The sequence below is a fragment of the Canis lupus genome, chromosome 1 (genome assembly GCF_003254725.2).
Source record: "Canis lupus dingo isolate Sandy chromosome 1, ASM325472v2, whole genome shotgun sequence".
In the NCBI taxonomy this organism is placed as follows: domain Eukaryota; kingdom Metazoa; phylum Chordata; class Mammalia; order Carnivora; family Canidae; genus Canis; species Canis lupus.
In genome coordinates, this window is record NC_064243.1 from 29,934,456 (window position 1) to 30,006,544 (window position 72,089).

At 38.3% G+C, this 72,089-nt stretch overlaps 1 long non-coding RNA gene and 1 pseudogene across 3 annotated transcripts; one reads left to right on the top strand and one right to left on the bottom strand.

Moving 5' to 3' along the window:
- Positions 1-26,638: 26,638 nt before the first annotated feature.
- On the bottom strand, positions 26,639-30,386 carry LOC112643774 (uncharacterized). Of its 3 annotated transcripts, XR_007411099.1 has the most exons (3): positions 29,981-30,375; positions 29,283-29,486; positions 26,639-26,763 (listed from the first exon to the last, which is right to left on the bottom strand). It is a non-coding gene; the product is annotated as an uncharacterized LOC112643774 (long non-coding RNA). The 3 variants fall into 3 exon arrangements; XR_004812379.2 differs by lacking the exon at positions 26,639-26,763 and having other exon boundaries at positions 29,218-29,486; positions 30,277-30,386; XR_007411098.1 differs by lacking the exon at positions 26,639-26,763 and having other exon boundaries at positions 29,218-29,486.
- Positions 30,387-48,433: 18,047 nt separating this feature from the next.
- On the top strand, positions 48,434-49,071 carry LOC112643775 (proteasome maturation protein-like; annotated as a pseudogene).
- Positions 49,072-72,089: the final 23,018 nt, after the last annotated feature.

Below are 72,089 nucleotides of genomic sequence, written 5' to 3' on the forward strand. Positions count from 1 at the left end.
AACAGACTGAATATAAAGTTTATGAAACCAAATGGTCACCATTTATAATATTGACTGAATTTTCATCTGATGAAAATTCTGATATCTTTACATCATATCATAATATACAATACAATTAGAGCAATTATTCAGACAGTTCAAACCTCAAATCCTGTTATCTTTTGTAGGGGGAATGGGGATAAAAGAAGCAGGCTGAAAACAAATAATCACTTAATATTTCTAGATATTTCTTTCTATGTTTTACTTGCAGACCAGACCAGTCTGAGTTTCCTCCTTAACAACTGATATGATATTCTTAATAGTATTATATCAAGCATTTGTAGTAAAAACATCTTATACATTTGGGATATGTTAATTTTACAACATAAAATGATAATGGAAATTAATATCTTTTCATAACAGAGAATTATTTAACATATTGATGAGAGAAACTCGATAATCTTTTAAACCTACATTTTTTCCCCTAGTAAATTTGATTATTTATTCTACTACCTTTGTAATAAGAAATAGCAGAATATTGGACTACTTGTGTTCATAGAAGCATTTCAATTAGATACTTTGGAACTTTCTACCCTCCCCCCTTTTTATTATGGCAAGTCTAATAATATGAAAAGACTTTTAGAAAATAAACTTTGTAATCGAGGGGAAAAGAAAGAGGAGGTCATATAAAGCACTGTGCATGTGTCCTTAGATCATAATACACAATCTTGATTCTACCTTTGAGGGCATTTTGTGGAGTTATTTGTATGAAAGTGCTCCTCAAATGTATTTTGACTTTATAAACTTAGGGAAATGTAATCCTAATAATATTTTAATATGGAGCACATCTGTGACTGCTTTCTAAAGTCTGAGCAAGTTTGCTGATCATAGCTACATGCCAGGGAACTCCATGGCACTCTTCCTTCACTCATCCATCCTGCAATTTGTGATTAGGTCAGTGAAATTGCCAGAGAGAAAGCTGTGGGAATGAGAACACCAACCAATCCTTTGAGGATGGGACTTCTGAATATTGGGATAGCTCAGAAACTGCTATTGAAATAAAGTTGGAACCTTACTGAGAAATAGAATTTTTAATAGTTAATAATAAAGCTACCCTGATGCTGCTGGACAGTGCTCCCAAATAAGTCCCTGATTTTTTTTCTCCTGACAAAAGGGGGGAAAAGCAACTTTTTAACCTTACTTTTAAAACCTTTTAACATTATACTGAAGGACAACTCCACTGTCCCAATAATTGCTTATAATGCAGTAGTGCATTTACTTAGAGTACAAGACTATGAAATGCATAGTTAGAAAAAGGCCATTTTTATTTTGTTGACATGTACTTATAGGCTTATTTTAAAATTCTTTCCAGAGTGAATTTTCACCCCCTCTGGGTAATGGTTTTATATGTGATTTATTTGTATAAAAAGAAAAATGTAATTCTGCATATACTTTTTTCAAGGACACTTGCTACACTTGCTTTATCTTTTCATCTTTATCAAAGTTTTGCCTCCTGAAAAGAAAAGCGGTGGATAATAGCTCTTTTGCTCCCATTAGATTTATTAATTGAAGTGATTACATTCAATGGAAAATAATGCTTTTGGGGAAAGTAATGCCAATAACAGACACCCCATAGAAAAATACTGCTGAAAGATAATGTGTGGCGGGAAAGATGGAGGCTAAGAGTCTATAAGCAATTCTACTTAAGAGTTTTAAATAGCTGTAGAAACTGAAAGTAAAGGGTATATGCAACCTGGCATTGAAACCCTTTTTTAAGACAGGACTAGAGTAAGAGGGGAATAGCTCCTCTCAACATTTGTGGTTTCCTTCATGTCCCTATTTAAGAAAGCCAACAATAATAAAGGGAACAAAAATGCATAGTAACAAAGAATACAAATACACGTGGAATAACGTGTAGAATTCTTTAAAAAGTTGTCTTCTGGCCAAGGCTGGCAAACGCCATGAGGTTATATGAAAGATGAGTTCTGGGAGAGATATTCAGTATTTTTTAAAAGAACTGTTTTGTTGTAAACATCTTAGAGATGCCACTTCCCCATTGCTGAGAGTGCCCTTCTCATGCTATGAAGACCAGAGACAGATATTACACAAGTCAAGACCTCATAAAACCCAGAAAATTTCCTGTGTAGGATTTGTTACCTAGGTTTCTTACCATTTCTGAACTTTTGTTTTGTCATCTGCACAATGAAAAATAGTAATACTCTTGACATACACCACTGTGAGAGCTAAGTAGTGCTTTGTAAACCTTTTAAAATCATGCAGTATTATACTTTTGAAATGCGATATTGTCTTACTCTGTTTTCTGTATATATTTTTACCAGCCAAAAATATTTGTTAAGCTTTATTCTTTTATAGTTTACCTTGTAAAAATATTATCCTGGTATTCTTTTAACATTGTCTTATATCAACCCTCACTATTAAGGCAGGACTCATCCTTTCCCATTGCCCCCACTGCCTGGCAAGTTGAGAATTAGTAGTAAATAAAAAGTATACCAAAGAACCTCTTAGAAGTTGGAGCCAGTACTTGGAAACTATAACTTTTAGAAATAAAATTAAGATATAGATTCATTAGTTTCAAAAGGCAGTATAAAGAGTTCTCAGTTCCTCAAACAATGTGGTTGGGAAGTTTCTATTGTTTATTAGTTATAAAGAAAGACTTTAGGAATAAACATGATTTAAAATTTGCTTTGTTTTTCTCTTATGGAAAGCCCTGGATACCAGTAGGCTTATTTAAGGTCTGAATCCCAATCAAAATTTTACAACTCAGTCTTGCTATTAATATCTAATCACACATCCATCCTTGATACCCGTGGCTCAGGGCGGGGATTCTTTGGGTCTATTGGATCAGGATTGGTTTCATACAGAGAAGCAGGTTTGTGCTATTTGTCCTTTGGGATTTGGAAAACCCAATGAGTAGTACTGAGTCAATCCTACTTTGATCTGGTCAGAGTCCTACCACTGATATCTTGGGGAAAAAAACCCAAACCAGGGTATTGCTCATTCATTCATTCATTCATTCATTCATGTCAGCATATTTGTTAAAAAAATTATTTATTCATAAGAGACATTCAGAGAGAGAGGCAGAGGGAGAACCAGGCTCCCTGTGGGGAGCCGGATGCGGAACTTGATCCCAGGACCCCTGGGTCACACCCTGAGCCAAAGGCTGACTCTCAACCACTGAGCCACCCAGGCATCTCTATTTCAGCATTTCTTGAGTATGTACTATATATCACCCCAATTAGAGGTTGTGGGGAAATGAAGTCAAAGAAAATATGACCCCCTGAACTTATGGTGTTATATCCTACATGCTAAAAAGAAAAGAGGGCCTATCATTTCCTGAAAGAACTATAAATGTGACCTTTAGATTTTGGTGATTAATATTGGCCATTTTAAAAGACTGGGCTCTCGTTCTGGAGGCAGAGAGAACAGATCTTTAAGAATATGTCTTCTTGTTTTAGGTTGGTTTCTCTTCGTGCAGGACATTTATTTAGAAAGTGACCCCAGACAACAGGAGTGAGGGTGTGGGGAGAGTAAAAGACAGAAAGAAGAATGGTCAATGAAAAGATGTTTTGTCAAGCTGACCACTGCTATGGAAAACTGGGACTTGACTTCTCTTGAGTCCTTCTTGTGAATACATAGAATGTGTTCACCCAAGGATGAAATGGAGAAGCATTTTTCCATTGTTTCTAGCCTCTCCCCTTCCATTGGTGAGGGCTGTTCATGATTAAATACCTCCACAGTTCTGGGCCACACATATGGGAGTGACAAGGCAGTTCCACAGGTGTTCTCATGAAACCCTAGGTAGAAAGCAAGTGATATGCAGTGCACGTGTGGCCAGCAAAGGCTGGACTAAAAAGATGGGCCAAGAATATGAGAAGTAGAGCACAGGAAAATCTTAATTTTCCAAACGGAGGAAAGTGATGGGTAAGTGGCATCTCTGAGGTAGGATGTGGCACAAAAGGGCTTTGTAGCCACAATGTAGGACTGTGGACAGGCCTGCAGTAATAGACATTTGGGGAGAGTGTCTGAGGAGCCATTGCAAGGATTGGGGGTAGCTGAGGTAATATATTTTGCCTCAGGCTAGTCCCAGATAGAAGTCTTGGGGAGTGTTCCAGATGTGGAGTGCTTCCCAAACAGAGAGATCTCACAGAAAGTATCTCACCAGCTATGTCACTTTGGCTTTTCTACCCTGGGTCCTGAAGGAATTCCTCTGGATGGCTATTAGTGTAATTGGAAAACTTAATGTCCATATTTGCAACAAATACGTTTTTTGCCATGAAGGAAATCTACCATGATGGAAAATCCCAGAGCCATATTGCCTATATAATTTCTTCCTATTTGTTCTTGACTGCTGGATATTTTCTTTTTTTAAAAAAAAGATTTTGTGTATTTATTCATAAACGCACACACACACAGAGAGAGAGAGAGAGAGGGTGAGAGAGAGAGGCAAAGACACAGACAGGGAGAAGCAGGCTCCATACAGGGACTCGATCTGGAGTCTCTGGGATTACACCCTGGACTGAAGGTGGCGCTAAACCATTGAGCTACCCGGGCTGCTCTGGATATTTTTAAAAATCACAATATTTTAAAATTCTTTTTAAAAGGGTTAAATTAAAAACAGAAGCAAGAAGGGCATATGCTAAAATGGAAAATTGTTTCTTGTTTGTAATGGTAGCGTCACAATGTCTCTCCTGTCACATGAAGACAATCATCTTATTAAAATTGCCAGATGGGAGTCAGGAGTCATGTATGTCTGATGCAGCCTAACAATGTAGAAATTGTGTATAAATGCCCTGCCAATCATGAATTCCTTAAATGTTTATAACATAAATGTATTTATAATGTTAAACTTTACATGTTAAGTCTTTTCTATAAACATAGTATAACTCTCTCCTTATTTCATCTTTTAAAATTCATTAAATAAAGTTTTATAATTTTCCTATAAAAGTCTCACATATCTTTAGTCAGTGTCAATTCTCAATAGAAATCTATCATTTCAGTAAAATATAACAGAAAATCCCAATAGAATATTTAATAGAACTTGAGATAATTCTAAAATATATATATATAAAATAAAGGACCAAGGAAAAGCAAAGCTCTTATGATGAAGATATAGATGAAATAATTACACTATCTGATGCCAAGGCTTATTTTAAAGCTTAAGAAATAATGGCAGTGCAGAATTGTTACAATGACCAGTGAATAGAATAGAAAGATCAGAAAGAAATCTGTGTGAATGTCAACTATCAAAATAAGATAAAGAGAGTATATGCATGAAAAGAGAGAAAGATATGGGAAGGAAATGGAAAAAAAATGGTCATTCACATAGGAATTTGAAATTAAATCCCTACCTCAAATCATAAACAAAAATGGACTTCAGGTGGATCAAATTTAAATTTTAAGAGCAAAACTTTAAAACATTTCATTAAAAATAAATCAATACATTTATGATTTTGAAATAGACATGTATTTTAAATAGGCAAAAAAGTTGATTAATGTAACTACATTAAATTATAATGTACAATTAAAATTATAGATTTCTTTTAATCATAACTCATCTTAAAGGATGGGAAAGACCATTATAAATTGAGAAAAGATCTTTGCAACATACAAGACTAATAAAGTGCTAGTGTCATAAATACATAAAGAATGCTGACAAACCAATACAAAACAAATAATAGAAAAATGGGCAAAAGACATAAACTGAAATATCACAGAAGAGGAAATCCATATGACCAATAAATCTATGAAAAGATATTTAATCTCATTAAGTTATCGGGAAAAGACAAATAAAGACCACAAGGAGATAGCATTTTAAATCCATTCAATGCAAGTACTAAGAAGTTTGAAAATACCAAATCTTGAAGGCACTGTAGTTCAACAGAATCTCATATGCATTTCTAATGGGAGTATAGACTGGTACAGCCACTTTGGAAAAGTTTGGTATTATCTTGTAAAATTGAACATTCATGTATGCTATGACTCCACGATTCTACTCCTAGATTCCCCTCCACTCAAAGCTGTTGAACCTGTATGCCTATTCTGCATTAGAATGCTCCTGGCATCTCTCTGTTCCAGTAGCAAATGATTATTAATAGGAAAATAGATCTACAAATTAGGGTATCACAGAATTATTCAGCAGTTTAAATGAATGAGCTATAGTGGTATATGAAAATATGAATTCTTACCAACATAAAATTAAAAGAAATAATGAGAGTCCCAAATGATTACAAGGGAAATAATAACCTTTTTGTAAAGTTTAAACTACTAAAACAAAACCACATACTCATTAACAATACACAGAGAAATGGAAAAACTCTATATTTAAAAAAAAGAAAAGAACAAAATTAAGAGAAGGATCAGCCCAGGTTCAGGATAATAGATACTTTGGGTGATGGAGGGAGAAATATGAGATTGAAGAAACCACATAGAATTATAAAAGATATTGTCAGTGTTCCAGTTTCTGTACTGGGATGGGTGTTTACAGCTGTTTATTATGTTATTCAAAATAAACATGAACACAAACACACTGGAGCCAATTCTGAGAGCATGCTATGAATGAAGAATTATAATTAATCTATTTCTCTGTCCCCAAAACAAATAATAAAAATATACTCTGCAACAGATAACTTAGTATCTGAATAATTACAAGCTGGTATCTCTAGCTCTTGTGCAGTGGAACTCATTGTATCTCCTCAGCTCTCTTCCTCCACTGACCTATAGAGAAGCTCTAGGTAAGCCAGGTCCTTTCTCTCCACACATCTTGTTCACCCATTCCATGCTTTTGAGTATAGTTCCTTCTGCTGTGCCTACTTTCCCTCTGCCTCTTCATCCATTCAAATTCAATCTTGTTTTGACGTTTACCTAAAATTCAACCTCCTTCAAGAAAGTTCCCCAATGACTTTAAATCCCGAAAGTGCTTAACTTTTATACCACATAATACAGTCTTCACCAGATACATCAAACTCTCAGTGTTAATTGTGAAGTACATATATTGCATGGTATAGTACTTTTCATTATGAAGGGACAGAAATTTGATTTATCTCTGATTCCCATTTACAAAGACTCTAGAGAGAATACAGCCATACGAACAAATCACTATAGTACTGGATAATTCTAGCCATGTTTGCTAGACCTTCTGAATGGAGAAATAAAAGGTGCCTCAGAACAAGAGGCATCACACCTGGATTTTGAAAGATAGGGGGCATCTCTAAAGGCAAAAAATGGCGGGAGAGGGACATTCTGGATACAAATAATAATTAACTGCATATTTACTATGTGCTAGGACTGTGCTGAGTCTCTTATAGTTTATGTCAGTAAAGTTAGATTTAGCTGAGACTAACAGAGACCCAAATAGCATCCCCTTCAAGATACAAACTTTTTCTTCTATGTAAAACCTGAAAGGAGGCAGTCCAGGGCTAGAATGGTGGCTCTGCTTCAAAATGTCCTCAAGGACCTGATTACTTACAGCTTATCATGCAATAAACTCTGTTCCTTGATTAGTTGAATAGGAAAACAACAACAACAACATTCACAAGATCAATAACCACTATCAGGGTAAGGGGAAAGACTTGGCAAGAGTAAGCACCCTGACAAAATGTTAGCATATACATACACATATACAATACATTTCTCAGCCTTGCCATAGCTCGAAAAGCCTCTAATAAGGTTTACTAATACTTGTACTTTCAACCAGAGCACCTGAAACTCCACAATATTTACCTGCTGTGCATTGTATCATCTATACCTAATATCTGTGTTTTGTATCTAGTTTTTTATTGTACTGCTAGTATCACAATGTCCCCAAGTTGTTTCATAAAAGCTAGAAATAACTCATTCATTAAAAAATATTTATTAAGCCACTACAAAATGCCAGGTGCTATTCTAGGCACAGGGAATTTAAAAATGAACTAAATAACCTCATAACCCTTCCCTCAATTGCCTTAAATTATAAGGAGAACACATAAATGAGTAAAATATACATTATGTCAGATGGTGACAGTAGCTATGGGAATAAATAAAACAGGGAAGGAAGTAGGGAATCCTAAGGGGGAAGGGATAGGAGACTGGGTGGTTGCAATAATAAATAATGTCAAGGAAAATTTCTGAGAAGTTAATACTTAAGCAAAATCTGAAGGAGATGAAAGACCAAGTAATTCAGACACCTGGGGAAAAAGTGTTCCTGGCAGAGGGATGAACATATGCAAAGTGATTGTGAGGGAGGAGCAAGCCTGCACATTGGAGAAACAGCAAGAGGGCCAATGTGGTTGCAGCAAAGTAAGTGGAAAGAGTTAAAAACAATGTCAAGGAGAATCATTTCTACGGTTGGGGCAACAGTTGAGGATGTAGAATGTACAGAGCTTTGTAGGAAATTCTAAATTCTACTCTTAAATGAGAACTTTGGCTCTTACTCCACATATGAAGCCATGAACAGAGGAGATTTTGAGCAGAGGAATTACTTAAACCTACTTTTATTTTTGGAAGACTCACTTTGTCCTATTAAGAAAAGATGGAAAGGAGCCAGGCTGAAAGCAAGGAGACCAGTAAAAAAGGCTATTGTAAGAATCTAGGCAAGAAATTATGGTAGCCTGCACCACCTGTGTGGTGGGGGCCATGAGGGGCCGTCATATTCTAGATGTAATTTGCAAGATGAGCCAATAGGATTTGCTGAGTGATTGGAGTCAGAGTATGGGAAAAAGAGACAGATTAAAGATGAACCTCCAGAAATATGTAGATTCTGGCTTGATCCTCCAGAAATATATAGATTCAATCCACTGTGTCAGGAAAAATTGCGAAGGGCTTTGAAATGGCAAAAAAAGGATACAAGATTAATGAGTGTTCTGTCTAATGCACTCATTCAGGTCATTTCTGCCTTCCATTGTCTTTCAGATGTTTTACAGAGACACTAGTTGTAGAAAACTGATAATAATATAAGTTATTCTTGTCCATAAAAAGCACATGGATTGTATTTAGTAGAATGCAGTTGACTGTTTTCTGTAGAAAGACCCATTCTGCATGTATTTGTAATTCATTTCAGAATTTCTCATTCCCTATATATGTCTTTGCTCTTTGAATGTGTTTTTGAACCAGTTGTAACATCTTATTTCCCTCATAAATTAAGGAGTTATATAAAATCTTTGACATGAGTTCATTTTATATCTATATGGGAGTCATGGTTTTATATCATTTTTTGGCAATTTTCTCTTAATGACTGAGATGGGAGAGATTGAGGAAAAAGATATCTGGGATATGTTAAGTCTGCGATGCCTATCCATATGAAAATAATAAGTAGCAAGTTGCGTAAACATGTCTGCCAATCAGAGAAAAACAGATAAGATAAAATCACCATGGGATTGAATGCAGATAAAGACTAAAATGTTCCAAGGATTAAAACTTGCTACACTTCCTGGAAAGAGGGAAGGAGAGGAAGAAGCAACAAAGGAGGCAGAAGGGGCAGCCACCAGAAGCGGAGGAAACCCAGGGGACAGTGGTATCCTGGAAGCTAAGGGAAAACAGGCTTTTAAGGAGAAGGCAGTTATCTGCAGTGTCAAATTCTTTTGACCTGTCTGATAAAAGGAAGGATGAGATTTACCTGTGGAGATTTATCAACATGGAAGTCACTGACAGCCTAGACTAGAGTAGTTTTGATGGTACAGTATGAGCAGTGGTCAGAATGGAGTTTGAGAAAAAATGGAAAGGGAGAAAACGGGGAATGCAAGTACAAAGAACCTGTCAAATAGTTTTGCTGAAAAGGGAAGAAGAAAAATGGTCCTGGAAAAGGATTTTTTTCCTTTTAAGATGGGAAAAATTACAGCAAACTTGTGTTTCTGAGAATGATCTAGTGGTGAGAAGAAACTGATGATGCAGACAAGAGAGGGGACAATTGCTGTATCCATGCCCCTGAATAGGTGAGAAGAGATGTACACCATACAGGAATGGAGAAGACAGGATTTAAATAGGACCACAGAAATGATAACAAGAAGGAAGACAGAATAAATGGACCCAGACATAAAAAGGTAGGTGATTCTGGAAGATTTCTTTTTTTAATCCTATTTTCTCAGTGAAATAAGAAGCAAGGTCACAGCTGAAAGTGGGAATTGGGGAACTGAGGACTTGGAGACAGAAGATATGATCTAGTGTTTTAGGAGAATGGAAAATACATGGAATAACGAAATGTTGAAGCCAATCCATTGGCAGAGCAGAAGAAAGAAAAGAATAAGCATTGATTGATCCACTAGATCAGACCTGGACCAACTTTCTAACAATCTTTTTCTTGAGTCTAATAAATGTCTTATATTCTTTCTTCTAAAGATTTATTTACTTATTTTAGAGAGAGAATAGGGTGAGGGGCAGAGGGAAAGAATCTCAAGTAGATCCCTGCTGGGTGTGGAGACTGACCTCAGAACACTGAGATCATGACCTAAGCTGAAACCAATCAACCCACTGAGCCATTCAGCCACCTAATGTCTTATATTGTTAAAGCCACTTATTTGAGTATTAAGTTATTTGCAGGCATATGCTTTTAACTACCATTCCTAAATTCCAAAATGATAACCAACATTTTAAAAGATAACATTATAATACATGTGGTATGTGGCCATATACAAGGAAAATTTAGTTCCTCTTTTCTTCAAAACTAAGGCATGCAAATTAAAAAATATGAAGACTCCACTTTGGGTACATATCCCCAAAATTGGAAGAATAGTCTCAAAGATATATTTGTCCACCCATGATTGTAGAATTCATAAATTTTGGCCAGAGTGGAAGCAAACAAAATGCCACTGACAGATGAATAAATAAGCAAAATGTGATATACATATATATACACAATGAAATATTATTCACCTTAAAAAGGAAGGAAATTCTGACACATACTACAATGGGGGTGAACCTTGAGAACACCATGGTAAGTAGAATAAGACAAATACTGTATGATTCCACTTATACAAGATATGTAGAGCTGTCAAATTCATAGAAACAAAGCAGAATGGTGGTTGCCAGGCATTGGGGAGATGGAGAAATGGGGAGTTGTTTAATGGGTATAGAGTTTCAGTTATGTAAAATGAAAAAGTTCTGGAGACTGGTTGCACAACGATGTGAATATGCTTACCACTGCTGAATTGTATATTTAAAAATGATAAAGATGGTAAGTTTTATGTCATGTGTATCTTACCACAATAAAAAATAAAACATAAAAATAGTACTGAAAAAAAAATAAGGATAACTGACAAATAAAACCATAAAGCTTATTAAGACATATAGTATCCAAGAAAATCAAACACAATATAAAAAGATTTTTTATCACTATTAGATTTCACTAGCTTTTTTTTTTAATCTTTTAATTGTGTGAAATAATTGGAGTACTACAAGAAGCAACTATGAATAAGTCAACCAGAAGGCCCTGGCCTGCAAGTTGTGCCACTGACACCAGTAGAGGTTTTTTACAAATATTTCACATTTGTATGATATACAAATTAATTTTTATGCTATTTTTCATTTTTATTTTTTAAAGATTTTACTTAGTTATTCATGAGAGACACAAAGAGAGAAGCAGAGATACAGGCAGAGAAGAAACAGCCTCCCTTTGGGGAGCCTGATGCGAGACTCAATCCCAGGACCCCAGGATCATGATCTGAACCAAAGGCAGATACTCAACCACTGAGCTACCCAGGTGCCCCAAAATTAATTTTAGAAAACAGAACTGTTTAGGAAAAAATATGGAAAGTAGAGTTGTGAAATTTTTATTCATTAGGAATCTTTTGGGTGCTGTACTCAACATCATGTCCTTTGGGATATACTCATTTTTTACTTCATAACTGGAGCTACTTGATATTTGCCGAATACCTATTATGTGCTAGGTTTTTCATACATAGTATTTCTAATCCTGGAAACAGCTTCCAAAGCTCATATTATCATTTCTATTTAGAGAGGAGAAACTAAGGCTCAGTAAGGTTATGTGGCATATCCTAGGGGACACATAGTAAGAACATGGGAATCCAGGAGTCCACTTAGCGTTGTCTAGTTCCAAAATCTGTACTTTATCTACTCTACCATTCTAAATGATCATTATCAAAGTCTGATTACAGAGAATATGGAGTCTGGATTTATATCTCCATGCAGTGGTAAACAGTCAATGTCTCTTTTGCTCCTGCTAGAGAGGTTTCCACGGAGACCTGCTAATACAGGAAATTGAAATAAGATCCAGAATATCATAATATCCAAAATGTCCTGGACACACTGAAAATGACTCATTAGACCAAAAACCAGGAAATCAACCGGAACCAAAAAAGAATCAAAAGACACCAATACCAAATGACACTGATGTTGGAATTACCTCACAAGCATTTTATTTTTACTTTTTAAAAAATATTTTATTTATTTGTTCATGATAGACACACACACAGAGAAAGAGGCAGAGACACAGGCAGAGGAAGAAGCAGAAGCAGGCTCCATGCCAAGAGCCCAACTTGGGACTCAGTCCCAGGTCTCCAGGATTGTGCCCTGGGCCAAAGGCAAGTGCTAAACCACTGCACCACCCAGCAATCTCCCTCATAAGCATTTTAAAGCAGGCATAGTAAAAATGCTTCAAAGAGCAATTACAAATACACTTGAAACAAATGAAAAAACTGGAAGGACTCAGCAAAGAAACAGAGGCATACAGAAGAATGAAATAGAAATTTTATAACTGGAAAATACAATAACCAACATAACAATCTCACTCGATGGGAATAATAGAAGAAAGGAAATAACAGAGTGAAGGAGCAGTGAATCTAAAGATAGAACAATTGAGAATTTGCCCCATCTGAACACTAGAAGGAAACTAGGCTGGAAGAAAGGAAGAAAAGAGGAAAGAAAGAGAAAGAGGAAAGAAAGAAAGAAAGAAAGAAAGAAAGAAAGAAAGAAAGAAAGAAAGAAAGAAAAGAAAGATTGCACCCTGAGATGTAATTTGACACCACACAAGTTTTTTGGTATCTGAGATTGTGTCTTATAGAGATGGTACCTCATTATAAAATATCTATTTCAAATAATTCCTGCTTTAGAGCTGTGGCAATTAATTTATTTGGAGGTAACTTTTCTTGTCTTGGGAAGATATGACTGCTCTATGGCAGAGATAACATAAAGGGCTTTCTTTCAAAATAATTATGAAGAGAAACAGAATATTTAAGCTTAAAATACTTTTTAGAAATGTGTAAAAGCAGTTTATAAATTGTACTATGTGAAGAATACAAGCTGTTAATATTTTAGTCCAACCCCTTTCTTTTATGTGGGATGAATGTGAGGACAAAAGAAAATAAGGGACTCCCTTAAGGCGAACACCTAATTAATGACAGACTTGGCACTGGATCCTAGGTCCAACAGCAACTAGTTAATAAATAACTAGTTAATAAAATAAATTTAGAAAGAGAACCTTATCCATAAGAAAAGAGATATGAATTTTAGTACCATCTGTTCATTGGAAGTCATATTCCAGAGTTCATGAGAAATTAATTTTTTAAAAACACACAGCATTGTGAAAGATGTCAAAATACTATCAAAACATGCCTAAGGAGAACCTTATAATCAAGATACCCTGTTGCTGAGCAAAATACAAACTTATCTAGAGCAAAACTTTTCTTGCATATCGGCTAACGGGAATTATGGAATCAGTGGTGATAAGAGATAGCTTAAAACAGTGCTAATTGCTTTCCATGGATATTTTGCTTCTTCATCAAGGAAAACAGGCCTTTATAAGGAATGAAAGGTTGAGGGGGAAAACAATGGGTTGCTTCAGGACTTGAAAACAGAAGTAATTGATAAGAAAAATATGTCTCTTGCATGGGCAGAGAGGGGTATCTGTTTCTGTCTCCATACAAAGTACAAGAAACTTCACAATTTCCACAACTGCGTTTCCGATTTTAATTCGTCTACATTTTCGTTCACCGATTCTGCCTCCATCCCCGATCACTGAAAACAAATCAAACTTCTGCTTTGTCGTTGCTGGGAAACTGAGTTTCATTGTTACACTCAAGCAAACAGAGTTAGGGATATTTTGAAAGGGAGATCCCGAAGGGATGCCCCTATATAAAACAGCAAATCATAACTGGCAAATGAGTTGCCATAAACATCTGCACTGTGGCACGTTACTCAGAACACTAGCAACCTCCAAAATGCAGAAACGTGTGATTTTAGAGTTGGGCTCACTCTTTCGTCCCCCAGATTAGAGGCCGTGGTATGCTGGACTGGATTAAACCGAGGAGGAATCTGTTTATCCCTCCGCTTTTAACACCAATCAAAAGCACTGTCCCTCTCTTGAAGGTGCTGAAATGCAAAGCAAGCTCCTTGCTCCTTTTCTCTCTCTTGGTGGCATTTGAAAGTGTAAAGCTTTGAATACCAATTGCTTGAACTGGACATATGTGAATCTCTTCTAATCCTACTAATCCTGTCCCCAAGTGCTTCTTTGTATGTGGAGGCAGCACACATAGATCTAAGTAAAAGTGGCCATAATCCTGGAAATGTGGAAAAATGTCCCAGTGTGAGAGATGCAGAGGGACCTGCCGAAGAAACTATTGTGTAGTTCAAGGAAAAGAGAAAATATGAAGGAGCCCTCTCACCTTTCCTGAGCTCCTGGGAGGAGAGCAAACCCCACGCAGCAGGACACCTCCCTTGCAAACAGCCTTGGTGCACTTGAGCAAACTCACAGACCCGAGACTTAGCAAAGGCTGAGAAATTCACCCGGCGGCTGCTTTCAGTGGCTTGAACCCAGCAGGCCAGGCCGCAGGGACGTGCGGACTTCATTATGCCCCAGAGTTTCCTTTACAAGGAGCCGGCGTGTTTACAGATTTCTGAGCCGGGGCTCCTGCTGCAAACAGAGGGGGGAGGGGCGGAACACTCTGTTGAAAACCCAAGAAATAAAATAATCCTACAGACGCAACCTTGTCAGGACTTTTCAAACAGAAGCAGGAGACAGACGGCCAGTTTCTAAATGACTGTTTTGCCCAGACAACCCTGGCTGGGTCCTGACTGCGATTGTCAGTGAGGAGGGACGGCAGCTTTTGAACTTTCTAAAGGAATAGTGGCTGCTTTTCCCATCCTCGTGAAGAATGCGTGAATCCATCCATTCACAAATAATAACTTCTGCAAACAGACCATTTTAAAGTTTGTGGCATATTTGCTTACTGATTTTTGAATCCAGTTATGCGGGCAGCCCGCTGATTAGCAGAAAGTGTTGAGTGTTTTTTTTTTTTTTTAAAGAATAGAAAATTTCAGTTGTACAAGACTTGTGAGAAAGATAATGTAGATATTGCCATTTCCACGTGAAGTTTTTGAAAAGGTATTATAGTTATACTAAATACAGTTCGTTTATCTGAATGGATACAGTTTTTTCAGCTCAAGTGAGCCTGAAGTATTTTAGAAGATCCATGAACAAACACAACAAAAAGATGCATGGACACAACACTCCATCCAGGTGGTTGTTGTAATTTAAAGTTGTCTCAGGACACACAATTGAAACATCTTTATTTCTTCTACTTCTTAGATCTGTTTCTGTTGTTGTTCATTTGTCATTTTTAAAAAGTATTAATTGCTTTTGGAAACTATGTGGAAAATTCTAGGCAGACGATATTTTCAAAGCCCAGGACCTGGTAGGGAAATGGTCTTAATTAATTAATTAATTTATTATTATTATTATTTTTAAGATTTTATTTATTTATTCATGAGAAACACAGAGAGAGAGAGGCAGAGACACAGGCAGCGGGAGAAGCAGGCTCCATGCAGGGATCCTGATGGGGGACTTGATCCCGGGTCTCCAGGATCACACCCTGGGCTGAAGGTGACGTTAAATCGCTGAGCCACCCGGGCTGCCCAAGTCTTACTGTATGTAATACTGAAAGAGAAATTTGTACCATAAGTAACCAAAATAGAGTATAGAATGTTTAATGTAATAGAAGCCAAATATATATAAATAAACAACTGCAGAAATGGCCAGCTTCTTCCACACCAGAAAGAAAAGTTGAGATAGTTTTGAATAAAAATAGTAGGCTGGGAGATGTTGTGGAGCTGAAGCCAAGAGCAAAACACAAACAAACAAAACCTTCCCCCGAAAGAGACCTTTTTTAAAGGTCTTGTTACTTTAACAAAACTTACTATGTGTCAGGCACTATTCTAACGGACTGAACAAATGATAACACACTGCAGCATCATTAACAGCCCCATGGAATGGTTTTGTAATTATCCCCATTTTACAGATGAGGGAAATGAGGGGGTCAGAGAGGCAGTATAACCTGGTCCAGGCCTGTAGCTCCTGAGCCAACCAGCTCCTGGCCTCTCCTCAGCTGCCTTTGCTTCTGACATACCTGTTCTGAACATATTATTGTCTAGATCTAAAATGTACAATAGTTAAAAAAAAAACTAACATAAACACTTTAAGAGCATTAATGATAAGATAAAGAAAAGCAGAATGAAGGCCACGATAGTCTGCATCTCCTGGTAACAAATTCCAGTACAAATGTGAATCTCAGGGAGCTAATAAGTGTTTGTGAGATTGTCAGAAATGAGCTCTAAGAAAGTTCTCAGTGAAAGTGATGGCATTCAAATCCCATTGAATTCTTCCATATATCCTGAAATCCTAAGAAATATTTCTCAAATGCGTAGTTTCAAAGATCTCCACAAAGTAGAACACTGAGGCATTTATTTAGACCAGATCTGTGACCGTCGGAGAACAATTTCCCCCATGTGTGACTTAGTTTCTTTATCTGTAAAACAAACTTGAAGGTCTGATCTATCTCTAAAATACTTATGGTTCTGTAAGGAGTTACAGGGTTAGGGGACTACAAGTTAAATAGGACTTGGCCTTGGGATTCAGTTACCTATGTCAGAGACCTCTTGTCCCCTGCTCACATCTTTAGCCCATGTTTTCCTAAAGCCTTTGCTATTGGTAAACAGCTTCACACATGGGCACTTGACACTTCTCAAGTCTCATCTTTTGCACCATGGCTTCTGATGCCAGAGTTGGTCTTGTACATGCATTAGACCTGGAAGGGCAAGGGAGTTCACAGCCCATCAATGACATCCCATGACCCTGGGTCAATGAGGGAGGGGAAATAGTGGATAGATGTACTTTTATTCTGTCCCCTGGCAGATGATTCTGAGGTGCTTTTATTCAGCTCTTCAGAGGGTCTTGAATGGACAGAACCCCAATTACCCACACTGGTCACCGAAACAAATGCAATCGGACTATATTAAAAGGTGTACGGTGTTTGGAATTCGGGAGATGTTACTATATTCCTACATAAACTCATCAATCCCCATGTATTTGCCACTACATCTAATAAAAACATGGACAGGGAGCATTGGCTCAGGAGGATTTAGCAAGAATACAGAAAGAACTAAAAGCTGTGTCAGAGAACTCAACAGGTTGAGTCTGGAGAATAGTATTCATCAGAGAGCATAATTTATATTATTAAATGTTAGAAGAATTTTTCTTTGGTCAATGGGTGGAAGCCAAAGAAAGACAATTTTAAAATAAATTTTTAACAATTAGAAACTTGAAAAGAGGGTGAATTGCTTTGTCATATAGCATATGTCCCAATCAGAATGAATTGAATGGCTCTTGGCAAGAAGGAGAAGGGGCTAGCTGAACTCTCAGATAAAGTACATGTAGCTTTCATTTGAAATCTGACTTGGCAAATGTAAATCTGTGCTGGGTTCTAACATTGTTTCATGGAACTTATGTGAAATTTGTAACATTGCAGGAAATTCTGACCATAAAACAAAACAAGAAAAATGAGATTGATTTCTGATTAACTAAATTCACACTTGCAACATATGCCAAATGTGGCAAAAATGGTTAATCTCAATTCATTAAGAGAATTAATGAAGAAGTTAAGCTATTTGTCAAGTATCAGACTATAACTGAGACTCAGCTGATTGCATTGCATGGAATTTTTGACTAGAATTCTAGTATATGGAGGAGACTCTTTGAGAATTAAAGGGCGGGAAGAAACTTTCTGAAATCCACCTTGCCAACTTTTTCCCATGCGCAGGAACCTGTGTGGTTTGCAGATGAAGAAAAGGACTTGGGTGGAGAACTCTACCTATAACCTAATTGATGATGGATGACCTTTTACTAAGCTGAGATTTATTCTGTATGTTAAGAGAAATGTGATAATGCTATTTTAAAAATATTTCTAATATAAACTACTGATTAGTTGGGTGTAGTGCAGCCTTGGAAAAATGTCTAAGCAGGAAAGTGATATCGATTTTCTTATTACTACCTTAATTGTTGATTCCTGTTGGAGCAGTCTTCCAGCTTCAATACTGAATTCCAAGATCAAACAAGATCTTCCTAATTACTAGGGTAATGAGTACAAGCTCACAAGCAGAGTTATGTTCATAAGTACACATTTCAAAGCATCCTGAAACAAAATAAGATTTATAAAAAAAGATTTTATTTATTTATTCATGAGAGACACACAGAGAGAGGCAGAGACACAGGCAGAGGGAGAAGCAGGCTCCCTGCAGGGAGCCCGATTGATCCCGGGTCTCCAGGATCAGGCCCTGGGCTGAAGGCAGCGCTAAACCTAGGAGCCATCCGGTTGGCCCATTAAGATTCTAATTTTGGCTCTAATCCAGTATACTTGGCCTCTCTTAGAATACACCAAGGGAGGACATTTTGTGCAATGCGCACTATTAAAAAATGTGAAATTTAAGCAGGAACATGTGCACGGGTATCCATAAAACCCTTTTGAGTTGTCTTTCTTATCATGTCTAAGGACCGCGGGCAAGTTCCTTTTGGTCCTGCACCCTGCTCACATTTCGTCAAGTTCCTGAACCAATTGGTTTTTCAGTCCACGGTGAGTCAGCTGGAGCTAGCACACGCTTTCTTCTGGAATGCAAGCCGGAGCTGTTGGTTCAGACCCTGGTTCCACATTGGGAGCTACTAAAGGTGTGCTCCTAAGGCCGTCTCTTGGTTAGTCCTCAATAGCATTTCTTGGTCCACAGTCCAATTTCTGTTATTTTTGCATTCTTTTATTCTTTTAATGTACATAGGAAGAAAAGGCTATTGCTAATTACTGTCTCAGAAGTCAAAAGCTGCAAAGTTGGTGGATGTGGGTACTTAAAGCTGTTAGAATACTCACTACTTATCTCTAAGACTCCAGTGTCAGGATAAGTTGGACACAAAATGAGTTAGAATGACACTAGGTCACTTGCCATCCTTGAGAAAATTTCCATGTGGCGAGGTACATCATAAAACACCACATAATCTCCAACCCAGTGGCACATCCCTGTTACGTATTAATCCGGCTATGAGAGACCCAATGCTTAGTCAAAGAATGGGGTCCTCAAGTTCCAAAAATTGTGAGCCATCTTCTGGCACAGCACATCTGCTTATTTTATGTCTAAGAACTGTGGTCCTGGAAACTATTTTTTTGGTACCTTTATAAAGTGAGTGTCTTTTTGATTGCATAATTATTTATGGTAAAGTTTATACAGATGTGTTCAATAGGTATTTTATTTTCTCCCATTATTCAGTTCATTAGAAATATTTTAAATTCAACTCTTGTGAAGATGAGTTCCAGAAAGGAAAGTTAACCTCAGAAGTATTATCAGAAGCTATTTAAAGTAGCTATAAGATGGTCTCTGTCTCTGTCTCTCTTTTTCTCCAATTGAGTCATACCTTTGAACTTATTCTTTGGAAGTTTAGGGAATACTGATTTTTTTTTAATACTGGGGAAAAAATAAGGCTTTTTTTCCCTCCAAACACCTTGGGCAAATCACATGTTTAAAATTTGTTCTTGTATTTATTGGTTTTGCAAAAGAAGGTGTTGTCTTACACAGTATTTGCAATCAAAAGAAAAACATTTGTTTGAGAAAAGGCAGTTTGTGAAAAATGTTTCTGGTCTTTTATAATTCTCATTAAAAGAATATCTGGCAAATTAATAAAAATAAAGTAAGAACTTGAAAAGTGACAAAATTTTACTTAGACAACGTAGAATTACAATAGCCATTATGGGGAATGGTCAGTTAGGCAAAATTGTTGATTTAAGAAGTGCACTTGAGGGTGTGTGGGTGGCTCAGTCAGTTAAGTGTTCAACTCTTGATTTCAGCTAAGGTTGTGATCTCAGGATCATAAGGTATGAAGCCTGCTTAAGATTCTCTCTCCCTCCCCCTCTACTACGCTCATCGGCCCTGTCAAAAAAATAAAAAAGTGCACTTGAAAGCAAGGGTTCCCAAATCAAACAAACAACAGAATGGGATGCCTATTTTAATTGGCACCCACAAGCCTCCAATAGCTTCATTGAAAGATCTATTGCAAAAGGCTAATGAAAATTTAAGGACACAAGAGGTACTTAAACAAGAGACAATAAGACTGATGTGATGCCTCTTGCTTTCCTCTATCCTCCTTTGCCTCAGTATTCATGTCCTACTAATCCTCTATCTGAATTATCTTTCTGTTCTGAAGAGACTATTAAATAATTGCCTTTTAAAATACATCACCCGGGAAGCCTGGGTGGCTCAGTGGTTTAGCACCGCCTTTAGCCCAGGGCATGATCCTGGAGACCCAGAATTGAGTCCCACGTCGGGTTCCCTGCTTGGAGCCAGCTTCTCCCTCTGCCTGTGTCTCTGCCTCTCTCTCACTCTCTCTCTGTCTCTCATGAATAAATAAATAAAATCTTAAAATAAATAAATAAATAAAATACATCACCCAAGGCTGCAGGCAATCTTCAGATAGCTTTCACATCTTGGCCAAAGTCAAAACCAAGAGCCATAGTTAAAGAATTTCTTAAACCTAAGGAGGATCCCTAAAAGTTTCCTGAAGAATTTAGAAGCCTTATTAGGGCCTATGAGTTGGAGCTGGTTGTGTACAGGGTGGTAGGATGTGGTGAAGCCCCCAAATGGACGCAGGAAGCAGAATGGCATAACCCCGAGGATAATAAGCAAGATCTTTGCTCTTCAATGTGGTCCCCTATGGACCAGAAAATACTGCAAAACAGCAACTAATCTTTTGGCAGTTATTCCTAGAGTCTTCCCTGCCCACACTGACTGGTCTGTTTTTCAAACAAGTAAACAACAAAAAGATGAATCTGGGCAGACTTTAAAGCCTCTCTGGAAGCTCTTTTTCCATGGCATTTTGGGTTTCATACAATAAATGAAGTCCCCTCCCCCCATCCCCTCTCTATCTGCCTTATTTGTAAATAAATTATCTCCAAAGATCAGTGGACTCGTTAAAGGGCAGAAAATAGTATGTAATGGCACTGGTCTGATTTAACTGATGACTGTCACTGAGCACTTTGAAAGGACTTTGGAACAAGACTGTAAATGAAAGTCCTCCAAGTTCTTAGCCTTATAGCTGCAACAGCCCCAGGCCCAGAAACCAAAACAACAACCTGTGCCTTCCCCACTGCACCCTCTAATGGGATCCATTATCAAAATGCTGTCCCAGAAATAAGTGTCTCATTTGTAATCAACTAAAACACTGGGAAAGAGATTGCCCTCAAAGGTTTTGTTTAAATCCTTCTCTATCAACTCAAGTTCCCCCATATCTTCCTTTGAAGGGAGGCCCCCAGATGTGCCCCTTCCAGGTTGATGGGACTCTGAGAGATTTTCTGGTAAAACTACCAGTCATTCCTTTAAACAGCCAAGGGAAAACTAAAATTAAATGTAATAAAAATCCTTGTCAAATTCTGGTAGATACTGGAGCTACACTCTACTTTGGATCTCATTAAGAGCTTGTAGATACGATTCTGGGAAAAATGTCAGAAGCTAGCTAAGGTTGAGAATTCTTACCAGAGTCAACTTGTCTGGGTATCTTATCTACAGTACCTGGTAAGGAGAGGAAGATAAAGTTTCATACTGTTGCTTTCTTTTACAAATTCAGGCCCATTGGTTATTGGTTCCTTCTCTTCTGAGGATAGCTATCGCCTTCTCACTCGAACCCTTTTCCATTCTGAGAATCTGGCTTGGCTTTCTGCGCCTGGGCAATGCAGGTTGTTGGTTCTTATATATTCAGGCATTTCAACCATTGGGTTGGGGTGCAAAATTGTGGCTAGACAGAAAGGTGGATTGTACTCCATTTGTGACTGGGATCCTTCCAATTTGAATCCAATTTATGTAAATAAAAAGGTTTGTATTGTTACAATTAATTCACAGCTAAAATTTTAGAACAGAAACTCTAAGTTCTCTTTCCATGTCTGTCTGTATGTTTATATGTGTCTACAAATGTATATTGTATATATGTGATATGTTTCTACCTCTGGATGGTATTACCAAACTTAATTTGTAAGAGCTCTGTTTGGTTGATTTGAAGACAAGTGCTTGTATGGATTGAGTATTCCAACATTTTCAGAAACATAGAAATTAACCCAAATGTTTTTCAAGTTCACGTGATCTAAAATTAATCTTTAGTAAATAAAAACTAGCTTAAGTTTGTTGGTTTAATTAAAACAGGCATGTCTTTAGAATTATCAACATTAAATATAATACTTTTATTCTACCTAGGCTTATTAAAGGTCAAGTAAGTTCTTTATTTTTCTTAAAAGATTTGTTAGCAAGAAAAATAACTTTGGATGATGGCTTACTTTGTCTAATGTCTCATGGAGTTTTCATAGGTAGTCTAAATATAACTGCTAAGAAACATGACTTAAATAGATATAAGTGGGGTAAGAGTTTTTAGGTGAATTTTGCAGCAATGATTATGTTTTACGGTATGTTTGCTTGAAAAAGATTCTAAAAATGTTTTCAGTTACTTGAAACTTCAGAGTTTTGCTAAGTTAAGTTAAATGATGGATAGTCATTGACTATCTAATTCACTTCCAAATAAGATCAAATCCTGAAACATTACTTAACAAAGGTTTATCTATTTTTGGCTTCTTATTAATAATAAACTTAAGATATGTGGGTCTCTAAGTAAACATTTTGTGCCCCTTTGAAAAATTTACTGTGAAGGAGAATGTACTTCTAGAAATGAGAAAATGTATTTATAAATCCGCCAGTCTGCAGAATGCTAGTGTAAGAGACAGGTTACAATTGCTTATTTCTTACTTTTCACTACAAAGTGAGGATTTTAATCAATATATATAGTTAAAAGTACTTAGAAATAATAAGGGTAAAAGGAAACAACTCTATATGAAAGGTAGAGAAGGAAAGTTGAGTGAGGGATGCTTGGGTGGCTCAGCGGTTGAGCATCTGCCTTTGGTTCAGGGCATGATCTCAGAGTCCCGGGATCGAGTCCCATATCGGGCTCCCTGCATGGAGCCTGCTTCTCCCTCTCCTGTGTCTCTGCCTCTCTCTCTCTTTGTGTCTCTCATGAATAAATCAATAAAATCCTTTTAAAAAAATGAAAGTTGAATGTTCAAAATAGAGAAAAAGAAAAACTAGGACAAAACTGTAGAAGTTTTATGGAAAAGGAATCTTGGAAAAGGAATTTGGATAAACTGCAAAGATTGAAATTAATTTCTTCAAGCTTTTTTGAAAAAATAAGTTTCATTTTCAAAGTATATTAGTAAAAAATTAGAATTTGGTTTTCTATTAAAAGGACAGTTTTTCTTGGGCTTTCTGTATGCTTTTGATAACAAATTATGAAAAGTTTCTTTACCTTTTAAGTAATCTGCCTAAGTAACAAAGATTTTGTGTCTTACCAAGATAATTTAGTGTGCTTCATGTTATCTTTATCAAGTCTTTGATTACTTAAAACAAAGAACAAAATAAGCAAAAAAAACCCCAAAAAAACAAAAATCAAAAAACTTCTCAATATTAAAGGAGCTAACTTTTTCTCACCACTCTGTAAACTTCTGTATTTGCCTTTGATGTTTTCTATAGTCATTTTTGTTAAGTGAATATTTTTTTTTACAAACTCCCCATATATCAAATTCTAAATAAAACCTTTTAGACCTGAAGTTAACTTTGGGATTTTCTAGAGGGTTCTTGAAAAATCTCAAACAATTTGTTCTTTCTCTTTATAAAAAGGGAGATATTAAATGAATTATGCTTATTTGGTATGTTAATTATGTGGTAAGCATTGTCAAATAAGAAGTAACACTTCTTTATGTTGTATTTGTATAAGTATATGTTATAAGTGTTCTAGAAATTATATGCAATTTTTAAAGTCTGATGTGTACTGGTATAATGTTATCAGTCATTATCTTAAAACATTATCTTAAAATTATTATCTTAAAACATTGTATGTTACTGAAATAACCAAATTTCCTTATCAATCCCATTATACTTAGCTCTCATCAGATCTTTAACAATGGGCATTTGTAAGTTGTCATTTATGGACAGTTATTGTTCTACTCTGATGATTTTGCAAAAGTGAGACTTATGTGAAAAGGACCCTACCAAGAACTCTCAATTATTGACACTGCTGTCAAGGTACAAAGTGTTGAACCTTGGATGCATAGCTTACAACTAAAGAAAGCTCCATTTAACATCTAGTCCAACTCAGGTCCCTACTTTATTGTGTCAGACTCCCTAACTCTGGGATCTATTTACCTATCCCTAACAACCCCTAACCTGGGGAACCTTGATTCTGGATTCTTGATTCTCTGCACAAAGATTGGAACACAAGACAAGAGTCATCAAAATTAAACTGTTAGTGGTCTACAGTTCCTGAAATTTTACTGGCCTCTCTGGCTGTCACATTTCCAGTCTTGAGCCATAGATTCAAACAGGAATTACTGGAAAGTATTCTTGACTCCAAGTTAGCATCCTCTGGTAGATCACTGCTCTGTTGGCTAGGAGTAAGTACAAATGAGGCTATGACCAGGAACCTCACCTTAACCCTTGGAGATATTGCAGAATCTGTTGCTAAAGCAATAGCTGCCCTTCAAAAATTCCTAGATGCTATGGCCCAAGTTGTTTTGGGGAATAAGATAGCTCTTGATTATCTTTTTAGGAGAGCAAGGATGTGTTTGTCCTATGGCCAATACCACTTGCTGCACTTGGATTGACATTTCTGGGGAAGTCGAAATTCTGGGATCCCTGGGTGGCACAGCGGTTTAGCGCCTGCCTTTGGCCCAGGGCGCGGTCCTGGAGATCCGGGATCAAATCCCACGTCAGGCTTCCTGTGCATGGAGCCTGCTTCTCCCTCTGCCTGTGTCTCTGCCTCTCTCTCTCTCTCTCTCTCTGTGACTATCATAAATAAATAAAAATTAAAAAAAAAAAAAAAGAAATTCAAAAGATCACTTGTCTTAAGAAAGTGACCTTACAATGAGGTCTTTCTTTGATTTATTTGATTCTGATTGGCTTGGGTCTTGGAAGCCGTGGCTCTGAAGTACATTTCAGACATTGGGAATTTTTCTGCTTATGATAATCATAGTAGTCTTTTTGCTGTGCTGAGTTCTCTCAAAACCTTTAAATAGTATGTTCACATGTGACAGCCATCAAGCAAATGATCATCTTAAGACCAGAATATCAGAAAGAGAATGAAGAGAATGAAGGACTTAAAGAATTTGAACTTGAAGTTGTGACCCGTGAATACCATAGAAAGATTCAGCAAAAAGATGTAACACCTGATTAGCAGAAACTAGAGAACTTCAAAGGGGTAGCCTGGAGTAACACTACGAGAACTTCAAAGGGGTAGCCTGGAGTAACATTAATACCTTAAATTTTGATCACATCTCTCAAGACTCAGAGTGTGATCAAAAAGGGGAGAATAGGTAAAAAGAAGAAAAGTCCCCAAATAGAGTCACTTATGCTAAGCCCCACATCACCAAACCTAGATTTACCTTAATTACAGTTTGTCTTCTCCAAGAAATGGAATCTTAAACCAGGAATCACCTGGTTAGTATTAATGAGGTAATACTAACCTGATACGTGATAGACTCTTGCTCTCCTAAAGAAAAATACCCTTGCCACAACTAATCCACTTTTTGTTAGTATGACTCACTTGTCCCCTCACTCTTTTCTGCCTGTAAAAGTCTTTTTGTTCAGCTTTTCTATGCCTCTTTTTATCTGCTCTATAGAATGCAGCCCAATTCATGAGTCACTGAAAAAAAGCCGATACAATCTTTAATATTTACTCATTTGAATCTTTTAACATTACAAATCATCTAAAGCAGAAAATGCAGGCCATCATTGCCCATGCAAAATGGTAGAAAAATGGGGTTAACAGAAGAAAAAATATGACATTTAATGAATGAAATGGAATTAAAAGCCAATGGGCATTTGATTTCTCTTATCCACACTCCTTACATGTAGACAGGAAAATAGCTCTTGGGGCAGTTCATCCCATTGCTTCCTTTCTTAATTTTCTTTTGGTTATCCTTGTAAGAATGGGAAAGAACTGGCCCTCACCCAAGAAGCTTTGTTGTTTTTTTATCCCCCAAGCAAAACTCATCAATAATCTGAAATGGTTTAACACCCCTTGTTGGTATTATTTAGGTATTTCTGAGAATGCTAATGAACAATTCAATTTGGCACTTTAGAAAAACACAATCTGGTAGTGTTATTTGGCTGTTATTCACACTTGCTAATGATTGACTCTCTTTGGCTTTTATGTGTTGGAGTCCAACCCACCACGTTTTTCAGGGGGCAGGGCTGAAAAGCAAGTAACTAGCTTATCATAGGTGAAACTTGTAAGCTTGAGGTTTAAACTGGGGCCTGCTTAGACACTACCTACTCAACACAAGACTAAATGGAACAAAATAAAGTCTGGCCATGTTCATCAGGGTCGCCATTGTGGTGGCATGCAAATATTTACCAGGCATTCATTGTATGGGAACACTGTGTTAAATACATTACCAGGCAAGGTAAACAGACATAGTCCTTGACCTTCTGAGGTGTTATAACCTAAAAGTGTGGGGGCAATAGAGATAAATATATAAATGATTAAAAGCAAATATTCTGTGCTCACTCTTTTCCTAGTGCTCACCAGATAGAGGCGCAGGAGAAACACTTAACATTAATCGAGCACCTGAAAACAGTTTCTGTTTCTGACTTTTTTCTTTTCAGGAGAAAGATAAAAAGCAAGCATAATTCTCCCTTCCCTCAGTTTTCTAGATGGAACATTGGAACATTATCAATTGTATTTCATTAATTCCAGGGAATATAGTCCAGGAGACAAGTTACATCTAGAAAAACCCAGAAGTCAATAACTATACAAGTTTATATAAGGATGAAGTTGTTCTATTATTAGTTTTGCAGGAAGAGCTGTGTTGTCCTGACCTTTTTACTTTCTTAGAGCAACATCTCTATGCCCCTCCACTCTATTGCATGCTTTTCTTATTTTTCTGTCTGAGAAGAAATCTTTAAGGGATATGGAACTTATAGACATTATATCTAAATAGCACTTTCGTGCTTTGGTCATTTGTTGCCAGGAATTATTCTGGGAAAATGATAGCTCTGGAAGGTCAGCTAATCCTAGCCACCACTCAATCCCATGGTGGAGGTGGGGGTGGAGAGCTCAGTGTTCCCAGATGTAGAGGGATGAGCAGGGGATTAATCCCCTCTACAAACATATCCTCTCCTGACCCATATGTGCATCGAGGGTAAGAAGTTTCAGTTGAAACATTCCTTTCTTTCTTTATTTGTGTAACTCAGAAAGTAGGCTACCCTCTGCTTAGTGATGAGGGGTTCCAGTTCGGCAGATAGGAAAGATACTGAGTGATTCTAGCAGATTTCAGTACCAATTCTACCCCCCAGGCAATAAGGGAGAATCAGTTATGTATGGGTTTATAAGAGCTTGAGGTCTGGGATTGTTAATCTTCCATTTCTCTCTCTCTTTTAAAGACTGGTTTAAATAAGACTGATACCAAGGCACCTGTGTGGCTCACTCTGTTGAGTGTTTAACTCTTGCTTTTGGCTCAGGCCATGAGCTCAGGGTTGTGAGAGCAAGCCCCACCACCTTGGAATCCACACTGGACCTGGAGTCTGCTTGAGATTCTCTCTCTCTCTCTCTACCCCTCATCCTATGTGGGCATGTACCCACTAAAAATAAATAAATAAATAAAACTTTAAAAAAATAAGACTTTGGGGTGCCTGGGTAGCTCAGTGAGTTAGATGTCTGCCTCCAGCTCAGGTCATGATCCTGGGGTCCTGCAATTGAGCCCCACTGAGCTCCCTGCTTAGCCAGAAGTCTGCTTTTCCCTCTTCCTCTCCCTCTGCCTCTCTCCTGCTAATGCTTTATCGCTCTCTCTCTCAAAAAAAATCTTTAAAAAAACCCAAGACTGATATCTGGCCTAAATAATATTAAACTATATTAATTAAAAGAGTAAATAAATATATAATGGTTTGACAGGTAACTTGTAGAGATAGTATCTCCCAATCAAGTATATTATCATATTAAATTATTGAATGTTTTTTTCATTTTATCACAGATAGTGGCTTTGATTGAGACAATGGAGTGAAACCTCAAAACATTTTGAGTTTAATAAATCTCATTACTAGCAGAATGACTATCATCAATTATTCCAAATCAGATCCAGTAAATTCTGCCGGCTACTCATTTTCCAAAACTTGATCACAATGCTTTAAAGTGACAAAGAGAGGTTCTTTATCTTTAAATCCATTTGCTTTTTACCATATTAGTACAATTTATTTGTGATGTTGTTCAAGCATTTGTTTAATGTAAACTCTGTAGCAATTCATTTATAGTTTGAAAACCATAAACAGGCTGTTGGCAGCAACTTCTGTGGCACTGGGTATGTGAAATATATGTACAGAATTAGGAGATACTAATATTGTTTAAACTATAATATAAATTTATTTAGATTTTAATGTCAACATGTGCCATTGTAGCCATCTAAGTACACTTAAAACATAGAGAATCTAGGGGTGCCTGGGTGGTGCAGTTGGTTAAGCGCCCAACTCTTGGCTCAAGTCATGATCTCAGGATCATAAGATTGAGCCCCAAGTCAGGCTCCATGATCAGCAGGGAGTCTGTTTGAGTTTCTCTCCCTCCTCTGTCTACCCCTCCTCCTGCTTGTACCTGTCTCTCTAAAATAAATAGATCTTTAAAAATACGTAGTGAAAACAAATACATAGTGAATCCATTATGAGAGATGTCAACAGCTTTTCATCAACTCAGTTTCAGATGAGGAAACTGTAGCCCACAGGATTAAGGCAGGGTACTTAGAGCAGACAATAAAAAGCACCCATCTTGTCACAAATGAAATTTAGCCTAAACTATTCACAAGTCAAGGAGAGAACTGATCCTTAAATTCTGACCCTTAAAACCCCTGCTGAACCCTGGTGTGAAAAAATATTCTGAACCAATAGCAAACATCACTCGATTTTTCTAGAGTATACTTCAAAGCTTTTCTTTACTTAAAGAATAAACAAAACAATATTTTGCATATGTATAATATTACCGTATCCTTTATGAGTGCTATTAATCTTCATAGTTGAAACAGCAGAAATTCAAAGAAAGTTGTTCACTGATGTTTTCACAGCTGGTAGAGAGGACAGACAACATCACCACCATATTTAGTTATGGGTATAGGGAGGTTGCTGATTTTCATTAGATTTTCAGTTTCAAGTGCAGGCATTTGCTGATAGGATAAAGCCATTTAAGACTGTTGAGGAAAAAAGATGGTAGAATTGAAGGGATTCCCAGCTGCCACTTTGAATAGGGATTTCTGGAAGCTTCTCAGGCTTTGGAATATTAAATGGCACTCAAATGAGTGGTCTCAGTCCAGTTATAGAAATGAAAGCATGAGTAGTCCTTAGGCACTACTGAATAATCAAATAGATACATTGGCTCATTTACTATTATTTCTTGATTATGGGTTCACTACTTCAAAATAAAAATATTTAAACTCAGGAAAATATGTTGAATATTGAATGGACTATAAGACATTATAGTTCTTCCCACAACATTTAAAATTCCCAGCATCTAATGCTTATTGAGATTCTCTCTGTCCAGGTCAATAGAGTAAAAAAGATAGCTCTTAATGATCACAGTTGCCAGATCTTTTTAATTACTAGTGTTCTAGAAGTAACAGGTGAATTCTTTTGCCTAGTGGTTCCCCCAGTATTTTCCAAATGAAAAAGGCTTCATTTGACTGACCTGTCACAAAACAGTTACAGGATTTAGCCTGGAAAATTGTCTAACTTTCAAAGATTGTTATTGAAGAACGTTTTAGGAGATCCCTGTGAATGCTTTGAAAGAATTGTGAATGTTCTGATTTCGAGCTTGTTTAAAAGAAACATGGTACTCAAGAGCTGCGACAACAAACCTTCTCACTTAGTTGAAGAAAGTGCTAACTAAATGCATTCCAGGTATTCACCTTTTTTCTATTTCTGCCTGCTGTTGAGTCTCTACAGGGTATATCAAGAGGCTCTAAAATGATTTTATCATCTAACCTCTGGAGTTTACCAGTTACTGTTGGAACTCCTGCTCTGGTCAGAGTAAATTCAGAAAAAATAATTATGCAGGACCAAGCTGCTAGGAGGGATGTTGGGGACATGTCGACTCACAATAGAACATTGATATCACAATGAGAATACAGCAATAGAATAGTAACATAACCCCAGCTACTGGTCTATACTAGGAATATGCCCATATCAGCCTTAAATTCCACCCTGCTCAATCTTTTTAAGTCATATGGATGCTGGAGTCTTTTTTTTCCTTTGTGGCTATTTTCTAGATTTCCTGAATCTGGGCTCTTTCAGTTCTGTCTCCATCCAGCTTTGATATATTTGTGTTTGGTGTACCCCTCTCAGTGAGCTTCAATTATGTGAAAGAGAAGGGACCAGTGGTGGTTGTGTGGACTTTTTTCCTCCCACTCCCTTCCTTTTGTGTCATTCCTTTTCTCCAAGGACATGGAAGAAGGAGAAGAGAGAGAGAGAGAAGGATTAAGATGAAGCTGGATAGATAAGCCTGTGGCTGGTTTTATTACTCTGAATGAAGGTACAGGATCTAAAGGCAGCCCTGCTTTATTCGAGCCAGAGCAAGGTTGATGGGAGACCAGGTGTGGGAGTATGCCCCTACAAGAAAGGGTATTTCAGTGATTACACATTAACTATGTTCACTGAGGGGAAAGTAGATTTAAAAAAGCAGATGTTCCTGCAGCCCAGTAGAATGAGAACCACTCTTGATCCTGTCAAAAGAACATTTTGAATCAAAGGGGCTTCATGGAAGCAAAAGAGTTTTGTGATTGAGTGCTATGATGTGGCCTTTTAATCATTAAACCTTTTCATAGTGGTAAAATGAACCTCCATTGTCGTGGCCACACCAATAAGGTCATCCAACTTAGAGAAAAAGAAGGACTTTGCTATGGGAGAGGGCACTAAAAGAAGGGGATGGGCAGGCAGCCCTGTGGCATTTATAAGGTAATAGCAGCAGTACATTGAAAAGAGAGAGAAGGCTGTCCAGGTTTGTTTGTTCAGTTTATTTTCCTGGCAACACGCTCTTACAAGCTGAACACGCCTTGAACAATGAACATTACTATTTTACAGATGGTCTGTTCCCCTCTTTTGTTTCCACACACAGTTTTACTGGATTGGTTTAGTTTTTACTGTTCTCTAAGTAAAGATTACTTAGGAATGTTGATTGGAAATAGCATTTTATTCCATTTTTTTTTTTTTTTTAGAGGCAGGGGAAGGGCTGAAGGAGAGGGAGAAAGAGAATCTTAAGCAGGTCCACACTCAGCAAGAAGCCCAAAGCGGAACTCAATTTAAGGACCCTGAGATCATGACTTGAGCCAAAACCAAGAGTTGGATGCTTAACTGACTGAGCTACCCAGGTGCCCTGGAAATGGCATTTTATTCTTAATCACTTTTCTACAGCTGTGGTGGAGCCATTAGCATGACCAGGAGGAGAGAATTGCATTGCCCCCTCTCCTGAGATTAATCAAACTGTCTGGTCTGAGCCAGGAGATGAGATTTATGAAGACACTGCCTCTATCTCCATTTCTGGAAAGGAACCTGCATTTTGGCTGACCTCATCATGATTGACTCACTACTATTTTTTTTTTCTTGAACATTTCCTATGACTTTGAAGTTCCACTGTTCTTTTCTGCTATAGTTTTCTATCGAGACAAACACTAGATCTTCTAATACAGTTGTTTTTCTTTTGCATCTTCCCCAATTGAAACTGTGTGCCCATGAAACACCAACTCCCCATTCCCCTCTTCCCGCAGCCCCCAGCAACCACTATTCTACGTTCTAGCTCCATGAATTTGATGACTTCAGGTACTTCACATAAGTAGAAGTCAGGAGAAAGTGAGAAATGAGAATAGGAGAGAAATTCTAACCAACTAAAGTTTATAGAATTTGGTTAACCATTTGGATTTAAAGTTTTCACCTTGCCTTCAGTGGGAAGAAGTTGAAAATAAACATCAGAAACATTCTACAATGACTAAACTGTATCATCTACTCTATGATATCACCAGGCACCAGCCCAGCCCAGCCCAGCTCCGCCTACCTGGACAAAGCACCCCTTCACACGGCCAGACCTTTCTTTGAGCTACTGATGACTTACCTCAGACGAGCCTTTCAGGTGTCCCAGCAATTCTTTGCTTTTTGAGGTGATTCACTACTCAGATTTTTTTGACCACTATTAACATTCTTTCTCTACTACTCTCAGATCCCCATCATTTTCTTCTCTTCCTCACTCCTGGCTTATGTCACTGACATAAAGTATAGCATTCAGAAAGGAAGTTCCACAAGCTCCCACCATAAAATCTACCCATTCACTTGCCTCTGGGCCCACAATTGTTATCCCTCTTGTTATTAAGAGTAAACCCTCTCTGCTCCTACCTCTTGTTATTAAGAGTAAACCCTCTCTGCTCCTACCTCAGAAAACCCCCCCTACAGGGACATGGCCCCCATCTCATCTTGCCTACGTAGGAAATTGCTCTTTGGTCCTCTGCCCTCTCCCTTAACCTGTGTTTTCCCCTCTTCTGAATCACTCTATGAACATGCAAACATGTTATTATTTCTCCTTTCTTTAAAAAAAAGAATTTTCTCTTGATTCACACCCCATCCTTTGTTTAGTGCCAGATTTTTTGTTTGTTTGTTTCTTTGGATAGCAAAAATACTTGAGTGACCTGTATACTTTCTATCCTCTTAACATTGATATCTCTCTTGAACACACTCCAGTCAAGCTATTAGAACTTCACTAAAACTACATTTACATGGATAGATCCAATGGTACATCCTTAATTTTACCTTATCTGGCCTTATAAGCAGCCTTTGACCAAGCTCATCACCCTCCCTTCATTGAACCTTCTGCATGGGGCTTCTAGGACACCACACTCTCTTGGTTTTTCTCCCACCTTACTGTTTACTCCTCAGAGCATTCTCCTGGTTCCTGTTTACCATCACTCCATCTGAAATTTGGAGCACCCTGGCCTCATTCCTGGGACTACTCCTGTAGTCTATGAGACTATCATGCCCTCAGTGAGCTTAGCTTGTTTCATGGCCTTTTAACTATAGAGCTGCACATCCAACTGCCCATTTGACATGTCCCCCTGGATGTATAATAGACATTGCTAATTTAATATGCACCAAGTATAATTGTTTTTATATTTATTTATTTATTTTATATATAGAGAGAGATTGAATGCTGAGTGTGGAGCTCCATGTGGGGCATGATCCCAGGACCCTGAGATCATGACCTGAGCCTGAGCCCAAACCAGGAGTCAGACACTGAAAACCAGCTGAGCCACCTAAGCACTCTGCACCAAACACACTTTTTAAATTCAACATCAAATCTGCTCAATCCTTTTTCAGGTATGCATTTCTCAATTAAGAGAAATGGCTATTTCCTCAAATGATAGAAACTTTATTCCTTTAGTTACTTAGCCTATAAACTTGGAGTCATTATTGATTTCTAAGTTCCTTATGGGACGTATATTCAATTCATTAGCAAGTCACATAAGCTCCACTCCAATATCAGCCAGAATGTGACCACTTTGTGTCACTCTCTACTCACTACTCTGGAGCAAGCCACCATTTCTCTCCTGGATTATGCAATCTCAACACACTAGTCACAGTGATTTTGGTAGTGTAAGTAAGGAGCTTTCCCCATCCAAAACATATACCATTACCTGTGTGTTTCTCTTTATGTAGACTATCTTTTAATTAAGGAGATTTATAAAATCTTTTAGTGGTTCCCCTAATCCAACTGAATTAATTGATTAATTAATAGATTCATATTAAAAACGGTTTCTCTACAACACAATGTAGTTCTGCTCTGTCACATGACATCTCTGAAGGCATCTACTATGCTTGTCCTCATTTACACATTGGCCTCCTTGCTGTTCCTAGATTGTACCAGGTGCAGTTTTGCCACAGGGCCTTTAATCTTGCAGTTCTCTCTGCTTGATAGTGCTTTTCTCCCAGATATCTGCATTGTTGGTTTTCAAGCTTTCTTCAGATCTTTTTTTAAAATTTTTGTATATTTTTTTATTGGAGTTTAACAGCATTTAGTATAACACCCAGTACTCACCCTGTCAAGTGCCCCCCTCAGTGCCCCTCACCCAGTCACCTCATTTCCCGGCCCACCTCCCCTTCCACTACCCCTTCTTCGTTTCCCAAAGTTAGGAGTCTCTCATGTCCTGTTTCCCTCTCTGATTTTTCCCACTCATTTTCTCTCCTTTCCCCTATAATCCCTTTCACTATTTTTTATATTCCCTGTATAAGTGAAACCATATAATGTTTGTCCTTCTCCGATTGACTTATTTCACTCAGCATAATACCCTCCAGTTCCATCCACGTCGAAACAAATGATGGGTATTCGTCCTTTCTGATGGCTGAGTAATATTCCATTGTATATACAGACAACATCTTCTTTATCCATTCATCTCTTGATGGACACCGAGGCTCCTTCCACAGTTTGGCTATTGTGGACATTGCTGCTAGAAACATCGGGGTGCAGGTATCTTGGTTTTTCACTGCATCTGTATCTTTGGGGTAAATCCCCAGCAGTGCAATTGCTGGGTTTTAGGGCAGATCTATTTTTAACTCTTTGAGGAACCTCCACACAGTTTTCCAGAGTGGCTGCACCAGTTCACATTCCCACCAACAGAGCAAGGTTCCCCTTTCTCCACATCCTCTCCAACATTTGTTGTTTCCTGCCTTGTTAATTTTCCCCATTCTCACTGGTGTGAGGTGGTATCTCATTGTGGTTTTGATTTGTATTTCCCTGATGGCAAGTGGTGCGGAGCATTTTCTCATGTGCTTGTTGGCCATGTCTATGTCTTCCTCTGTGAGATTTCTCTTCATGTCTTTTGCCCATTTCATGATTGGATTGTTTGTTTCTTTGGTGTTGAGCTTAATAAGTTCTTTATAGATCTTGGAAACTAGCCCTTTATCTGATAAGTCATTTGCAAATATCTTCTCCCATTCTGTAGGTTGTCTTTGAGTTTTGTTGACTATTTCTTTTGCTGTGCAGAAGCTTCTTATCTTGATGAAGTCCCAATAGTTCATTTTTGCTTTTGTTTCTCTTGCCTTCATAGATATGTCTTGCAAGAAGTTACTGTGGCCAAGGTCAAAAAGGTGTTGCCCGTGTTTTCCTCTAGGATTTTGATGGAATCTTGTCTCACTTTAGATCTTTCATCCATTTTGAGTTTATCTTTGTGTATGGTGTAAGAGAATGGTCCAGTTTCATTCTTCTGCACGTGGATGTCCAATTTTCCCAGCACCACTTACTGAAGACACTGTCTTTCTTCCAGTGGATAGTCTTTCCTACTTTGTCGAATATTAGTTGACCATAGAGTTGAGGGTCCATTTCTGGATTCTCTCTTCTGTTCCATTGATCTATGTGTCTGTGTCTGTTTCTGTGCCAGTACCACACTGTCTTGAAGATCACAGCTTTATAGTGATCTTTATACAACCTGAAATCTGACATTGTGATGCCCCCAGCTCTGGTGTTCTTTTTCAGTACTCCCCTGGCTGGCTATTCGGGGTCTTTTCTGATTCCACAGAAATCAGCTTAAGATGATTTGTTCCAACTCTCTGAAGAAAGTCCATGGCATTTTGATAGGGATGGCATTAAATGTGTAAATTGCCCTGGGTAGCATAGACATTTTCACAATGTTAATTCTTCCAATCCATGAGCATGGAATATTTTTCCATCTCTTTGTGTCTTCCTCAATTTCTTTCAGAAGTGTTCTGTAGTTTTTAGGGTATAGATCCTTTACCTCTTTGGTTAGGTTTATTCCTAGGTATCTTATGCTTTTGGGTGCAATTGTAAATGGGATTGACTCCTTAATTTCTCTTCCTTCAGTCTCATTGTTAGTGTATAGAAATGCCACTGACTTCTGGGCATTGATTTTGTATCCTGCCACACTCCCGAATTGCTGTATGAGTTCTAGCAATCTTGGGGTGGAGTCTTCTGAGTTTTCTATGTGCAGTATCATGTCATCGGCGAAGAGGGAGAGTTTGACTTCTTCTTTGCCAATTCAAATCCTTTAATGTCTTTTTGTTGTCTGATTACTGAGGCTAGGACTTCCAGTACTATGTTGAATAGCAGTGGTGAGAGTGGACATCCCTGTCTTGTTCCTGATCTTGGGGGAAAGGCTCCCAGTGTTTCCCCATTGAGAATTATATTTGCTGTGGGCTTTTCGTAGATGGCTTTTAAGATGCTAAGGAATGTTCCCTCAATCCCTACACTCTGAAGAGTTTTGATCAGGAATGGATGCTGTATTTTGTCAAATGCTTTCTCTGCATCTAATGAGAGGATCATATGGTTCTTGTTTTTTCTCTTGTTGATATGATCTGTCCCATTGATTGTTTTGTGAGTGTTGAACCAGCCTTGCATCCCAGGGATAAATCCCACTTGGTCATGGTGAATAATCTTACTGTACTGTTGGATCCTATTGGCTAGTATCTTGTTGAAAATTTTTGCATCTGTGTTCATCAGGGATACTGGCCTATAATTCTTTTTTTTTTTAAGATTTTATTTATTTATTCGAGAATGAGAGAGAGAGAGAGAGAGAGAGATTGAGAGAGGCAAAGACATAGGCAGAGGGAGAAGCAGGCTCCATGCAGGAGCCTGATGCGGGACTGATCCAGGGACTCTAGGAGCACACCCTGGGCCAAAGGCAGGCGCTAAACTGGTGAGCCACCCAGGGATCCCCCGGTCCTATAATTCTCCTTTTTGGTGGGGTTGTCTGACTTTGGAATTTAGGTGATGCTGGCCTCATAAAACAAGTTTGGACATATTCTGTCCCTTTTTATCCTTCAGAACAGTGTTAGTAGAATAGGTATTATTTCTTCTTTAAACGTTTGATAGAATTCCCTTGGGAAGCCATCTGGCCCTGGACTTTTGTGTCTTGGGTGGTTTTTGATGACTGCTTCAATTTCCTCCCTGGTTATTGGCGTGTTCAGGTTTTCTATTTCTTCCTGTTCACAGTTTGGGTAATTTGTGGTTTTCCAGAAATGCATCTATTTCTTCTAGATTGCCCAATTTATTGGTGTATAGCTGCTCATAACATGTTTTTAAAATCATTTGTATTTCGTTGGTATTGGTTGTGATCTCTCCTCTTTCATTCATGATTTTATTAATTTGAGTCTTTTCTCTCTTCTTTATAATAAGGCTGGCTAATGGTTTATTTTTCTTATTAATTCTTTCAAAGAACAAACTCCTGGTTTTGTTGATCTGTTCCACACATCTTCTGGTCTCTATTTCATTGAGTTCTGCTTGAATCTTTATTATCTCTCTTCTTCTGGATAGGTTTTATTTTCTAGGTGTAGATTTTATTTGCTGTTCTTTCTCTAGTTCCTTTAGGTATGAGGTTAGCTTGTGTATTTGAGTCTTTTCCATTTTTTTGAGGGATGCTGGTATTGTGATGTATTTCCTATTGCGATGTATTTCCCTCTTAGGACTGCTTTTGTTGTATCCCAAAGATTTTGAACAGTTGTATCTTCATTTTCATTAGTTTCCATGAATCTTTTTAATGCTTCTCTAATTTCTTGGTTGACCTGTTCATCTTTTAGTAGGATGCTCTTTAATCTCCACGTGTTTAAGTTTCTTCCAAATTTCTTCTTGTGATTGAGTTCTAGTTTCAAAGCATTATGGTCTGAAAATATGCAGGGGACAATCCCAATCTTTTGGTATTGGTTGAGACCTGATTTGTGACCCACTATGTGGTCTATTCTTCAGAAAGTTCCATGTGCACTTGAGAAGAATGTGTGTTCAGTTGCATTCAGATGGGAAGTTCTGTATATATCTGTGAAATCCATCTGGTCCAGTGTATCATTTAAAGCCCTTGTTTCTGTGGTAATGTTGTGCTTAGAAAATCTGTCATTTGCAGAAAGTGCTGTGTGGAATTCTCCTACTATTACTGTATTATTATCTAAATATCTCTTCATTTTGGTTATTAATTGATTGATGTACTTGGCAACTCCCACATTAGGGGCATAAAAATTCATGATTGTTAGGTCTTCTTGTTGGATAGACCCTTTATGTATGATATAATGTCCCTCTTCATCTCTTACTACAGTCTTTGAGATAAACTTTAATTTATCTGATATGAGGATTGCTACCCTAGCTTTCTTTTGAGGACCATTTGAATGGTAAATGGTTCTCCAACCTTTCATTTTCAGGTTGGAGGTGTCCTTAGGTCTAAAATGAGTCTCTTGGGCAGCCTGGGAGGCTCAGCGGTTTAGTGCCACCTTCATCCCAGAGCATGATCCTGGAGACCTGGGATCAAGTCTCACATCGGACTCCCTGCTCGGAGCCTGCTTCTCCCACTGCCTGTGTCTCTACCTCTCTCTCTCTCTCTCTCTCCGTTTCTCCTGAATAAATAAATAAAATCATTTTTTTAAAAAAAGAAACATTTAAAAAAATAAACAAAAAATAAAATGAGTCTCTTTACGATAGCAATGGATTGGTCTTGCTTTTTTATCCAGTCCGAAACCCTGTGTCTTTTGATGTGATCATTTGGCCCATTCACATTCAGAGTAACTATTGAAAGAAATGAATTTAGTGTCATCTTTCTTCAGATCTTTATTCAAAACTCATCTTGTCAATAAGACCTACTGTGGTCATCCAGTCTATCATTTCAACATTGCTATTGACGGAATGTTTGTGTCTCCCCAAATTCATATGTTGAAACTTAATTCACAATGTGATGGAATTTGGAGGTAGGACCTCGGGGAAGAGGCTAGGTCATAAGGCTGGAACCCTCATGACCTGAATTGGTGCCCTTATAAAAGAGACTCCAAAGAGCTCCCTTATCCCTTCTACCATGTGAAGACTCAGTGCAAAGCCAGTTGTCTAAGAACTAGGAAGGGGTTCTCACCAGTTACCAGATCTGCTAGCACCTTCATCTTGGGCATTCCAGCCTTCAGACCTGTGAGAAATAAATTTCTGTTATTTATATGCCCCCTAGTCTATGGTATTCTGTGATAGCAGTACAAATGGACTAAGACACTTTCATTCCTGATGTTTTGTATTCTTCTCTGATTTTTTTCCCTCCTTTACACTTAGGACAATCCTGTAGAGTAAACATTTCCTTATTTATCTGATTCATAACCATCTTCCCTACTAAAATATCAGCCTGAGGGGCAGAATTTTTGGCTGTCTGCCTCACTGCTGTATCCTCAGCCTCAAATATTCATAATAATGAACATCAATTTATATAGCACTTAATATTGACCAGTTTACCAATCACTTTAAGCACCACTTTGGATTCTCCAATTCTAATTTGCCTGTTGTTCCTGTTGCTATAGCAGTCCTACATACATGTGGGCTCTGGCTTTATACTTGTGGAACCTAACAGTGCCTCACCTCACGTCTGATCTCATGTACCTTTTGCTTCCCAGCCCAGGGGTCCTCTCCTGGTCCAAATTGTGAGTCACCCAAATACCTTGCTTGGTGCTCATGCATGTACCACCCATGAGGCATTCTTTAAGTAATGGGAGATGAAAGCCATAAAGTTAACTACCCCCTTTTTTCCCCCAGGGCAGACTGTCCAAATGTAGGTTATATTACTTCTCAAAGGATGATCCCATGAGATGGAATAGTTAGTTCCATTTAGCAATGGACAACTCAATAGTGCAGCCTTGTATTCTGTTTCCCTGTGACTGAATTCTCTAATAAAGTTATGACACAGACATCTTTCTTCAACCTCATATGTCTGGAGGAACCCAAGGTAAAAGACTTGGTATCAGGAGTGACCCTAGAAAACATGCTCAGAGTGAGATATTTAGCTGGATTGTTTATCAGGCTGACATCAGTAAGGACCCCTTGTTGGGTGGTGACAACACCTGGCAATAATTAAAGCTTTCCTCTAGAATTAATTAGGATGAAGTAAGGATGGAAGGTGATGGGTTGAGATATGCAGTGGCTTTAGAATTTGATTACATGGGCTAATGCTAATTATATGAATTGTGGAATGAGCCGACTTTTGTTAACAAAAGTCTTGGAAAAAGGAAATGATGGGCTCAGAGCAGCTACTGTCAACTCAAAGCTTGACATGAGATCCAGGGGACTTCTACAAAAGCATTTAAGAAGACTCTCATTTTCTGTGGTGACAGAGACAGCTGTGGTGAAAATGAAGCCAAGGATATCATTGTAAGTGTGGGACATCTGTAGAGAAGATAAATGGGCAGCCTTGGCAGATTTCCTCTGTCAAAGTTGGAGTCTTTATAAGAAAAGAATGGGACCTTGAAATCTTGAATAGGGACATTTAATTGGACAAGCCTGAGAATAATAAATCCCCAGTTTCCTTTGTAACTTCAAAACTGCCTCTTGCTTAGGTGCAAAGCAATAGACTTGATACCTTATAGGCACCCATAAAATAATGCTTAATCTTCTCAAGATCTTCACCTGCCACACCACTCATTGCCCTCAGGGCCATAACCAGGGCCAGGTCTCCACACAGCCTGCATAGAGTAGGTCAGTACTTATTCAAAAAGAAAATAACTTATATATCAAAAGAATCACAAGATTTGGCTATTAATACCTGTAAGCACTGGGGGATTACAAGTGAGAAAGGATCCTGAGGGTGTTGGACCAAGAAGATGGGGGAGGACACCATATAAGGCTAGAGCATGAAAATTTATTAACATGAAGTCATTAACCCATGACTCAAGTTTCAATTTTCAATTTCAATTGAAAAATTGAAACTTTTCAATTTTTTTTTTAATGGCGTGAGCTAATCCTATTTGGTCCTGATCCCTGGAATGTGTACCTGTTGTGTTATAAGAAAATGGAGGGAAAAAAAGAAAAGAAAATGGACTATTAGCAGATGTGATTAAGTTAAATATGTTGACATAGGAATATTATCCTAGATTATTTGGATAGCCCCTAAATCCAATCATAAGAGAAAGTAGAAGGAGATTACATTCAGAAAAGGAGGCAATATGATTAGAATGGAATGATGTAGCTCGATCAAAGAATTTGCAATCACCTCATCCCCTTCAAAACTCAAATAGATCATAGCAAATAACAGTGGATCACTTTGTGTGGTAGCCCCAATTGCAGCTGAGCTGCCATTTCAAATGTAATGATTTACAGCAGTAGATCAACACAGCTTATTGATCTTCTGAATGCATAATTGTTTATTCTATCAGTAGGGAAGACAAAAACAAGTTGGCTTTTTCTTGGCAATGTCAGTAGTATATGTTCACTCTTTCCCCAGCACTATGTTAATTCTCCTGCTTGCTGTTATGACTTTGTCTTCAGGGACCCTAATTCTTCATAGTCTACATAATATCATGCTGGTACATTATACTAATGAGATAAAATTGGACTAGTTAAGAAGAAAGTGGCTAATGCCATGGATATATTAGTAAAGTGCTACAAAATAGAAGATAAATCTTATGAAGATTCAGGGACCTGACACATAGTATGTTTAGTAGTCCAGGGGCCTTAGACATGCTAGGACAATTCCTCTAAGATAAAAGATTAGCTATTGTACCTCAGATCTCCTACCACTAAGAAAGAGAATTGTACTTACTTGATGTAAATCTTTGAATTTAGAGGCAATAAATCCCATTTTCAGAATATAGTTAACTCATGTTAAATTTCCTCATATTAAAGTTGCTTCCTGCAAAAATATAACCTAATAATATTTAATGGTGGACAATGTAGGATATTAATCTCTTAAATTTCTCTGATCAGAACATAAATCAATAGGTTATTTGAAAGCTATTTGCCATTATTTTACAAAGTTGAAATTCACATATCCTTTGACTTAGCATTTTCTCTTCTAGTAAGTTGTCATGATACCTGAAAATATGTAGAAAATGTTCTTAGTATTCATAAGTCAAATCAAAGAGATTATACAAATTAACTGTGGCATATTTATACAATATAATAATATATAAGTCATGTGTTTGCATCGGAAAAAAAAATAATATATAAGTCAAATGACTGAATTACAGCATTGCAGGACAATGGATTAATTGAAGGAACATAACATTGAATGAAAAGGTACATTTCCCCTGAGATGATACACAGTGTGTTAAAGTTAAAAAGTACACTTTTAAAAATACATAGAGGCATGATATGATTATGAAAATGGGAATGGAGATGATGGTAATGATGCTGATGGTGGTGATGATGATGATGATAGAAATGTGGTATGATTTTTTAAAGATTTGTTTATTTGAAAGAGAGAGCATGTGCACGAGTGTGGGGGGAGGGGCTGAAAGGGAGGGAGGGAATCTCAAGCAGACGCCAACTGAGCTCAAACGCATGCTGGGCTCTACCTCAGGATCCTGAGATCATGACCTGAGCTGAGACCAAGAGTGGGATGCTTAACTGATTAAGCCACCCAGGCATCCCAAAATGTGGTATGATTATTAAAATCACTTGGGGTTATCATGACTTGAGGAAGATAGAAGGATAAATGAAGAACTACATGGGCAATAGAGGTTCCCCACTTTGGGTAGTAAATTTATGATATTTATTACATTATTAAATACAAATACATCTACAAATAAAAGAGAACCTTGCATGGGTCAATGAGAGTATGGTATGAACCAAAAAGTATGATTGCTCCAGTTCTACATAAAACAAAGTGACTTCTTTGGATTAAGTTATTGTGTCTATGGAAACTCCCATTAAAAACTAAGTATCCAACCTGAGGACTCCTTAAGCTAATTCCCTTCCCCTGAATAGGAAAATGTATGTTAAGTTATATACTCTCCCACAGGGTAGAGTAGAGTAGAGATTGAGACACTGAGTAACTGCAATTCGATGAGAAAGAAGGCTAGAGTGTGTCTGAACTTGGGAAGAGCTGCAGGGGAGAGACGTTTCTGTGGAGGGAAGAGAGGAGGGGGTAGTGAGTGTGAAAGAAATTTTAGAAAAAGCATGCAAGGTGATTTTTCCTTTATTTCAAATAGTAGCCATATCTAGCTTTGTTCCAATGCATTTAGTTTTCAGCTGTTATGTATTTACATAATATAGGAGTTCACAATCTAAACAAAGTGTAGTGATAAGATTCCAGGGTTTGATCTGAATTACACTGAGCATGTATTAGCACTCTAAATTTGACCTGCCACACTTAGGAAAGAAGATAGATAAATGTAATATATTTCACAGAGAAAATACTGCCCAGTTTGTTGACAAGAATCATTCTTTGCCCTGCCTCTGAAAGATAAGGGGGAACACAGTTTTGCTTTTGTCTCCTAAACTTTAATTTAAATAATTAGCCCTAAAAATTAAAAAAAAACTCAATTGGAAAAAAATTTTCTTGTCATTTCATGTCTCCTTAAAATTAATATTCTATTCTTGATGCCACAAACTTTCTTGTAGCCCTTTTATCCTATTTTTTTTTCACGTATTATTCAAAGTTGGGAATAGATCATTCTCCAATAAGTAGATTTTGGAGAGAAAATCTCCACAAAACATAAAGGTTTTGTTTTCCCCATACTAAATACAAGGTTTGGAGAACTATACATCATTTTAAAAGAACAAAAAAAGCAACATTCAAAATAAACAAACAGTAAAGTCACTCCACCAAAACACACTGTTTTGAAATCCTAGACCAAATTCACTTTAAAGAAGTAAAAATGTCAACGTAGGTTAAGAAATAGTGTGTTTATGTCTGGGTCATGTTTATAACAGTCAGCAGTTATGATTTTCTGAAGCCTTTAAGAAATTGGTTCTTTTTGCAGCAGGACTGTGTCACATATAATGTTCCTCTTCAACCTGCAGAAATATGAACAAAAGGATGAAATCTCTTTATTTGTTGCACTTTATTGTCTTGTCACAGTTAAAGCAATTATTTATTTTCTTCCTCCCTGCGTCTTTTGGGACCTATAGTAAATCAAAAAAGTAAACTCTCAGGTTCATTGTGTGAGGGGCTTACTTCTAGGCTTCTACAGTTGCCACAGTAACTAATTAGAAATTTGCATCTCTAAGAGAATTATTTAATGCTGATGTGTAAGCCCTTTTATTCTTGGGAGCTTGGCCTTTTGCTAGGAAGCTCCTGGTAGATGTTGGACCTTGAGGTCATACTGTACAAGCTCTGAACGTAGGTGGCCCTAGTTTTCCCCTTTTATCTGGATGATTCATACCCAGTGAAGAAAATGTCTTGCCAGGTCTTTGTTGAACGGTGGGCATCTGAAAAGCAACACTTGATTCATTTAGGCACATTTGCTTTCACCTGTAACTTCTTCTCTATTGCTCATTAGCTAACTCTTGTGTAATTGAGTCATGCATGTTAGACTAGTAGAGCTGATTATGCCAACCAACCCACTGAAAGGAATCCCTCCTTCGATTTGTCCTGAAGTCTAAGAAGACAATGTTGCTGAAATGCAAAACATTTTGCAGACTTGGGCAATGTGTATAGTAATATGAAAATGAATAGTTCTCCCAGAAAAGCAGCTTCTTTTCAAAGGTTTCAACATGGTGTTCCCACAGTATAGGAAGAAAAGGGAAGCCCCCTTGTGGTGCAAAGACAGAGGCCAAAGAGAAGGGAATGGGGGCTCCTGAAAAACTTGTCCTGAATCCCAGAAGTTGCTGACTGCATTTAGAGCTGCCGTTCTATGCTGCTCGCACATTTGAGAGTTAGGAATGGGGACATAAGGAGGAGAGATGGATTTGGTTCATCTCGATTCCTGACCCAACTAATCCTATCAAAGTAGGGGAGCCCATGAATTTATTGCAGCCAAAGGACAGAACAAAAATATGTCCCAAGACAATGACCAAGCCTGTGATAAGAGCAGATTCATCACACTCATGTTCAATGCAGCATTTGCTATAAGAAAAAGGTGGAAGCAATCCAAGTGTCCATTGATGGACGAATGGACAAACCAACTAAATAAACACATACACTAAAATCTTATTCAGCCTTGAAAAGGGAGGACATTCTGACACATCCTACAATGTGGATGGATCATGAGGACATCATGCTATGGAAAATAGGCCAGTCATGAATGGACAAATACTGCATGAGTCTACTTATATGACATATCTAGATGCTACAGTCTGAATGTTTGTATACCCTCACCCCAAGTTCATATTTTGAAACCTAATTCTCAGTGAGATGGTATTTAGAGGTGAAATCTTTGGGAAGTAAGTAGGTTATGAGGTGTGGAGCTCATGACTGGCATTACTAGTCATATAAAAAAAAGACACCAGAGAGATCACTCACTCTTTCACTGCATAGAGACACAGTGAGAAACTGGCCGTCTACCAGACACTGAATCTGCCAGCACTTTAATCTTGGAATTCCCAGCCTCCAAAACCATAAGAAATAGTTTTCTGCTGCTTATAAGACACTCAGTCTATGGTATTTGTTTTAGCAATTTGAACTAAGGAAGGTGCTCACTCTTAGAGAGAAAGATCTGATTCTTTCATGTAAAAGAAGGCAGAGGAGGACCGCAAAGGTACTGGTTTCCCTGTTGTTGGACAGAAGGGGCACCACGTTGACGGAAGTGACAACCTGGAATCTCCATGATCACTGCCCTAGCCACAGCACCTGTGCGTCTAAGGAAATGAACATTTTAAATATAATCTTGCACGTATTCTGGAGGCAGATAGAATTAATCTAGTTAATAATGGTTTCTTAAAAAGTTTTGATCAAATCAAATGGTTTATCTTTTCATTAAACTGAACAAAAAAATACTACTGTTTGAGTAATTTTCTTTTTTTTTTTTTTTTTTTAGCTTTTACTTATTTATTCATGAGAGACACACAGAGAGAGAGAGAGGCAGAGACACAGGCAGAGGGAGAAGCAGGCTCCGTGCAGGGAGCCGAATGTGGGACTCCATCCCGGGTCTCCAGGATCACGCACTGGGCTGAAGGCGACGCTAAACCACTGAGCCACTGGGGCTCTCCTGCATTTTCTTTCTATCTGGCTTCTACTTCTGAGGCTCATAAAAGCCATTTCTCTGTTAAGAGGTTTGAATAATCTGTCGATTTTAAATGTAAAATCATCTTACCTCAATTTTGCTGCATATACAAGGCATTGCTTGATGACTTTAGAGATTAAGTCTTTAGTTCCAGTGGGTTTTTCTTGAAGTTAGGAATAACAGGCATCTTCCTAAATGAGTGATTTTGAATTACTTTTTTCAGCCATAGGTCCTAGCACACTGGCATTATGCTTTAACAACAAATAAATTCGACTTTATCCAACCAGAATCATATTTATTTTTAACTGAATTTTTGCCATGAATTTGTATTTCAAATTAATTTATATAGAACACCAGTAACATTGCCACTATATATTGCCACTATATAGAACACCAGTAACATTGATTTTTGTGCTCATTTCTAGAACACTCAAAAGTTTGAACAATAAGTAACTTACTAGGCTTATTAGAACATTTTCTGAAAACATGAAATGTTTCCATGAAAAATACAAAGAGATATATTGCATGTCTATACAACATATTTTATTTAAAAAAAATAGTGAAATAATTTTAAAGGCTGTTTTAAGATGTGGCCCTCCATGCTATGCTCTATGGAACTGTTCTTATTTCACAGCAGACCATAAGGTTGCAATTAGGGTACCAATCATGGGCTAATAAAAGGAAAGCTATTCTCTCAGGAATAGATCAGTTTCTCCAGGCTCAGAGTTGGTTCATTAATACCCACATGCTGAGAATCCCTCAGTTAGGAGAAGGAAGCAAATACATGTAACTAATGTTTAAAAGTATAGATAAAAGCTAGAATGTTGGGGCACCTGGGTGGCTCAGTCAGTTAACCATCAGCTTTCAGCTCAGGTCATGATCTCAGAGACCTGGGATCAAGCCTTGTGTTGTGCCAGGGCTACCTGCTCATGAAGAGTCTGTGTATCTCTTTCCCTCTGCCCTGCCCCCAACTCATGTGCAGAGCTCTCTCTCTCTTTGCTCTCTATCTTTTTCAAGTAAATAAATAAATAATCTTTAAAAAACCCTAGAATATCAAAAACAAAAAAATATGAAATACGTTGCTACAAATAAAACCAAGAAAAATGTGCTAAAATGTTTTCTTAGGATGTTATTCATTCATTCACTCACTCATTCATTCGGTTAGTCCCATCTACACCCATTGGAACACTCACCATGACACTCCTGGTGCTTCCCTTCAGGTATCTTTCCCTCTCATGAACATATAGATCATGTTTCCTCTTAAGGCACTTTTTCCTTTTAGAGTATTTGCCATGTTGCTTCATATGTCTGTCCTTATTTCGTTCCTTATTGTATCATCATAGACTTGACATAATTCCATAATTCCTTCCATAATTCCTTATTCCATGTAGAAAATGCTTGATATCTATTTATTGGATTATGTTTGGGTGTTGGTCTGAAAGGTTTTATCAAGTGTTTGCTCTGTTTGTTGCTAGACTGAAACCTAACACATCTGTAATCATTTTTATTGACACTTACTTAAAGATTTTCTTTCCAGAAAACAAAGTCATTCAAAAACTGTTCTGAATTTATTATTCAGGAAGATTGGCCAAACCATTCAAAGCAATAAATGTTTAGAGAGTAAATTTGAGAAAAGAGAGGAAAAGTCCAGTTTGGGGTATGTTTACTAACATAGCATAGCACAGCAAGACAAAGCATAGCAAAACTAAACTAAGCCTAGATTTGTAAAAACTAAAGAATGTACTACCTTTTATATTGCTACAGTAAATTTCTGGCAAAAATAAAAAAAAGATCTGTTCGTCAGTGATTGCGGGAAAACACGCATTCTTACACATTACTGGTGGGAAAATAAATGGTACAATCTTTAAGCCAGGGAATTTGATTTTACCCATCAAGATTACAAGTGCACATACCTTTCAACCCAGTGCTTTTGTTTTAAGAATTTATCCTACAGATATACTCACTTAGGTGCAGATTGGCATATGCACAAAATTCCTCATTGTTTTGCTGTTTCTCGTAGCAGAAGTTAAAAAATAATCCAAAAGTCTATCAGTAGGATATTGATTATAAATTATTTTATACACACACACACACACACAGGAATACTATGCAGCCGCTAAATTAATTTATTGACATTATTAAATATTGACATGCGTGATTTCCAAGGTTTGTTTTTAAGTAAACAAGTAAAATCACTGAATACAGAATAATATACATTGAATGTTATCATTTGTGTAAAAAGAAGGACAGAAAAGATATATATGAATCTTTTCGAACATGCATACAGTATTTCTGAAAGAAAACACAGGAAATTGGAACCCCGGAAACGGACGTGAGCGGCGGGGCCGGCTGACAGTAATAGGGCCGAGCGGCTGTTCACAGAGCAAGTGAGGATGAATGCCAGAGGACTTGGATCTCAGATGAAGGACAGTATTCCAGTTACTGAACTTTCAGCAAGTGGACCTTTAGAACAGCATGATCTTCTTTGAAAAGGTCTCCCTTGTGTGAAAAATGAACTTTTGCCCAGTCATCCTCCTGAATTATCAGAAAAAAATTTCCAGCTCAACCAAGATAAAATGAATTTTTCTACACTAAGAAACATCCAGGGTCTGTTCGCTCCACTAAATTACAAATGGAATTCAAGGCAGTGCATTTCTTCCAAGCTCAAACCTTTCATTGGATATTTTAAGGGGTAATGATGAGAGTATTGGATTTGAAGATATTCTTAATGACCCGTCGCAAAGTGAACTAATGGGAGAACCACACTTGGTGGAATATAAACTCGGTTTACTGTAATCTGTTGTGCTGTTCATGAAAATAGAGGGGCTGCATGTTGTTTATAGTTGTCTTTTTACTATAATTTGATGTATACAACATTAAAAGTACTGACACATGAGAAAAAAAAAACACAGGAAATTGGGTGCATTGATTACCTCTGGAGAGAACTGGGTGATTGATAAATAGGGAAAGGGGAACACATTTACTCTCTTAATGTAAAAATAGTACTTTATTGAGGTGAAAGTCACATAATATAGAACTAACCATTTTAAAGTGTGCAATTCAATGGCATTTGTGTGTTCACAATGTGATGTAACTCCTACTTCTATCCAGCTCCAAGACCTGTCCATCTCTCCGAAGTAAAGCCCCTTATCCATCAACCAACTTCTCCCCACAACCCCTCCCTCAGCTCCTGCCAACCACATCTTCCTTCTGTCTCTATGGATTTATCTATTCTGGATATTTTATATTGATGAATCATATACTCTGTGCCCTTTGCATCTGGCTCCTTTTACTTAGCAGAATGTTTTCGAGGTTACTTTTTTCTTTTTCTTTTTTTTTTGCATTTTTGCAATGTGAAATTTGTTGAGGTATTATATACTCAAAAACTACAAAATTAAAAATAAAACTGTTTTCTTCCTGCAACCTTGGGAACTAAAGTAAAGAAGATCTTCAGCCTAAATCAGAAATGGATATTCTGACCAAGATTTATGAAGAAAGAGGAAAAATACTCTTTCCTGCAATATCCCATCATGTTTCCTAATCTGAGCCCTCTCTGATTATCACATACCATAACACTGGGGGGCCTTATTTGGAGAATTCAGTATTGCCTTGAGTGATCTTTGTCATTAACTTGCAGATATTTGTCTAGAGCAATAAACTCCTATTACTTTATTGTGAACCTCAGTAGCTTGTGGAAGTCTGCCCATAAGCCAAAGGACCCTATTTCCCTTGGTACCAGTGGTAGTTCTTGATTCCATCACCTTATACAGACTATAGTACATCAGGAAAATACCATTGCTACATGGATCCCTCCTAGCAAACCACTGGGGGCTCAGATAAGAAGATTGTTGTCATAGATAAGGAACTGTGGAAGTCCTGGGGAACAATGCTGAAAAAAAATCATAACAGCTTTTGCTCCATGCCATCATTTAAATAGGGATTCCAGAATAAGTCCTCAATTCCAATTGTAGACCTTTTTAATACCTAGAAGACTGGAGTGGAAACACATTTTAGAAGTCTTCCAGGCTGACCTTTAATTACTAGTATAGGAGTTTGCTGTAATAGTGACATTTGGGGATCCCTGGGTGGCTCAGCCGTTTAGCGCCTGCCTTTGGCCCAGGGTGGGATCCTGGAGACTTGGGATCGAGTCCCACATCGGGTTCCCTGCATGGAGCCTGCTTCTCTCTCTGCCTGTGTCTCTGCCTCTCTCTCTCTCTCTCTCTCTCTCTCTCTCTCTCTGTGTGTGTGTGTCTCATGAATAAATAAATAAAATCTTTAAAAAAAATAGTGACATTTGATCATTGAGTAGATGCTTGTATGCTTTCTGTGAGAGGGAGCTCATAACTCAAAAGTTACTGCACTAGATTGATATCATTCCAGCCTGGAGTAACTAACTCATGCTGGAGACTTTTCTCTCTTAGTACTGGAAGTTCCATGTCCTGGAGAACCCCTGAGCCCAGGGATAAATGGAGTGGCTGGTCACTCTATTCCAGCCAAACACAATGCTGCCCTGGTAGGTATTGTGGTAGAAATAAGCTCCGAAGGATGGATTTGTTTTCCAAAGTCAGGGAGGGAGCACAAAAGAAGGACATTAAACTCTGTATTAACCCATACCACATGATCTCTGATCAATGTACAATTTCTAATGTATTATTGTGATTTTCCATTATAATTTTGGATCTCCAGTTTAGAACCATAGTTGTTAGGCACAGAGAGCCCTGCCATTTGTTAGCAGGGTTGTAACAAGATCAAAGATATCTTTTAGGAATATTTATCTTGGGGTAATGAAGATGATGATTTTTTTAAAAAGGTTTTTATCCATCCATTCGTGAGAGACACAGAGGGAGAGGCAGAGACAAGGCAGAGGGAGGCAGGCTCTCTGAGGGGAATGTGCTGTGGGACTTGATCCCAGGACCCTGGGATCATGCCCTGAGCCAAAAGCAGATGCTCAACCACTGAACCACCCAGGTACCCCAATGAGGATGATTATTATGAGAATGCCTGAGGTCAAGAAAACCATCCAGTGGGTAGGGCTGAGGGGATAAAGATAAAAGATTTGGGGAAAAAAGAGTAGGAACTGGTTGCCTTTGGGCTGAGTGTAGGAAAGAGGGAGGAACTGCTGACTGATACCCCTCCCTGAGATCACGATTTCACCAGCTTGTGGGGGCTCAGATAGGGATATTTTAACAAGCCCCCAAGTGACTTTTGTGCAGCAAGGATTGGAACCCAATGATTTAAATGTTCCAGGGTGGTTTATTGGGTGTTCATAGGATGTTTTTCTTCTTGAAAGACTCAATTACACATTTTGTTGTAGACACTTTAATCCTGAAGGAATGCCTACAGTTTCAGAGAAAGTGAGGGGAATTCGAGCTGGTTCTGGAAGAGTAAATGATGGAAAGTGCTGACTCTCTGTAACATCTGGTATCTGAGACTCTGCCACCCTCCTCCAAAACAATCTAGTATTTAACACAAAAGGAGCAAATCAGTTTTACACATGTGATCTCATTGAATGTCTCCTTTTAACCATCTTAAAAGGTACAATTTTACTTCCATTTACAAGTGATGACACTGAGTCTTGAAGAGGGTACAATAAGGATAAGAGCCTGGGTCTGGTTCCCACTACTTCGCCTCTAGCTACTAGTGCCTCTCCTTCCAGTAGCCCAGGGCACCTCACAACAGAAGGGAAGGTCCACTTCTCAAACATCTGAACAAGTCAACAGGACTGAGCTCCTCCTTCACTAGAAGACAAATTTGTTAAATTGCTCATATTCAAGCTTCTACAAAGAAGCTTCAGGCCACACAGCAAAAACATTAGTGAATTTCCATTGAGGTGGGGAAAGAAGACTTTTTCTAGATGATCGGCTTAGCACATGTAAAATCAGGAACAGCAGAGGGTATAATAACTATTTCAGATTCTAAAAGAATTTTATGACAGGAAATTTAAGCCTGGAACAGACTAATTTTGTGTTTGTGGGGGATTTCTCCCTTAAACAATGGCCCACATGTGTTAAATATCCACATTTCTAATTTTAGCAATGATAGCAAAGTTATTGTGTTAAAGCTGCATTGCTCTGCTGCAATGAAGTTCTGGATCTGAAGGAATTCCAAAGCACCAGACAAGCATAAGGTGAGCTGTTAAGATGAAAGTTGTAAACTCAATTAGAAAAATACAGTCCACTGCGGAGTTATTGTCATGACTTCAGAATCCAGAATCTTGGATTTCTCCTTGTCCTTAGTGAAAAACACAGAGCAAATTTCTGAAGGTGACTTTAATTTCCCAGATTATTGTATTCCACTTTATTGTGAATATGTCCTATTGAGCTACAACGTTCTTAAAAGCGAGAGTCCAGGTTCTAGATTTTGTTGCTGTGGGAAGGCCCTATGGCAGATCTCTGAACCTGCCCCATTTCCTCCACAGCTAGGTCAGATCATCATCGGTGTGCATTTCTTTTCCACAGCAAAGAATTCCAGTTTGGTTTTACCAACTTTAACTCTCTTCTTCTGTGATGATTTTTTTTTTTTAACTTCAGGAGCCCTAATTAACCCGTGGGAGCATTGCAATATTAATGCGAGGCAAATGTAAAAAAATAAACAACTGCAGCAATAAGACAAAAGCAAATTCCAGTGCCACCCACTTTGTGTGTATAGAAGAAATTATACTGCTCCTCCTTATAAATAAGGGGTTTGCAATGTGTCGTTCCTTTTCTGGAGGGGAGGGGGGTTGCTTATTGATGCTGCATCTGTTTTGTCAGAGCGTCAGCTAATGGAGAAAGTTAATTGTGTTGGTTGTAAGGCCACCTGTCACACACATGCCTCATTTCCATACTAATGGTCCAGCAGTGGCAGGCAGTGTGCTCTCTGCAGTCACAGCTACTGCCTCTTTGGAAACGTGGGCCAAATGTGCCTATGCAGCAACTGTAGGCCTGTCTGCGGATGCCGCTAGTATTGTGCCGGCTAGAACTCAGATTAACCCCCTACTGGCGGCTCCAAACTGGATTTGCAGTAAAACTGGGGATGCTGTAAATGCTGCTTGGGGCCAAGGACTGAGTCCATGGTGAACATGCTGGGAGAGGCAGCTTTTGGGCTTCAGTGTTTTAGAGAATAAACATCTGTAGAGCCAATTCACCCCACATTAGGAGAAAGAGAGAGAGAGAGAAAGAGAGAGAGCGAGAGAGAGAATGGGAACTGAAATGCTCCATATTCAACTTCTCCTTTAAGAACAGCCTTTATATCATTCCGTTGTTGTACTTGGTCTTTTTCTATAAGCATTTTCATCACCTTCTTTTGCCTTTTTTTTTTTTTTTTAATTTGCCCTTTTGAATCAGTTTGTATCCGTAGGAAAACTGGCAGGTTTCTACCCACATTTCCAAGGCAAAGGTCAGTTTTAGAGCTCTGAGGAATCAGTTTCCGATTCTGTCGTCTAAATTATGGAAAGCAGCCTTGACTCCTGACTATAAACGATTGCACTCTGGACAGTACTTCATCCAGCAGCACTTTTTACAAATCGTTTGAATCTCAGGCATAGTTGAGGAATCAATGCCCTCGAGAAGAGGTTGATGAATATTTTAGTGGGAAACTATTAGATGCAATTTGAGAGAGGTGACTATCCCCTCAATGAGGCAAGCCAGTAAAACTGAGAGCCATTTCTTCCCAGCTCCTGATCCCGAGGATGGAGGAAATACCAGTTTCAGTTTCTTTGGGATCCTTTTGTATATGGCTTTCTGTGACCTTACGCAGCTCTCATAAAGGGATTTGGGGCTGACCGCCAAATGCTCCAGTACTGACTGCTCTTAGAGAGATGGGGAACACATGGGCCAGGCTGCTTACAGTTTTTAATGGCCAATTTTAGTGAATTGATGATTATTTTAGACTGGATTATCTCTATTCTTGTATCAACATACATTTTAGAATTAGGTGTCACAGTCATTTGGAGGAGGCTCAAAGTCAGGCAGGTAATGGTTCTGGCCCTGTAGCAAGTGAAGTGTCCTGAGCTGTGACTTGTCTCTGGGATGTGTGCTCTCAGAGTCACTTAGCAGGATAAGGCTGTGCTGTCTTTTGGGAGTGCCCTGCATGGAACCGGGCAAACCAGGCCCTGAAGGCTGCAGAGGTTTATGAGTGCCCCTGCCCCAAAAGGTAAAGGGGGTACAGTTTCCTGGCTGACCTTCATTCAGTCTGGATTTGGCAACGTGCCACAGAGTTTCCCAGAACAATAAAGAAGAAGGGGGGTTTGGTCGCAGTAGGGACCCAACACAAATGGAAAATCTTAGTGGGGGAGCCCCTATAAACTCAGAGTCTGCAATCTCAGCCAGGCATTGATGCTGCCCAGAAGTCCTTCTGCATGTCCCAGGTTGATACCTTTTCCTGTTCCTCATCAGAGCTGTACAAGTTTTTATCATTTTCCTACCATTCCTCCACTCAAAAGACAACTCCATTTCGAATTTTACAGAGAAAACAGGGTACCAGAGTAAAACTCTCCCAACTTGTGGCTCCAAGTGACACCAACCAGCTTATCTACATCCACAGTGATTTGTATGTCAGTCTTTCAATCTTAGTAAAAAAAAAAAATCACTTTCTTCTTCTTCTTCTTTTTCTTTTTCTTCTTCTTCTTCTTCTTCTTCTTCTTCTTCTTCTTCTTCTTCTTCTTCTCCCCAATCTCGCCTTTCTTTTCTTCCCCCCCACCTTTTCCTCTCTTCTTTCTCCTACTCCTGCCCCCCCCCCACACAAATCCATGCATATAAAAAGCAAAAGTAGGTTTCCACCTCAAGACAGGTCAGCCCAAGGGTGGATATAAGCACACTTGAGAAAATATGGGTTTGATAAATCATGTTTCCTCAAAAATTGACAAAAAACATAAGTACATTAGCAATTAGAGTTGTCTGACATGTGCCACATCCAGCATCAGAGGAACACAGGAGATGATTGCATAATCAGACTGTGGGTCAGGGAAGAGTTCCTGAAGAAGGTGAGATTTGGGTTAAGTCCTGAACAACTTGAGGTAAATTATTTTTTTTAAAAAAAGGAGAGATGAACATTTCAAACAGATGAAATAGCATGTATGAAAAGATTTTACCTGTGCCAGGATCTGAGAGCACCGCGGTTTGGTGGCAGATACGAAAGCCTGTGAGGGAGGGGAAGCAGAATTAGAGTAGACATAAAGAGAGGTTACAAAGGCCAATCAGGAAGAGGCACATGCAATAAATCAATGGATTTGAATTTCCCCTTATGCTATGGAGTCATGGAAGAATTTTAAGTAGGGAAACAAAGTGGTAGCAATGTGGAGGGTGACGAGGGAGCAAGGCTATAGTTAGGGAATGAGTCATTGCAGTGTCCAGAAGTTTTGAAAAGTTTGGCTGCAGGAGAAGAGGAGAAGAAAACCACTATACAGTAGTGCACTTGCCAGGCTTTGGCGACAGGACAGTGGGGAGAGAAGGAAGGAAGAGGCTAAGGCAACCCCTGTGTTCCTGACTTGAGTCGCTGGGTGGATGGTGCTAGCGTTTCCAGACTACAGGAGGCAGGGCAAATATTAAGGGAAAGGCATTTAGTTCCCTTTGGCCAGCACTGAGCCTGAATGACGTGTGTGTGAATCTGTTCAGAAAAATGACTATCATGTAAGCAGGGTGGCCTGGCCTGGGAATTCCCTGGAATGGGGGTGATCAAAGCCATTGCAAACAGGGTGTGCCTTGTGTGTGGCCTGAGGTGCACTGTGGGCCAAAGACAGCTCTGGTGAATGTTGTGCCCAAGATTATGTATGGGAGAAGCCACCAAGGAGCCGACACCGATGCAAGCGCACAAGCGTTTATTAGCAAGCTCGAGCTTGGGTCCAAGTATACTCCACACAGCAGAGCAGGGGCTTGGACCCCGAAGTGGGTTACAGCTGGGTTTTTTATGGGCTGGTCTAGGGGATTTTCAGAAGGGGTGGGGTAATTTTTTCCATTCCAATATAGGGGAGAGGGTGGGAGAGTTTCTTAAGATCTGATATGGGATTCTCTGCAGAGGGCATTCTGAACTTTATTGTCTTTCCGATATGGGATTCCCTGCCTAGGACATTCTGCAGTTTTTCCCGTAAAGTTCAGCCCTTATTCCCAGGGGTCTAAGATGGCTGTACTTGTGCTAATGCTAAACTTGAGGTGGAATGGCCTTAATTTTTCTTGGCCGCCACAGTGAATACTCATGGTGATGGAGTAAGGGGCGAATGAAGAGATCACCAGAGAGAATCAGACAGAACAGCAAGAGTGACCCCAGGAAGATCAGAAGAAAGAGTTTCCTAGAGGCAAAGGCACAGAGAATTTTAAGAGACAAGTAATAGCCAACAACGTCAAGTGTTCTCCAGAATTTAAGTGAAAAACCTGCAGGTGGCCCATGCATTTGTCAACATGTAGCCAATGGTGTCTCCTGCCAGCGTCATGTGGGCAGGGTGGTGTACAGAGGCTGAAAGCTGGGGGATGGGTGAGGCAGGACGGGAAACCACAAGCCTGACTCTACAGAGTCTAGCACAGCACCTGGCACCTGGTTGTTGCTCAGTAACATTTGTTGGATCAATTACCAAACGAATCTTTCTAGACCCACCATCCTCTGAGTCATCTGATGTTCCCAACTCTTATCCATTCTTACTGGTTCTTACTGGTCTGCTTTGCAGCACCTCCCCTATCTAGCCCTACAGCTTCTCTAGCTCTACAGCTACCTCCCTAAATTTTATTTTCTCTTGCTTCACTTCAAAGGGTTTTTAATCCCATAAACCCATAATTTCCTGTTTCCTCTTTTTCTATCCTTGGTATTACTGCCAAACTGATCACCACCACCTTCCTGCCAAAACCTCCTATTGTGCCAAAATTTTGTTCATTGAAAATCTTCTGTTACATTTTTTGACCAAATGATAGAGGGTATAATGATCAGAAATAATGGAGTTCATAATTACAACTGCTAGCTCGGTGTTCAACTATAGGCAGGAAACGCTTATGTGTGTTCATGGACTGTCCAGCTGACTGGTCTTCTGCATTGAGGGAGCACAGGCTAGCTACTCGGAAACCTTCGAAGGCTCCCCACTGCTCAGGGAACTGACTCTATCTTCCTGAGTTTGGCATTCAGTACCTTTAAAGAAGCTAGCCCAGTCTATCTTAGCCAAAGATATTTTTCATCTTTTTTTTTTTTCAGCTTGAAACTCTTGCTGCTGCTAAGTTAGACCATTCTCCTAGCCTGCCTAGTGCCTTCCAAGCAATCTACTGACACAAATTCAACCTCTGAGAACATTTTTCTGTTCCATTAAAAACTTCACTGGCCCTCTAATGCCACTTTTTTCTCAAGGCCTTCCGTGATTCCATTAAAGCCTCAGACATTGTATTTGTCCCTCTCTTGTACCCCATCTGTTTTTGCACGAAATTTCAATTTTCTGTCTTTGAGTATGTGATTGTTTCCTCTTTTAGAATGTAAAGTATTTTGAGTTTATATTCAACTTTACTGGATAGAGTTTTCAACACTAATTAAAAAAAAAAAGCAGAGATAGAATGAAAGATGCAAACAGTAAATTTCAAGGCTTGTTTGTAATTTGTAGAATGAAAAGCTGGTGTTCTGCTACTTAGTGTGCAGGGTTGGGCTAATCATGAACATTCCCCGGGGCTCATGCTTCCCAGGAGTAAGAAGGGGTGATGACACTCATCCACTTATCCTGCCTACCTCTTGGCTTGTTGAGACCCAATGAAGCACCTTTCTCAGGAAGTGCTTTGCCAACTAGAAGATGCTGCATTGGCCAGAAGTGGGTATTCTCACCTGGCAACCTGTGGCAACCTTACAAAGGGGGTGTTGACACCCCCTTTTGACACCTGAGGCAGCTTAACACCCTTGAGAAAACCTAAACAAAACAAACAACAAACAACAACAACAACAAAACTTGGCAATCTCAGTTTTAAAGATAACTTATTTCAAGAAAACCTCTTATAACCCTTGCAGAAGTGATTGCCTGCAACCACCAAGGACATTGCTTTTCTTTTCAAGAATTTAAAAAAGAGGGCACCTGGAAGGTTGTCCCAATCTATCAACAAGGGCCTTTCCATAGATTATGGTGGTCTAAATTTTCTACATAAATGTTACAGTAAATTCCTTGTGTGAAGAAGTGAGATTGTTTTCTATGGAATGTTGTACAGATGTGTAAGAGCAATTGAGAAAATTAGTCACTGGAAGAAAGGAAAATGGGGGACCTGGGTCACTCAGTCAGTTAGGCATCTGCTTTTGGCTCAGGTGGCTCATGTCGTGATCTCTGGGTCCTAGGACTGAGGCCCTGCTGAGCAGGGAGCCTGCTTCTCCCTCTGCCTCTGCCCCTCCCCCTGCTTGTGCTCTCTCATGCTCTCTCTCACTCTTGCTGTCAAATAAATAAATAAAATCTTTAAAAAAAAAAAAAGAAAAAAGAAAGGAAAATAAAGTGCAAACATTCTTTATGAAATAATTGCTATGCTGTTACCATTGTAAGAATTACATATTGCAATATTGCTTTAGGGATGTTTTTATTCAGAGACTAGAAGTTCTGTCACATACATGGTCAAAACACAGAATTGTTTCAAGTTCCTTATTTTTGTTTCTTAAATTTTTTTTGTCATGTAGCATAACTGTTCTTATTTCATGCGAGGAAAGAAAAACTTTTTCCAGGTTATTAATGCTCTTTTCAAATGTAATCAACACTCCATTCCCTCCCCCACATATATAGTTAATAATTAACATCTTTATTTTTTAATTTTTTTAAATTTTATTTTTTAAAGATTTTATTTTTAAGTATCTCTACACCTTATGTGGGGCTCTAATTCACAACCTGAGACCAAGAGCTGCATGCTCTTTCTACTGAGCCAGCCAGGTGCCCCAGTATTTGACATCTTTAAATAAAATGTTGCTACTGGTCATGTAGTAAACGTAAGTATTTTAGTGCATTTGCTGAGCTAGCTATGATTATGAGCAACCATCACACTGAATGAATCCCCTCAAAAATATATTTTTAAACAAAGCACCAAAAATGAAGAAGTATACAAAATTATACATGCACAGTTACTTATTGCAGTATTGTTACAACAAAAGGCTAGAAATAGCCTAAATGGGGATGCCTGGGTGGCTTAGTCGGTTAAACATCTGACTCTTGGTTTCAGCTCAGGTCATGATCTTAGGGTCATGAGATTGAGCCCTGATTGGGGCTCCATACTCAGCACAGAGTCTACTTGAGATTTTCTCTCTCCCTCTGACCCTCCTCCTGCTAATGCTCTCTCTCTGTCAAATAAATAAATAAATCTTTAAAAAAAAAAAGAAAGAAATACCTAAATGCCCATCAATAGGGGACTGGTAATATAGATTATGTTCATCTATTCATTAGAAGACTAAATCTGCGTTATTCTGCAAAGCCCTGAAACATATGATACATATATGCACATATGTTTTGCAAATTAATAGATTGATAGATTGTCTCTGAAAAATGAGAAAATCTAACAGTGTTTTCCTCTCAGGTAGGGAACTGGATGTATGAGGACAATTTGGTGGGGAGATTTATTTTTCATTCCATACCACTTTTTGTTTTTTGAGTTTTTACCATGAACATGTGTAATCTGCTCCAAAAATTAAGTAAAGATTATTGAAAAGAATTAATGGTAGTACTAGTGCTGGAAGCAGGAGGAGATAAGGTATACATATAAAGTGCTCACTGTGTGGAAGATACTGAGCTAAGTGCTCCATGTATGTTATTATTATGTTTATTCCACACACAGTACCATGACGGGGATTAAGTGAATTTCTCAAGGACCTACAGCTAATATGAGAGGGAGGCCATGATATCCCAGTAAACTTTTTATAACCAAAACAGAGTATAGTTCCGTCATGACAGTTGATTAATATTTGTTTATAGTAAAAACCCAGACAAAAGTGAAACATCATAGACAAGTGTAGGAACTTCACTTGTTACATTAGTCCCATCATCCATCTTTTTGTTGAAGTGGATGATATTTTTTGAATACTGACAGTATGTGTTCTTAATTTTTTGTGCTATACATAATGTATTGGCTACAGACATGGCATGCTTTTGGGTATGATCTCCACTATTAATGTTTTCTTTATCACATTTTTAGAAGTCTAGCAACTAATAGGCAATATAAATCAACGCCCAGTTCATAATGTTTGCTTATTTCCACAGTGTAAATACTTCCTCCATGGCTGATTCCAAGCCACTGACTCAGAGTGTGGAGTTGAAAAGACATGCACAATAACATACCACGATACAGTATTTCTGTCCCAGCAGTACAAGATGTAAACAACCTCAATAGCACAGATAATAGTACTATAACTGGGAAGTGATAACTTTTGAGTTTATATTGCCTTTGTGGTTTATTTTATTTTATTTTATTTTTATTTTATTTTATTTATTTGTTCATGAGAGACACAGAGAGAGAAAGAGAGAGAGAGAGAGAGGCAGAGACACAGGCAGAGGGAGAAGCAGGCTCCATACAGGGAGCCTGACATGGGACTGGATCCTGGGTCTCCAGGATCAGGCCCTGGGCTGAAGGTGGCGCTAAACTGCTGAGCCACCCAGGCTACCTGTTTTTTTTTTTTTTTTTTTTTAATTTTATTTTAAAGAAAGCTCCACATCCAGCATGAAGCCCAATGTGGGGCTTAAACTCACAACCCTAAGATCAAGACCTGAACTGAGATCAATAGTTGGATGCTTAAGTGACTGGGCCACCCAGGTGCCCCATGTTGCCTTTGTTCTTAACACAATGCATTTACTAACAAGTTTATAGAATATATTTTGTAATTGAGTCCATGTTTAGCAACTGGCTTCCAAGTTCCTGAAAATGTAATAATTGGTTCACATAAGCCAGTATAAATCAGGTCCAGTGCACCAGTGTACGGGGACAGTTTTGAACCTAGATCTTCCTGATCTCATAGACCAGGTTTTTAGTCATTCTGTCACATGGTTCCATTCGCTAAACAGTTACTGAGCCCACTCACGTTGCCAGGCTTATGCTACTTACTAGAGATGCAGCAAAACATTGGCTCTGCCCTCAAGGAGATGACCACATAATCAAAGAGAAAAATGTTAATCAAAGAATCAAATACATTTAAAATGTTGCTTGTGATAATTGGAATGGTTTAATAGATCACAGGAAGCAACACTTCTCTGAGGAAAGAATGCTCTACTGAGATCTGGAGGAAGAATTAGAACCAAGTAGGAAAGAAGGGAACAGAGAACATCCAGACAATGGGAAATGGAATAAGCAAAGGTCCTGTGGCAGAATGAGCATAGTACGTATCTGGTCATGAAAGAAGACCAGTGTGGCTAGAACAGAGGAACAGATTGGAGCTGGTAGGGGGTGGGAGTGGGATGAAGACAGAGCAGTTGGCAGGGGGCTGACTATACAAAATGCTATAAACCTTGTTAAGGGGTGTTCTCTTTATATTAAAAAGTCATGGAAAGCCAGGTGGTGGTTTAAGTGGGGTTGACAAATTGAAGTGATGGTGCTATCATGAAGCTATTTTATTTTGAAAAGACTCATGTCCTGCCTTGTGGAGGATAAATTGGAGCCAGATTTGAAGGGAATCCAGTAAGGCGGCTCTTCTGTAATCCAGGCAGTGGTATCAGTGGGGATAAAGAGAAATATAACAATTTAAGAGAAGCTTAAGAGGTAAGACTGTTAAGACCAATGATGGTTTGAAATTTGGAGTGGGACAAGTTGGGGAGACACGTGATGAGACTTCTCTCTTGGTAATGTCACTCAATGAGATTGGGATTTGGGGGAAGCCAGTTCTGAAGGTTTGGATGTGAATGCATCCTAAATTCAATGTTTGGCACATGAAGTTTGAGATGTTTTTGCAACTTCCAGGGAACTGTGGATACACACTAGAATTATCCACAATCAGGATACAGCTAAAACCTTGTGTGTAAATGACAACACTGGAAAGAAAGGGACTACAACTGGAACAGAGGGGACCTAGAACACATGTAATGGTTCTCCTCCATTAGATATTGGTATCTGTCACTATGGAAATCATTTTATTTAATTTTTTAAAAGATTTTATTTATTTATTCGTGAGAGACACAGAGAGAGAGGCAGAGACATAGGCAGAAGGAGAAGCAGGCTCCCCGTGCTGATACAGGACTCGATCCCAGGACACTGGGATCACGACCTGAGCAGAAGGCAGATGCTCCATCACTGAGCCACCCAGGTGCCCCTGGAAATAATTTTAAATAAAGTATCTTATTTAATCCTCACAACAACTCATATAATAACTACCACTCTTCTCATTTAGTGAAAGAGGAAACAAACTTGGAAAGAACAACTTGCTCAAGGTTGCATGATTACTGACTGGCAAAGCTTGGAATCTGATCCAGGTTTTAATTTGATATAAAATCTCTACTCTGACCCTATGTTCAACATGGCTTCCTGGTTGGTTGCTTATGAACCATCTTTGAGTCTAAGACTATGTTCTCTGTAAGCACTCTCAGCACTGTTTTTTTTTTTTTTTTTTTTAAAGGTGTTGTTGTTGTTGCTAAGTAAAGGAGTGAATGTTCAACTTCTGGCCACTATGATGGTGTTTTGTTTTGTTTTGTTTTTTGTTTTTTTACTTGCAGGAGGTCTCCTGGGATTTGGTACGAGACCAGGTACCATGCAAGGAGATCTCAAGACATTAGGATTGGGATCCTACTTGCCTTAGAGGAGCTCTCATGAGGTCCAAGGAGTGGAGGGTCTGGATTAATCAGGAATAGCAGCAATTCTTGGTGAGAGTCTGCTCTGGCATTAAATACATTTTCTAAATTTCTTATGATGATCTTGTTAGGAGTTGTCTTAGTTTGTTCAGGCTACTGTAACAAAATACTACAGATCGAGTGGCTTATGAACAGTAGAAATATATTGGTCACAGATCTGGAGGCTGGAAGTCTGAGATCAGGGTGCCAACATGGTTGGATGAGGGTCTTCTTCTGGGTCATGGATGTCTAGCTGTATCCTCATGTGAGGGAAAGGGCAAGCTAGCCCTTTGAAGTCTCTTATGTAAAGGTATTAATCCTAATCATGAGGGTCCTACCCTAAAGACCTAATCACCTCCCAAAGACCCCACCTCCGAATGCCATCACTTTGGGAATTCAGAATTCAACAGATGGCTTTGGGGACACAAACATGCAGACCATAGCAGGTGTTACCAGAATCAATCCCTGTATGAGGAAAACTGAGGTTCTGTGAGGCACATCTTAACCTTGCAAGTGACCAGAAGAGATTCCTGTCAGGTTTCTGATAACCTCTGCTGCTCCAGGCTGCCATTCTTCTCAATGTCTTGTAGACGATACCTGAGGAATGTAGGAAAAGTACACCCTCTTTATCACTGTCTCTCCCTTACCTGGCAAGCTACCAAGTTATTTAGAACAAAACTAAGCATGAAAATCCGTCACTTTTGTTGACTCCTGCCCCTGGAGCTGTTCAAAAAAGAGAACCCACACTGGACAAGTGGCTGGGTGGGTGAGTTGGGGAGGAAGCTCAGGGCCCATGGAAGGTCCACACTGGAAGGTCAGGCTCCTAATAACAGGGAAAGGGGTTTAAAATTCAAACTATAATATAATATTTACTGGCTCATATTTCTCTTTTGCTAGAATTATTCTACTTCATGAGCTTCTGTGGGAATGGATCTTGGGACTCTGAGCCTGTTCAGCCTGCTCCCAGGAAACTTGAGATCTACTAATCCATCATAAAAGCAGCTACATATAACATTTGTAATAAAAAGTTAAAAACAAAAACAAAAAAAAGTTAAAAACAATTTTTTAAATTTCTCTTCTGAGAGAACACAGAATGCTTACCCAACCTGATTATTAAAGTAAAAAAAAAAAAAAAAGCATAAAATTTATTTACTGAGTAAGCATTATTTTCCTGCTTCTACAGATTTCATTCCACCAGATTTCTCCATTTAGAATTGCTGTTCACCTCTACTCTCCAGTTTGTGGTGGGATTGAGGGAAGCCCTGGCTCTGACCCCTGGTAAGGACTTGGAGCAATGTTTGATACAGGATTGTTTTTTACTGCAAGTGCTAAGCCAATGATAACTGGTTTCCCTACTCCTTGTGAGAAAAAATCAGGTCTAAGAAATACAGAAGAAAGCAGGTGAATGAATGGCAGATCAAGTAGCCACGTGTTGCACCTGGACTAACCTCATGGAGAGACCCAGTTCTTGAGAGAATAGTGTTCAGGAGAATAGAACCCTTGGTGTGCAGTATGAATCTTGTGGTGTTGGGAAGGTAGTTGCATGGACGAGGTAGGCTGAGACTTGGTCTTGTCTCAGAATAACCATTTTAATTGGAATAACCAAGGCATGAGATCCAGAAGGAGTTTGACAACACCTTTCCTGAAGCAACATCATTTTTCTGTGTCTCATATATTTTTGTACCAAACTGAAGACCTTCAACAGGCTATTCAAATAGCCATTTCTCCCAGCCAAATACATTTTCTCATTAATCATGCAGAAAGTATTTACATTCAACGTGTGAAATTGTATTCGACAGTATGGCCCTAATAGTGTTTTCTTACTGACGTTTGAATAAAAAAAAATTTGAATGAACATTCATTTATGTTTGATTTCTTATGTCCTCAAAAGTTAAGAATTCAGATAGGACATATAATTTGGCTGTTATGAGCACAGGTCCTAGGATCAGCTAATCTGCTTTGATGCTTCCAACAATGTGCTCATGGTTATATTGCTATGTATTGAATTCAATGCCATTCATTGAAACCTCAACTTTGGCTGCTAATCTATAGGGTGTTGAGAGAATTAGATCAAGTGGTAATGCACATTTAAAAAAGGATTTTATTTATTTATTTTGAGAGAGAGAGGAAGAGAGCATGTGTGTGTGAGCAGACGGAAGGGGAGAGGGGGAGAGAGAGAGAGAGACTCTCAAGCAGACTCCTCATTGAGCACAGAGCCTGACATGGGGCTCCATCTCATGACCCTGAGATCATGACCTGAGCTGAAATCAAGAGTGGGACACTTGACCGACTAAGCCACTCAGACACTGGCACATGCACATATTTTAGCACAGTTCCAAACTCCACCAATTTTAGGTTCATTGCTATCTACCTAGGACTCAGCATGAAGTCTTGAAAATTGTAGAAACTAAAAGTGCAGAATTAATACTTCTCTTCTTCTGATTATGACTTCTCTTAAGGGTGCATTTATTCAATCTCTTTTGAGGAGGGAATATGCGACTTTCTGGGTCATCACATGCTCTCTCTGGATAAGATTTCCCTCATTATCATTAAGTGATTAGGTTTTGTCTTTGAAAATCTACATAATTGACTCCATAATTGATTTTAGATTGTTTGTAAAATTTGTTCATTTGTAAAATAGATACTCAATTAGAAACTCTCAGATGTGTTCTGAGTAGATATAGTATATGAATAGTGTGTGCTCTGTTCTTTTACGGGTATAATATTTATCCTCTGCTTGAATTTTATTCCTTCTGTATTAGCATGTGACTCACTAGATCTACTTTATTTGGTAAATATTTACTGAGTGCTCATTATGTGCTGGCTCTGTTAGGTACTGAAATCATGGGATGGTTACCAGACTTGACACATAAAAATATTGTATGGGACATAATTGTATTTAAAAATAACTTGTTATATATTTGAAAATCAAATCTACTCGGGCTCTGCTTCTTATCTGCTAACTCTCAGTTATGGTGCTCGTTTTCAAATAGTTTTTCACAGAGTGTCAAGAGTTCCTCAGATGATCACCACACAGTGTGGGGGAAGCTGTGAGAAAGTCCAGGTGCAGAAAGGTAGACCAGAGAAAGTGGCATCTAAATTGAGTTGTGAAGGATGAAGAGGACTTAACTCAGCAGGTACTCTGATTAGGAAAGTGCTTCAGGCAGAGGGATCAGCCTGTTGGAAAAGATGGAGGCAGAAACCAGCTTGAAGAATTTGTCAGACTGCTGCATAATTTAGTAATTCACATAGACTCAGATATGAGAGAAATGAGAGGAGAATTCCTCATGAGGCTCAGATGCACTTCCAGTCCCAGGTTCCTGACTTATCACCCTATTTTCCCAGACATCTCCTCCTTTTACTTAAGCTAGCCTGAATGCATTTTAATTATTTATAATAATAGGCTTAATTAAAACAACTAAACACTTAGTAAATCCTAAAGGAGTGAACCTAAGTGGAGATTCTGATCTTTCTTTTTTTGGGGGTGGGGTAGAATAGTTATATAGTTGATTTATGATGAGAAAATCTCATACTGCTGAAGTTTCCTTTAAAAAATCTCTTAGATTGCCCACCAAGACTTATATCAAGAAACATTCAAGAGGGAGCCAGATCAAGAGAGGAAAGGCACTGCTTTCCTCCTGCAGGTCCAGGGCTTGAGCTCTGTGACCAGAGTGGCAGGTGACTAGCAGCTCTCATTCTTGCTCCTTCCATTAGCTAATTGTCTATTGCTGAATTTGTGTTGGAGGTATTTGTGTAAGTTGAATGAGGATTCAGTGATAGTCGATGATTATTGTAATCACCATGGAAACAGAATGGACCCCCATACACATCCAAATTTGGTTCAGATGTCAAGATTGATAATGACACACATGTACCAAGGGGGTCTGCAAAGGTTTATGACTCACATAGTAAGGCTTTCTGGGGAGGGCATGCCTCCAAGCAGGTCCAGAAATGGCTTAAGAGGGCAGTGAAAGTGACACTGACTTGGCTCCTACTGTGGTTAGGGGGTGAGGCTGGGTGAGGGTTCTTGGTCTCAGCCAGGGCTTGTGTAATTTGAACTTCCTGGGGCCAAAGGAGAGAGCACCCAGGCTTGCTCATCAGCTTGTCTAGTCAAGGGTCAAGAGAGGAAGAGGGAGGATTAGGGCTTGACAGTTGTCCACATACAGAAAAAGTGGAATTGGACTCTATTACAGAGCAGTTTTTCTGCTTCTGATTTATGATAGTTTTGTATATCAATGCAAAACTTTACATTGACTTCTACATTAGCTGCATCAAATGGAATCTGGCAGGAAAGAGGAAGCACACCCAAATAAAATATTTTGAAAGGCATTTAGTAAAGGGGCAATGAGCAAAAGTGTGGGTAAGGTTTAAGAAAACAAAAAGGAATACTGTAATATCCCATGGGCAAATTGGGCAAAGAAATTGATCTCTCGTTCCCCACACTCCTGGCAAGGACAATAGTATTTTGTATGTCATATACTAAGACCTACTGCCCTTGGCAGGATGGTGGGAAATAGGGGAACAATGTCTTTGACCAAGGTGTCATGCAAAAATATCATTTATCATTATGAGTGATTTTCATTGCACATATAATAACCGCAATTTGGAATGTGTAAAGAAACGTTTTACGCACCCTCTCTCTTTTACTTTAAGGTTAGAAGTTCAGAGAAAAGAAGCAGGACATGACAACAAGCAAATCCATATGGTAACAGGCACCAAAGCTTTGGACATGGTGATAGTTTAAATAAATTTTCACTCACCAAATTATTGGCAGAATAAACAACAGAAAATCTCCTGTGAGTCATGTGATGAATAAGATTGATAGTTGGAGAAACTGTCTTGTAATGATTAAGGGGTTTGGCTCTTCTATACCCAAATTTAATTCTTTTGTCAAAGGATCCCTTCTATTTGCCACACACCCTATGCTAATTAATGCCTGTTTTTGGGAACAAGGATACTCAGCCTGTAAGTACTGAGGCTATTTAAGACCATAAAGCAGTTGTGTGATGTTGTCAACCTCAATTTCTACTCTTTTCCTATAGAGTCAAAATTTAATGTCCACACAAATTGAAAGCAACATAGCAGCTTTTCTGAAATTCATTATGCATCCGAAAATACATTTGCATTTTTGAATACTTATTTTTGGCCTTCGTTTTCATGCAATTTTGTTTATATCACTAGAAACAGGACAATGTGACTTTTTGTTCCTTTATGACTCCAATCTGATGCCCAAAGGGATGAAGTCAAAATCATTAAGCAAATGGCAGAAAGCAATCAATGTTCCCAAATAAAAGGTCATACAATAAGGACAGAAGCAAGAGAAGTAGAAAAAAACCACTCATTGCTTTGGCTTGAAAATCTTCAAACTGTCATCAGTCTATAAGTAAAACATTGAAATGGGAACCATGGCTGTATTTGGTAGTTAGGACATTTTCATTGAGCAATGGACTATGATTTTTTGATATATAGCCTTTTGAAAACTCCTTTATTGTGTTGGTTGTTTTTTTTTTTTTTTAAGAGTAGGGAAAAATTGTGGATGAAGATGAGCTTTCCTTTTATGTTGACCAGCAAAGATTCCACAAACTCCAAAAGCTCAGGCTTCTATCCTAGCATATGTTAATGAAACTAGAATCAGTGCCAAAGGGAGCAATTTTCTCAGAGTGTGTTCTGGGAATGGAAAAAAAAAAATGTGTGTATAAAGGTGTGGCACAGGAGCCAAGGACCTTCCAGTAACTTCAGGACAAAGCATTTAACAGCTTTCCTAGTTTTTAAGATGGCAATCACGGGCGTATTTGGTATGGATTTTTTACCCTCGGTCTGGCAAGCAGCCTAACTAAATGAAGCCTCTCAGTGCACTGATGTTTATAGTACTCGATTAGTGTCAGATCAGAACCAAATAAATATATGTAGCAATGCCTTTTTCAGAGCAGCTGCCAAGGAAGATGTTGACACAAAATGTTTGCTTTCTGTTACATACATATTGGACTCTTTAAAATACCCTTAAGTAAAATGCTACACTGAGTGGAAAACTGCACCCAGCACACCTCCAATACTAAGGTGTCTGGGGAAATTGCACATGATAAATGCTCGTATATGTTGGCTGCCACTGTGTAGAGTCCCCTGATGCAGAAGATGGGGGTAAGACCATTTGCTATCTAAGACCAATTGCAGTCTTTATTTGATTTCTCCTAATAATTTTTACATTTTTTTTCTGGTAGGGATAATTTGATGAAAGAATAGAAACAGATTCCCAGGTTACAATTTTATTTTTATTTTTAAAAAAGATTTTATTTATTTATTTGAGAGAGAGAGAGCTAGCGAAAGAGTGAGAACATGAGTCTGGAGAGAGGAAGAAGCTAAGTTGGGACATGGGGCTCCTCCCCAGGACCCCGAGATCATGACCTGAACCGAAGGCAGATGCTTAACCGACTGAGTCATCTGGGCAAACTTCCTCTAGGTTATAATTTTAGAAAGCATTCTCCTCTTTCTACCTTATAGAAATAAAATTTTCCCTGATTAAGTAATATACAATCATTGTTTCAAAAGCTCAGAAAGATACCTTATGAACAATTTTGATGTTTTTCACTCATATTTTTGTTCTTTTAAAAAAAATAAAATTAGGATACTTCATGTTGTATTAATTAAAAAATGAGGGATGCCTGAGTGGCTTAGTGGTTGAATGTCTGCCTTCAGCTCAGGACCTGATCTCAGGGTCCTGGGATCGAGTCCTGTATCGGGCTCCCCAAAGGGAGCTTGCTTCTCCTCTGCCTATGTTTCTGTGTCTCTGATGAATAAATAAATAAAATCTTTAAAAAAAAAAACCACCAAAAATGAATAACTGCTTCTTTCTACCCCCACTCTACATACACACACACACACGCACAGCACACAGCACACAAACAGGGGCTAGTGGCAGTACTTGCTTGGTGTAGGTGTGCAAAGTTGATATCTGACAGGGGCTGACTTCAGTCTTTTATCCATTACAGTTGACTGCTGGTTATGCAGAGCAGAGGCCCACAAAAAATTAACTCCCAGTAAGAAGAGCCAATAATTTTAAACAAGACAATTCCTTCTTAGAATAAATTTAGGGAGTTCAGATTAAGGAGACACTATGCTGTCCTTAGGGATTGTAGGAGTCTCTAATAACACATTTGCTATGGTCCCCTGGGAGGCTTCCTGAGTTCTTTTTTCTCCTGTCTTCTCCATCCCAATCTTATAGAGACTGTAGCCTGAATGGGAGAATCTGTTACACAGTTTTGATTAGATTTATGCATAAAAGGGAGAAAAACTGCAGTCATAATCTTGCTTCTTTTCTATTCTGACATATAGGAGGAAAGACCTAAAAGTTATTTGACAGAATTAGGAAAGAGAACTGCTCAGAGGATCTAAAAACCAGATGTCTCTTATAGTTGGGAAAAATAACCAGAGATAAAGGACATGTTGATTGATAAGAACTGATTATAGAGGACAGGCCATAAATCTTTGTGCAACTATTCTTTTTCTTTATATTATTCTAAGATGCTTTAAGTACAGATAATATTTAAACGAAGTTAACTAGTATTTGGTCAATATTTATACTGCCCTGTAAATGGCTATGATTTTGTCAACAAAGTTGAAAATAACTTGTCTGGTGTGATCTCTCAATCACACCGGGACCTACAGTGATCTGAAAAGTCTCCACTGACACCTGCTGGTAGTCTTTGGAATTGCAGAAAGAAAGGCTAAGAGAAAGGAACTGCTGGAAGACATGACTTGCAAATTCTAATCCACTTCAATGAGCACAACCATGGTAAGTTCTTTTCATTCCACAGCATTCAATATTATCTGAGCAGTGCCTCTGTTGTTATTAAAGACATGTAACTGGTGGTTTTCAATATTTGTTAGTATTTAGTGTGCGCCACGACTGTATTAGATGCCAGGGTTGTAGAGATAAAGCACACAATCAAGGAATTAATTCTCTGGGGCAGAAGACAAATACACTATTACAGCAGTGTGTTCTTCATTATGATGAAGTTATGAGCCGATTATTTACATTGATTCAATGAGCAAAGGCTAACTAAACACCTGTTTGTGCCTTGTGCTACTCTGGGAACTGTGGAATGAACAAAGAGCTCTTATATGTAATAAGTCCTGGGAAAGGAAAACCTTAATGGTGAGCATTTAGAACAGGTACAGCAGATTTCTAGAACTTATTCATCTTGCTTAACTGAAGCTTTATGTATGTTGATTAGTAACTCCCCATATCCCTCTCCCTTAAGCCCCAGACAACCACCCTTCCACTCTTTGAGTCTATGAATTTGGCTTTTAAGCATGTCATGTAAATAGAGTTATGTAACACTTGTCTCTCTATGCCAGGTTTATTTCCCTTAGCACAATATCCTCAGGTTTCTTCCATTTTGCATATGTCATGTTTTTAATTTTTTTCTAACCCATTCATCTGTTGATGGATATTTAGATTGTTTCCATAGGTTGGCTATTGTGAAAAGTGCTACAGTGAATGTAGAAGTGCTAATATCTCTTCAAAATCTTGATTTTCTTTCTTTTTTTTTTTTAGATAAATACCCAGAGGTGAAATTATTGGATCATGTGGTAGTTCTACTTTCAATTCTTGGAGGCAATGCTGTACTGTTTTTCATACTGCAGAAAAACATTTTTGATAAAATGCAACACCCTTTCATTATAATAACTCTTAACAAAATAGGAATAGGAGAAAATAACTTTTTATTTTTATTTTATTTTTATTAACATAATAAAAACCATATGTGACAAGCTCACAGCTGACAACATAAAGTGCTAAAAAATCTGAAAACTTTTTGTTTACGATCAGGAACAAGGCAAGGATGCCTACTCTCACCACTCCTATTTAACATACCACTGAAATTCCTAGACAGAACAATTTGGCATGAAAAAAAGAAATAAAAGGTATCCAACTAGAAAAGAAATAAATAAAATGGCTCCTGTTTGCAGAGGACATGACCTTATATGTAGAAAACCCTAAAGACTCCATAAGAAATCTACTAGAACTGATAAACAGATTAAGTAAAGTTTTAGGATAGAAAATCAACATACAAAAATCAGTTGTGTATCTATATACTAACAAAAAACTTTCTGAAAAAGAAATTAGGAAAACAAATGCCATTTACAAGAGCACCAAAAAGAAGTAAAATACTTAGGAATAAAGTTAACTAGGGATCTGGGTACTTAATCTTGATTT